At 54.5% G+C, this 53,743-nt stretch overlaps 3 protein-coding genes across 17 annotated transcripts; all 3 read left to right on the forward strand.

Moving 5' to 3' along the window:
• Positions 1 to 1,671: 1,671 nt before the first annotated feature.
• ZNF358 (zinc finger protein 358) lies at positions 1,672 to 5,236 on the forward strand. Of its 4 annotated transcripts, none has more exons than XM_036013712.1 (3): positions 1,672 to 1,755; positions 3,142 to 3,247; positions 3,488 to 5,236. In XM_036013712.1, the coding sequence occupies exons 2-3, from the start codon at positions 3,175 to 3,177 to the stop codon at positions 5,158 to 5,160; spliced, it is 1,746 nt and encodes a 581-aa protein (XP_035869605.1). In that variant the 5' UTR covers positions 1,672 to 1,755; positions 3,142 to 3,174; the 3' UTR covers positions 5,161 to 5,236. The 4 variants fall into 4 exon arrangements, with proteins under 4 accessions (XP_035869605.1, XP_028384447.1, XP_028384446.1 ...); XM_028528645.2 differs by lacking the exon at positions 1,672 to 1,755 and adding an exon at positions 2,483 to 2,848; XM_028528646.2 differs by lacking the exon at positions 3,142 to 3,247 and having other exon boundaries at positions 1,673 to 1,755.
• A 2,061-nt stretch (positions 5,237 to 7,297) lies between these two features.
• MCOLN1 (mucolipin 1) lies at positions 7,298 to 15,365 on the forward strand. Of its 3 annotated transcripts, none has more exons than XM_036014415.1 (14): positions 7,298 to 7,456; positions 9,348 to 9,553; positions 10,379 to 10,546; positions 10,637 to 10,802; positions 11,190 to 11,298; positions 11,471 to 11,567; positions 11,751 to 11,850; positions 12,103 to 12,209; positions 12,320 to 12,469; positions 12,592 to 12,693; positions 13,027 to 13,149; positions 13,590 to 13,805; positions 14,929 to 15,053; positions 15,129 to 15,365. In XM_036014415.1, the coding sequence occupies exons 1-14, from the start codon at positions 7,426 to 7,428 to the stop codon at positions 15,181 to 15,183; spliced, it is 1,755 nt and encodes a 584-aa protein (XP_035870308.1). In that variant the 5' UTR covers positions 7,298 to 7,425; the 3' UTR covers positions 15,184 to 15,365. The 3 variants fall into 3 exon arrangements, 2 of the variants coding, with proteins under 2 accessions (XP_035870308.1, XP_028384414.1); XM_028528613.2 differs by having other exon boundaries at positions 15,147 to 15,365; XR_003685631.2 differs by having other exon boundaries at positions 13,590 to 15,053; positions 15,147 to 15,365.
• Positions 15,366 to 15,472: 107 nt separating this feature from the next.
• Positions 15,473 to 36,177, forward strand: PNPLA6 (patatin like phospholipase domain containing 6). Of its 10 annotated transcripts, none has more exons than XM_036014411.1 (34): positions 15,473 to 15,589; positions 16,693 to 16,761; positions 17,085 to 17,172; positions 17,338 to 17,420; positions 17,590 to 17,687; positions 19,452 to 19,592; positions 19,679 to 19,838; positions 20,176 to 20,256; positions 20,460 to 20,588; positions 20,974 to 21,054; positions 21,150 to 21,312; positions 21,751 to 21,834; positions 22,131 to 22,240; positions 22,332 to 22,499; positions 22,582 to 22,659; positions 26,327 to 26,532; positions 26,759 to 26,890; positions 26,970 to 27,093; positions 27,523 to 27,636; positions 27,796 to 27,871; positions 29,463 to 29,606; positions 29,796 to 29,859; positions 30,137 to 30,305; positions 30,485 to 30,667; positions 30,824 to 30,942; positions 31,135 to 31,291; positions 31,537 to 31,653; positions 31,738 to 31,807; positions 32,242 to 32,358; positions 34,194 to 34,495; positions 35,330 to 35,446; positions 35,543 to 35,639; positions 35,744 to 35,853; positions 35,968 to 36,174. In XM_036014411.1, exons 2-34 carry the CDS (start codon positions 16,735 to 16,737, stop codon positions 36,040 to 36,042), a joined length of 3,984 nt encoding a protein of 1,327 aa, XP_035870304.1. In that variant the 5' UTR covers positions 15,473 to 15,589; positions 16,693 to 16,734; the 3' UTR covers positions 36,043 to 36,174. The 10 variants fall into 10 exon arrangements, with proteins under 10 accessions (XP_035870304.1, XP_028383324.1, XP_028383326.1 ...); XM_028527523.2 differs by having other exon boundaries at positions 29,466 to 29,606; XM_028527525.2 differs by having other exon boundaries at positions 16,693 to 17,172; positions 29,466 to 29,606.
• Positions 36,178 to 53,743: the final 17,566 nt, after the last annotated feature.

Genomic DNA, 53,743 nt, shown 5'->3' on the forward strand with positions numbered 1-53,743 from the left:
TAGCCGGAGCCTCCAACTCCCACCTTCACATCCTGGAGCCAACTGACTTTGGCCTGCAGCCTCTCCCTGCAGACAGCTAAGGAGGATGGTTGCAGGCAGCATGGGGCTCTTAGAGAGCTCAGGATCCCAGAAGAAAAATGAGACCGTCGGAAGTCATGCCCCTCCCCCCATTGTTGTGGCCAGGGAACAAGGCTCTCTGATAAGTGTAGGTCGTATGGTACCGGGGGGGGGGGGGGGGGGGGGGGGGGGGGGGGGGGGGGGGGAGGGGGGGGGTGCTGTGTTAGATGCAATAGTGGGGCCCACAAAGAGAAAGCGAGGCACTGACAGAGACACTGTGCGACAGAAATGGCAGCGTCCTTATCAGTGTTATTTGCAGCAGTGTCATCTGGTAGCGGGCAGGATGGAGAACCAGCTGCATGACCCAATGGCAGTCTCGGGGCTCACAGGTCTGCTGCAGGTTTTTCTCAAAGACGCAGAAAGCAGGTCTCGGGCCACAAGTTCAGCACAGATCTAGAAGTTTCAGGAAGAGGAAAGACAGCTCCTAGAGGCCTTTTGCTCACGGCTACATTCAAGGGTAGGTGGTGTCAAAATTCACCAGGCAAAGACCATTAGAAACACACCAGCCAGGAAGGCCACACAGTGAGGGCAGTTCTGTAGCAGAGGGCTGGGGCGTGCGCAGGGTGCTGTGGAGTGGAGGCACTTTTGGAGTGGAGGCACTTTTCCGTGGGTGCTGTTCAGCTCCAAGTGGAGCTGTCACTGGAAGAAATCGGTGGTCATTTCAGTTAGTCGGGAGGGGGTGTGTTTTGTGCTTGCAGAGTGTCCTTGTCTCGGGCTCGGTGCACACATGGCCACAGAGCGGCCTTGTACCATCATCGCTGATGTTGTGACTTGTTTCTGTTCCCTGAAGAGCATCCTGGCCCGGTGGCCAGCTGCAGGCTGGTTTTCACTCCCTCCCGCAGGATCTCTGTCTCCAGGTACTGTGTGCCCAGACTTGGCCAGGCTTCTCCCAGAAATCCTTGCTCGGAGGAGCGTCAGGCTCAGGGGGACAGCAGTGAGTGACCCTCAACTGAGTGGGAAGAGGGAACCACTCAGGGACAGAACCCCTGCCTCTTCTTTGGGGAGTCTTAAAGCGAAGCAAAGAGAAAGACGATTGTGAACTGCAGGGCTTCTCAGATCCTTGACTGTGCCCGTGAGCGCTGCCCGTCTGCGAGAAAGACGGAGCGCTCCGTGTGTTTTCAACAGAGTCCGAGTCGGAGATGGGAGGGCAGGCGGTGGGAACAGAGAGACAGAGACGGAGACGGAGAAAGTGATAGATGCACAGGCAAACAGATGGTAACAGAGACGCAGAGAGAGGAGCCGAGACAGAGAGACGGGCAGAGAGGGACAGAGCCAGGGACAGAAGCAGGACGGGGCAGAGACAGGGACGGAGAGGGAGACAGGCAGAGGAGGGGGCCCCACAGGCCGAGCGCGGCGCAGATCGGTGCGCGGCCGCGCGGCCGGGGCCGCCGGGTCGGGACAAAGGCTGGTTTTGGGGGGCGGGGGCGGCGACGGTGAAGGCCGCGGCGGGCGCGAGCGAACTACAAGTCCCAGCAGCTCCCGCTGCGGCCCTCGGCCGGCCCCTCTCGCTCCCCGGGAGCGCTTGGCGGGGCCGCTGGGACGAGGGGGCCGCCGGCGGGGCTGGCGGGCGGGGGCCTAGCTGCGGGCCCCTGGGGCGCCAGCGGGTGCGGCGGGCCGGGCAGGGGCGAGGGGCGCCGGGTGAGTGTCCCCGGGAGCGGGTCGGCGGACAAGGACCCGGGTGGGGGTGGGTGGGGAACCCCGGTGCGGGGCGCGGCCCAGGGCGACCTCCGTGCGCCCCCCACCGCGCGCGCCTCCTGGCTGGACCGGGGAGAACCGGGGTGCGGCGCGGTGCGAGGGGCCGAACGTCCCGCGGGCCTAGCGCGCCCAGTCCGCCGCTGCGGCCCCGGGGAGGGCTCAGCCCGAGCGGGGCTCCTTAGATAGGGAAGGATGGGGGGCACCCCTCAGCTGTGGGGTCAGGAGTTCAGGACGCCCCCTCCTCCATAAGCAACCCGGACCTCCAGAGGGGCCTCAGGCATTGTTCTCCCCACCCTGAGCCCGGGGCTGGGAGTTCTGGAGGCTCTTTCCCAAGAGGGGGATCCAGGGCTTCCCTCTTCATGCCAGGATCTCAGTTATTGTTCCTCTTACCGTCTGGGGCGTCCAGAGTTCTGGAATCCCTTTCCCCAGGAGGGGACCCAAGCATTGTTTGCCCACTCTCCAACCTGGGGTTCTGGGTAGAGGAGGAGATTTAGGAACTTAGCCCCCTCCATTTGCTTACCCACCCCAGCTATGGGTTCTGGCTCAGGGTGTCTTCCTCCCCAGGAGAGTCCTCTGTCCCCAGGAACGGATTTGTTTGCCCCAAATGCCCAGCCATGGGGTGGCTAGCTTAAGGCATCACCTCCCATCAGGTAATCCTGAGCTCCCCCTGCACCCCCCCCCCCCGCCCCCCGCACTCCAGCCTGGAATTCAGGATCTTTTCTCTTGACACACTTCCCCATACCCCAGCTGGAGGGTTGGTCACTCAGGAGTCTCCCCTTTCTAAGAGTTGGCTCAGGGGTCCCCCAGGCACCCAAGAGGGGCCCTGGGTTTTATTTCTGCCCAGCCCCCAGCTAGGGGTTAGAATTCAGTGTCTTCTCTCCAACTGGGCAACAGGTGCGCTGACTACATCTTGACTGTGGGGTCTGTGGGTCCTCCTGCCTCAGCTCCTGCCCGCTGTTCCCTGCCTCCCACTCTGACATTTGGAACCAACATTCTGGAACACAGGTGTTCTGACAGTTACTCCCACCCTGGAACTGTGAGGCCTGGCATTCAGGTGGTCTCTTTCCCAGGAGGCAAGCCAGGAACCCAAGAGCACTACCGGATGTGATTCAACCCCCACCCTCATCCCCCAGATATAGGCTTCTAAGTTCAGGATGCTTTCTCTGTAGGAATCAAGCCAGAGAGCCCCCTCCTGACCAGGAACTCCCGAATATCCCACACCTGACTTGGGGACAGGAATTCAGGCCATGCACTTGGAGGCAAGCACAGGAACCTGACACCCACCCCCTTCCCCACGATGGGTAGGAACGTAGGACTCTCTCTCCACAGGACCCAAGCTTCCCGCAAGAGGAGGATTCCAGGATGGAGAGAGGGGCAGAGCCCTGGAGTTGGGTACTGGAGACCTCTAGTGCCAGATCCCATGACTTCCATCCAGGTGTGGGGCTGAGAAGGGAGGGCCCCTGCCCCAGGTCCCAGCAAGGTCTCTCTTCTCGCTGCCCTGGCCAGAGCGAGTGACAGGTCTCCCTGTGGTCTGAGACAAGAGAAGGGTCCATGTGCTTTTTCAGGAGTGGGTGCTGGGGCACAGGTTGGCCACCTGTCTCATCCCTGCCTGAGCTCCAAAGGAGACCCCTGCTCCCCAGAGCCTACCTCTGCCCACCCTGTCCTCACCCCGCAGATCCTGCCCCAGAAGCGGCTGGTACTTCCACACCTGGGATGCGGCGCTCAGTCCTGGTCAGGAACCCAGGCCACAAAGGCCGGAGACCCACTTACGAAGAACTAGACTCAGACTCAGAAGACCTGGACCCCAAACCCGAGGAGCCGGACCTCAACGCTGTCTCTGAGGACGCGGACCCCAGCCATGAAGGTCTGGAGCCCATCTCCAGCAACCTGGACCCAAGTGCAGACGCTCCAGGCTCCATCTTGGGGACCCGTGCCATGGATCCCCAAGATCTTGACCCAATGTCTTCGAGTTTTGATCTCGATCCAGACGTCATTGGCCCTGTCCCCCTGGTTCTCGACCCTAACAGTGACACCCTCAGCCCCTCAGAAACCCCAGACCTGGACCCCCTCTCTTCCAGCCTCACTGCCACCCCAGAAGGCCTGGCCACCAGCCAGGTGGTGCTCCCTGCACCTGCCAGTCCTCCCCGGCCTTTCTCCTGCCCTGACTGTGGGCGAGCCTTCCGTCGAAGTTCTGGGCTGAGCCAGCACCGCCGCACTCACAGTGGCGAGAAGCCCTACCGCTGCCCCGACTGTGGCAAGTCCTTCAGCCACGGTGCCACGCTGGCCCAGCATAGGGGCATCCACACAGGCGCACGACCCTACCAGTGCGCTGCGTGTGGCAAGGCCTTTGGCTGGCGCTCCACGCTGCTGAAGCACCGCAGCAGCCACAGTGGCGAGAAGCCCCACCACTGCCCAGTGTGTGGCAAGGCTTTCGGGCATGGCTCCCTGCTGGCACAGCACCTGCGCACACATGGTGGCCCGCGGCCGCACAAGTGTCCAGTGTGCGCCAAGGGCTTCGGGCAGGGCTCGGCGCTGCTGAAGCACCTACGCACGCACACGGGCGAGCGGCCCTACCCGTGCCCGCAGTGTGGCAAGGCCTTTGGGCAGAGCTCTGCGCTGCTGCAGCACCAGCGCACGCACACAGCTGAGCGCCCCTACCGCTGTCCCCACTGTGGCAAGGCCTTTGGCCAGAGCTCCAACTTGCAGCATCATCTGCGCATCCACACTGGCGAGCGGCCCTACGCCTGTCCCCACTGCTCTAAGGCCTTTGGGCAGAGCTCGGCACTGCTGCAGCACCTGCACGTGCATTCCGGAGAGCGCCCCTACCGCTGCCAGCTCTGCGGCAAGGCCTTCGGTCAAGCCTCCAGCCTCACCAAGCACAAACGGGTGCATGAGGGAGCAGCCGCGGCAGCTGCAGCAGCCACAGCCGCTGCTGCTAGTCTGGGCCTTAGTCCTGCTTCAATGTTGCGGCCTGGGCAGGTCTCCCTCCTGGGTCCTGATGCTGTCTCTGTACTTGGCGCTGGTCTGGGCCCTGACCCTGGTTCTGTGCTGGGCTCTCTCTCCAGTCCCAGCCCCAAACCTGGCCCTGGCTCTGGATCTGTCCCCAGCCCTCATCCTGTCAAGTATTCTGACCCTAAACCTGGTCACGATGCGAATCCTGACCTTGTGGCCAGCCCTGACCATGTATCTGGTCACAGCTCAGACCTAGATCTTGAGCCCAGCCCTGTCCCCAACCCCAAGCCCCACCCTGACCCCAGCTCTCCCACCCATGAGAGTCCAGCCCTCCCTGCCTGTGAAAGTCCTGAGTGGGTGCAGGAACAAGGGGCACTGCTGGGGCCTGATGGCTGAAGGGGACGCCACTACCCACGGAGGCCTGGGGAAGTCGTGTGTTGTGCAGTTAGTAAAACCCTCCCACTTCCTTCTGGCTCTGTCTCGTGGTTCTCCTGTTTCTGTGTCTCCCCTGATGCACAGCCCCTTGGGGAATGGGAAGGCGTGGCCTGAGCCAGCCGTACATTCAGAACCCCAGTGCTCTGGCTTCCCCTGACATCCTCCAGACTTCCCAGCTTCCCCCAAACCAGCAGTCACCACTCTGCCCCCCACCCCAGACCTGGTCAGCTTGGTTAGGGGCAGACTGAGCATTGCAGGTGGTCTGAACAGCGTCCCTTCCCTTTGGTTTGTCTGAATGGTGGGATCTACGGTATGTTGAACTTAGTGGGCTGAGAAGGAGGTGGATGTGAAGCCTTGTGGGCAGTCCTGCCCCCCTGCTCCCCTAATTTACCCCTCGCCCCTCAAAGTCCACATTACAGGTACCCCCACTGGACAAAGGAGGTTGCTCATTTATACATTCAACAAACATCTGTTGAGAGCTCACAGATACAAAATGCGGAGACATCTGACAAGTAATTACAGGATATGGTACATTCTAGCAGAAGTATACAAGACGTCTGATTTCAGTGAAGGACAGCGTTCTGGAGGAAGAACTATAATAATCCCAGTAACTGCTCATTTAATCGTCAGCACTGTTGGCCCAACCCTTGTGCTATGCTTTTGTTTTCTCTTTTTAAAAAAAATTTTTAGCCATGAAAAAATGTTTATTTTTTAAATATTTATTTTTTAGAGAGGGAAGGGAGAGAGAGAGAGAGAAACATCAATGTGCTGTTGATGGGGGTTATGGCCTGGAAACCCAGGAATGTACCCTGGCTGGGAATCGAACCTGGGACACTTTGGTTCCCAGCCCGCACTCAATCCACTGAGCTACGCCAGCCAGGGCAAAAATGTTTATTTTTGTTATTCCATTACAGTTGTCCCAGTTCCCCCGCCCCTTTGCCCTCCTCCTCCACCCATCTTGCCCCCCACTGCATTTTCTCACTTAATTCTTCCAACAGCTCTGTGAAGCAGGCAACTGAGCTTGAACATCCCCTCTCTGCGAATGATGACCCTGAGGCACATGGAGTTTAAGGGACTCTGGAAGACAGAGGAATGGCAGTTGGCAGCGCCTAGATTTAAACTTGAATTGTCCAGCCCCAGATCCTGGGTTCCTAATCATTATGCTCCAGGGCTAGATGGTGTGAAGGCCCTGGGGCCGCTGAGAGCTGAGCTGGGGGTTGGATCAGAGGGCTGTGGTAGATTGCAGCGGGGAGTTTGTCATCCCAGAGAAATGGGAAGTCATTGGCAGGTTCTGGCAAAGGACTGATATGAAATCTTTTTCATTTCCTTTTAACTTATGTGCACGTATTTTCTTTAGAGAGGGGGAAGGGAGGAAGAGAGAGAGAAACATCAATGAAAGAGAGAAGTAGATTGTTTGCCTATGGTATGTGCTCCAACTGGGGACGGGACCTACAACCTAGGTATGTGCCCTGATGGGGAATCAAACATGTGACCCTTCACTTTGCAAAACCAACCCATGCCCAACCAACTGAGCCACACCCATCAGGGAAAATTATTCCTTGAAGATGCTTCTGGCTGCTGGATGGAGAGTGCAATGGAAGGGGTCAGGAGTGGAAGTGTAAAATCAAAGAGGAGCTTGCTACAGTGGTCCAGGCCAGGAACGGTGGGGACTCTAGGCTGAGAGCCATAAAAGGGGGGAAGGAGTGGTCCTATTTAAGATGTAATGACATGAAATAGGATTTGCTGATAGGTCATATGAGAGGAGATACAGAGGGGCTGCGAGTAACCCGGGAATTTCTGGGAGAATGGAGGGAAACAGCCCCTAGAAGGATGTAGAGTCATCACCGGACCTCGCGGATGTGGAAGCCAAGAGGCTGGCGCTGGACGCGGGCGCGCCAGGGCGCTGGTTCGCTCAGAGCCCGCCGGTCGCCCAGCACCGTGTCGCCCGTCGGCGCTAGGGCCTCGCGATCACCGCGGCCGGCAAGTCGCCGGAGCCGGCGCGCAGGCTCGTCGCTCTGGCAGGTGTGGTCGTGGCGCCGGGGAATGGACCAGATCCGGTCACGTGCCTCCAAGGGCGCTCCGACCACGTGACCGGGGGTGCGAGTCAGCTGATGCGCGAGGGTTTGAAGCGGCACGACGAGGGAGCGCGTCCGCCGTGACAGCGGCGGGCGCTGTGGCCCGGGCTGCTCCACCGCGCGCGCTGGCGTCCGGCGCTCCCCACCCGGAATGGCAGCCCCCGTGGGCCGGCGCGGCTCAGGTGAGGTCGCGCGCGTCCCTGCCAGTCCCCGAACGTGGGCGGCGGGATGGCGGGGGGCCAGCTGCCCCAACGTGGGGCTGCAGAGCAGCCAGTTTCCCTTCCCCGAGCTCCGGTGCTGGCCTCTGAGCTTTCCCGCGGGGGAGATGTAGTCAGAAGGCTCCCAGAGCCTGGGCGGTGGGTGCGCACCAGGTCCTTCGACCTCGGAGCGGCGGGACTCCCAACTGCCCTTCCTCGGTCTAAATTGTGCTCAGAGTTACTGAACTCTGCAGGCGGGCCGGCTGCCGGCTTCTCCGGCTTCTCCGGCTCTGGGCAGCCAGGTTCCCACTCTGAGCCTGGGTTGGGATTGCTGAGTTTTGCTGCAGCTCAGCGGGCACGAGCTTCTCCAGTCCGCACTAGAGCCCCAGCATTTCCTTTCCCAATCCGGGAGGTACATGCTCAGTCAGCTCCTCTAGACTCAGGCCAAGGACTGGGGGTATTCCCTTCTTGAACCTAGGCGACTGACACAATTTCACATCTCCAAAGCCATGGAAGCTCAGCTTTCCTGAACGCAGGCGTTGGGTGCCCAGCCTCCAACCTCTTCAGTGTCCATTTCCCATGGGGGAGCCTGGAGGAACACCCTTGGTGTCTGCCTTCCCTCCTTGAGCTAGCCAGAGACACACGAAGGTGTCTCCCCCCGTAGGGCCCTGGTGGGTTGGCTATGATCCCAGCTGGGGAGGCAGGCCCACCCTCTGGCCTCCACCCAGCTCTCTTGTAAACAACCACAGAAACATCCAAGCTCCAAAAGGATGTGTCAGGAGGTGGCCCTCCTTGCAGAACAGGCTGGTAAACATCTTGGTGGCGGTGCCAGGCAGGGGACCAGCTGGTCCCTGGAAAGAAGCCAGGTTTTCTCAGTGGTGCTGGTGGGTGTGTGTTAGGGACAGTTTTGGGCTGCTGTGACCAGCTGTGACCCCAGCAGTTGCTGAAACCTTGGACGTTCCTCTTAGGCTGGTCAGATTGAAGGGAACAGGCCTAGAATAACCTCTGTTGACTGAAGAACCACTCTGCTTTGTTTCACTTCATCCTGGAAGCATTTTCAGGGTTTCGGCCTTAGGGGGAAGACTTTTCTTTTTAACTTCCGCTTTTCAGATGAGGACACTGAGATTTAGAAAGGTGCCTGGGGTCCCCCAAGCAGGAAGTGGCCAGTCTGGGATTTGGTCCTAGGGCTGTGTGACTTCTAGGAGCTGGCAGCCTTAACGCAGGGCCGTATTTGCTCAAACAACAACGTGGGCGGTGCTGTCATAACACGTGCGGACTCACAGTGAGTCTTCAGCAAGTGCATGCCCTTATTAGCCTTCCCTTCTCCAGGTCTGTGGCTTTGAGAATATCAGCTGGACAGGCCAGGCCATGATGAGTGGGAAAGGTTTGTCCAGAAAATACTGAGTTCCATGTCCATGCCTGGGGGCTAGAGTTGGATGGGCCAGGGAGCCTGGAGCATCCTGTGAGAAGCCAGCGAAAGCCATTCATTCTCTCTCCACAAATCAGCAACAGGAATGGTGATGGAATGTCCTGCCACTCCTGCCATCTACCTGCCCCTGTGATAAACACTTTGTAAGCATCAAATCCTCCGCTTCCTGTGCGAGATGCTATGGCCCCATGTTACAGATGAGAAACTGAGGCTCAGAGAGGCTGGGTGGCCTGTCCGAGCCAGTGAGCATCAGGCTCAGGAATCAGCTCAGGCCCTCTCGAGTCCCAAACCCGAATTCATACTGCTGTATATATCCATCAGCTGTTGTAGACTTTCAGACTTTCTTAGATCTTTCAGAATTCTTGGCTGGAACATGGGATCTGCCTCCCCTGTTGGGAGGTGAGCCTGTCTGGGCCCGATCACCACTGTGCTCCCCCATTCCCACAGAGACTGAGCACCTCCTGACTCCCAGCCTTGGGTATGGGACCCAGGCAGGGGCTTCTCCAGCCCCTGCAACCTCTCTGGAAGAGGAAGACCTCCGCCGCCGTCTCAAGTACTTCTTCATGAGTCCCTGTGACAAATTTCGAGCCAAGGGTCGCAAGCCCTTTAAGCTGATGCTGCAAGTGGTGAAGATCCTGGTGGTCACAGTGCAGGTGAGGCTGCCGGGGGTCCCCCAAATGCTTCCTGGGGCCACTGTTTTCCTTGAAGGGGAGTCTGGGAGTTGGAGCCTCATGCTGACCCCACAGCAACCTAGTGGCAGGGACAGTGGCAGTAATAAATCAGAAAACCCTCCGAGCTCTGCCTGTGAGCAGTCCCTTTGAACCTCACGCAGTCCCTCCAAGGCCCTGGCTGCTGTTGTTGCCTCCATTTTATAGATGAGGCTGCTGAGGCCCAGAGAGGTTAATCCTTCCAACAGCTGCATGAAGCAGGCGCCTGTGATCGAGTGTCCCCTTTCTGCAGATGATGACACTGAGGCACATGGAGTTCAAAGTGACCCAGCAATCAAGCATTAGGATTTTCTGGCACTTGAACTCTGGCAGCCTGACGCCACGTTGACGCTCAAAGAGAACTGACCCAGTGGCTGGAAAGATTGTCACCCCCCTCCTGTGCCAGGCCCTGTGCTGGGGTCTAGTGATCCCAAGATGATTCAGAGCCTGCCCCTGCCCTAGGGTGCTGTGACTCTGGGCATGGAACTGTGCTTCTCATTCCCCCTGGGTAAAGGGACCCAGCAGTGTGGTATCACCCTGTGTGTTTGGGTTTAGCATGGAAGTCAGCATCTGGTGAACATTTAATGAACATCCATTGCTGCCCCGAGACACATGGGTGCCCCCTGCATGCCATGCATTGGGAACAAACGGCAGGCATGCACAATGGGGACACTCGCCTTCATGGAGTGGGTCCACTCTCCCCTCTTCCTCCACTGTTCCATGGAGGGAGGCCCCATCCCAGCAGTGCTGACCCCCTGTCCCTCCTGCCAGCTCATCCTGTTTGGGCTCAGCAACCAGGTGGCAGTGACATTCCGAGAGGAGAACACCATTGCCTTCCGCCACCTCTTCCTTCTGGGCTACTCTGATGGGGCGGATGACACCTTCGCAGCCTACACACGGGAGCAGCTCTACCAGGCCATCTTCTACGCCGTGGACCAGGTGTGTGCAGCAGGGCCAGGTGGGCAGGCATTGGGGGAGGAAGAGCGGGCAGAACTGACGGACCCTCCCCGTTTCTCTGCCTTCCCGCAGTACCTGATGCTTCCTAATGTGTCGCTGGGCCACTATGCATATGCTCGGGGCGGGGGTGGCCCCTGGGCCAATGGCTCGGCCCTGGCCCTCTGCCAGCGATACTACCACCGTGGCCATGTGGACCCAGCCAATGACTCCTTTGACATCGACCCAATGGTTGTCACTGGTGAGTGGATGAGGCAGGGCTGGGCTGGTGGGGAGCTCCAGTTGCTGGCATTAAAATCCCACCTCTACCCTCACACCGCGGGAGATGGGGCTGTCCTAAGTATTACCAGTTTGATGTATGCAGCATGGTTAGAAGAATCCCTGGGTGTGGAGAGAGCGGGGGGTTATGATGTAGTGTCATTAATTCACAAAACGTGTGGGTCTGACAGCTCCAGGCCCTGGGGTCTGTGCAGGGGACAGAGAGACTGGGCCCTACCCTGGAGAGATGCGGGGGAACGAACAACAAATGTTCAAGTGCAAAGTGAATCTGGGCGGGGTCTGTTAGGGACTCTGGGAGACCTGCTCGTGCCTCCCCCATCCTGCGCCCCTTCCCTGACTCTGTCTTCAGATTGCATCCGGGTGGACCCCCCTGAGAGACCCCTTGTGCCCCCCAGTGAAGATCTCTCCCTCTTGGACGGCAGCACCGGTTACAAGAACCTCACACTCAAATTCCACAAGTACTGCCTGATGGAGGGGCTGCCTAGGGCTGAGCAGAGGGAAGGGGAGGAGGAGGCTGAGCGAGCACTTCCCTCTGCCAGCGGCAGAGTCAGTGTGTCGCAGGGATGTTGGTACCCTAGGGCCTGAGGGAGCTGTGGAGCCCCCTCCCCCTCATCGGAACCCTCCCCCTAGGCTGATCAACGTTACCATCCACTTCCAGCTGAAGACCATCAACCTTCAAAGCTTGATCAACAATGAGATCCCAGACTGCTACACCTTCAGCATCCTGGTCAGCCACAGTGATCTGGGGTGGGGGGGTGGAGGATGGTGCCATAGGACTTCTGAGCCCTAGGGCTGGGGACCCTTGGCCAAGGGCAATGTGGGGTGAAGGAGGAGCTGGGGCCGAACGGACTGTCCCACATGCGGGGCTGGGTGCCTGGGCCCCCAAGGCTCACTCTGAGCCTTGCCGCAGATCACGTTTGACAACAGGGCATACAGCGGGCGCATCCCCATCAGCCTGGAGACCCAGACCCACATCCAGGAGTGTAAGCACCCCAGCGTCTTCGGGCACGGTGAGCCCTCAAACCCCAGACCATTGTTGACCAGGGGTCCCGCACTGCCCAGGGGAGGCCCCCAGCCCCAGAACAGCATCAGCCAGGGACTCTGACTGGCGCTGACTGAGCTTCTGACTCAGAGTAACCCATGAGCCACCGACCAGCCCAAACCAGCCCTGCGGCCCCCTTAGCCCAGCCCAGCCCAGCCCCAGCCCTGGCCTCTACTGGCTCCAAGGTGCCCTGGCTCTACCCAGGGCCCCCTCCCCACAGGAGACAACAGCTTCCGGCTTCTGTTTGATGTGATCGTGATCCTCACCTGCTCCTTCTCCTTCCTGCTGTGTGCCCGCTCCCTGCTCCGAGGCTTCCTGCTGCAGAATGTGAGAGCCACCTCAGTGTCACATGTGCCCAAACCAGCCTTGCCCAGTTCCAGGGCCTTATGCAAGGCTCTGGTGCCTGGAGAGGTCCTCACCCTGCCTGCCTCCTGCAGGAGTTTGTGCGGTTCATGTGGCAGCAGCGGGGACGGGCTGTCAGCTTGTGGGAGCGGCTGGAATTTGTCAATGGCTGGTACATCCTGCTGGTCACCAGCGACGTGCTCACCATCTCGGGCACCATCATGAAGATTGGCATTGAAGCCAAGGTGGGGCCTGCCCACACCTGCCCAGGCCCCTTCCAGGCCCTGGTCCCTCTGCTGCCCCCACTGAGGCCTACCTGGCGCCACATTCCCCAGCCAGATGGGGTTGACACTGTTCTTGTCCCTAGAACTTGGCCAGCTACGACGTCTGCAGCATCCTCCTGGGCACCTCAACACTGCTGGTCTGGGTTGGTGTCATCCGCTACCTGACCTTCTTCCATAAGTACAATGTAAGCCTGTGTATGCAGGCTGGGCCCTCCCTCCGGGTGGTGGCCGCATGTTCCCCAGTTCCCACCCCCAAATTCGTACACATGGGGCCATCACCAGCCCTTGCAGATGACCCATCACGAGTCTCTTAGCCTGATACCTGCCCACCCCAGATGTATCTGGCCCTGAACCTGGGCAGCCATTCAGCTGAGTCCAGTCACCAGGCGCCCTCAGCCTCAGGTTGCCCCTCCTCCGCTCCCCCAGCTGTGCCCTCAGCCAGGCCCTGCCTGCTGCACCCCATGCTCACTGTGGACCAGGCTATGGCCAGGCCCTCATCAGCTACCTGCCCACTGCAGATCCTCATCGCCACGCTGCGGGTGGCCCTGCCCAGCGTCATGCGCTTCTGCTGCTGTGTGGCTGTCATCTACCTGGGCTATTGCTTCTGCGGCTGGATCGTGTTGGGGCCCTACCACGTGAAGGTAGGGGCTAGCCAGGGCTGGTGAGGGGTACTCATGACCTACAGGTGAGGGTGCCTGGCTCCCTTCCCCTGAACCTACATCCTAAGTCCTTAGAACCCTGGTTTATCTATCACTGACCTGGCCACACTGAGTGACCCCCCCAGTACTTTACCAATAGGTCTGCAGTGGATCTGCTCACTGACCCTGGCACTGACCTTATGACCTTATTGACATGATGACCCCCAAATGACCACATTGTAACTGCTGATATTCTGCCCACTGTCCCTGACCCCCAGTAACTCTGGCCTTGACCCTATTACACAGCCACCCCCAGGTGGCCCCACTGTAACTACTGGTACTCTGTCTGCTGTCCTCCCTAAGCCCCAGTGCCCCCGCCCAGTCCCCAGCCATGTGCACAGCTACCTCTGTCCCCACAAGCCCACTGACCTGTCTGGCCACAGTTCCGCTCGCTGTCCATGGTGTCGGAGTGCCTCTTCTCGCTCATCAATGGGGATGACATGTTCGTGACGTTTGCAGCGATGCAGGCCCAGCAGGGCCACAGCAGCCTGGTCTGGCTCTTCTCGCAGCTCTATCTCTACTCCTTCATCAGTCTCTTCATCTACATGGTGCTGAGCCTCTTCATCGCGCTCATCACTGGCGCCTATGACACCATCAAGGTCAGCCTCGAAGCCCTTCCAACCTTCCTCCCCATGGGGCCAACCAAATCACACACAGCCCCATCCTGGGCATTGTGCCCCTTGGAGGCCACCACATCAGCATCTCAGGGGACATGGCAAGGCAAGGAGAGAAGGGCCCAGGGAGAGAAAGTGGGAGGAGACTCTGCAAAGCCAAAGGCAATGGGGGCTTGGAGTTAGAGGGCACAGGCAGACCGATGTCATGAGCACAGCTGCCGAGTTCTCAGTTTCACTGAGGTGGCGCTCAGGCCAGTGAGGGTTCTTGCGTCTGCTTTTACCAATAGGGACATCAGGCCATAGAGATTCAGTGACTTACCCAAGGTCAGCAACTAGGGAGTGAAGCCAGGCTCAAGCCAGAACTGTGGGTTCAGAAGCCTTGCTCCTAAACCCTCTGGCCTGGGTGGGGGCTGTGTGGGTCCGGGAACCATGGCCGTCCTGCAGGCTGTGGGGATTAAGGAAAGAAAGGGGTTAGAGCAGAGTGTGGTATGGCAGGTAGATAGGATTCTTTTACCCAACGTGTCAGAGGGCCTGTTGTGAGCCGAGTGCTGTTTTGGGCACCAGTCACTTAGAAAACAAGGCAAGGTGTGCATGGCCTGGGTTTTCGCAGAGCTTCAAAGTGGGCAAGGTGGCATGACATATGACGATTGGCTGGTGAGAGGAATGAAGGAAGGAAAGTTTCTAGAACGTGCTTTTTGATACTAGTCTCTAACCACATGGGACTATTTAAGTTTTGATTTTAATTCTAACAAAATACAATTCCAGATTCAGTTCCTCATTCACATCCACATATCAAGTCCCCAGGAAACTATGTGGCTCGTGGCTTCCAGAGAGAACAGCATAGAATTGATCATCTCAGAAAGTTCCAGATTGAAGAGATGAGAGCCCAACTGAGGGAGCAGCAAGGGGAAGGAATAGTGAGAGCAAAGGAATGGTTGCCAGAAAGAAGTTGGGGAAGGGATGGGAGGCTGAAAGCAGCAATGTTCACTCGGAGAGACGGACCAAGAATGAGGCAGGCAGATGTTGGTCAGTGAGGAAAGGAGAAGGTAGAGGGGAGGGCAGATCTCAAGCGGCCCCTTCGTGCTGGCCATGCTGCTCTTCCCAGCAGCACCCAGGCTCGGGCACGGAAGAGAGTGAGCTCCAGGCCTACATCGCGCAGTGCCAAGATAGCCCCACCTCTGGCAAGTTCCGCCGCGGGAGCGGCTCGACTTGCGGCCTGTGCTGCTGCTGCAGGTTCGAATCTGGGTGGGCTTGGGGCCTGCAGGGAGAGGAGGTGTGGGAGGGAGCTACTGCCTTCCTCCCGGCCAGACACTGTCCCTCTTCCAGGGACGCCTCGCAGGAGCACTCGCTGCTGGTGAATTGATCTGGAGGACGACCACCACTGGACTTTAGCCCCAGGAGCCCGGACTGCGGAGAGCCTTGCCTATTTATTTTTTGGGTTTGCTTTTAAAGACTGGCTTCCTGTAGCACCCTGTAAGGGCGTGAGCCAGTTGGGTGGGCCAAGGGTAGACTGGGTGTTAAATAAAACCGGAAACTAAACGAGTCCACATTTCTAGCGTGAGAGGCGTTCCCTGCGCCTACTGCTCTTCAGCCCCTTTTGTAAGCTGTAGCCACACTCAGCATGGCTGCGTCCTCGCGACCTTCTAAACATGGTAGGGGTGGGGCTTCGGAGCGCCTTGCGTCGAATAACTTAAAGGGGCCACGCTTGCCTCGCGGGGCGGAACTCCAGAGGTGTTGGCACAGAGTGGACCCTGGCAAGCAGCCTCTGGGTGAGTCCAGGTTTGCGTCGCCCCCTTAGGGGCGTTCTTTCGGGGGTCATTAGTGAGTCCTTGGCTTTATCAAGATCTGCATTCTGCCGATATCTGGTACCCTCCCGACTTTCTGATGCCCTCATCCCCTCACCCCCATCCCGGCAGCTTTTTCCTTACTGGTAGCTAGGTGCGCCCTACGGTGGAAGGGGACTAGCCACTCTCATGAAATTTCCAGGGTCCAGTGATTCCTCCAAATTCCCATTAATACTCCAGCAGTCCCAGGCTCCCAGGAAAGTCCCAGTAATATTCCAGCATTCCTCAGCATTTTCCAAGGGGCCCCAGCGCCTTCCCTAGCTCCGCTCTTGTGCTCAAAGACCCTAGGAAGGTGCACACGGCTCCCAGTTTTCCCAGTAATAGTCCTCCACGCCTCAGAATCTCTGTTTCCCAGTGCCCCCAGTCATTCCCGTGTCCCCGGTCACGTCACCCAGCAATGGCGCCAGCACTGTTCCCCCTGTCCCAGTGATACTCCGCGCCGTCAGGGACCCTGTAAATTTACTATTAGGTGACAGCAAACCTCCAGTATCAACCGTGACATCTTGGGAGCCCACCCGACTCCGAGCGTCTCAGCCCCTTGTGTGGGAGCTCCCAGCAGTACTCTGGGGCAGGCTTGACCCGAGTGTCAGTCACCTCCTCAACCCCTGAACTGAAGCCTCGAGTTCGCAGGGAGAACAGGGTGCGGCCTGGGCATCGGTGGGTTAGGGTTCACCCATCCTGTAGGGTAAAGGCCTGCGTGGGGGAACATGTCCCTCTGCAGTCGTGCGCCTGCTGCTGGCAGTGGGTGCCCTGCCGGCAGCTCTTTTGTCCGGGATGGGGCTGGTCGGCCTGGGAAGTCAGTAAAGGGAGTCCGGGGGTCGGGGGAGCCAGGGACCCGCCGCACGCCCCAGCCGGGACCCCGAGGTCAGTATGCCTCACTTCTGTATCCGCTGCTTCCCTCCCGCTGTTCCCCCGCCCAGGTAGCAGAATGCGAAAGGGCAACGCTTGGGGCCGGGGAGGGGCGGGCCCAGAACGACGACTTGCCCGGGATCGACTGGATGGCCTGGGCTCTGCTTATTGATTCCCAGGACTCGGGGCTACTAGACCTGCCGCCCAGCCTGAAACAGCTGATGGAGGCCCCGCTACAAACAGGAATGGTAAAGCACAAAGGTTGTGAGGCGCCACGGGACTACAACTCCCGACGTGCTCAGCGCGTTTCATCGCAGTACCGCGAGAACTGGGCTGCGTCTGTTCGGCGGGGCGGAACTACATTTCCCAGCGTGCACCGCGAAGCCGCCGGGAAGAGTTGCGCGCCCCTCGAGCCCGGGGACTGAGAAACGCTGGTCCACATCTGCAGATGGGGACACACAGGCTAGGGGCGGCAGCGAACGTCTCGAGGGCGGACGAGGAGAGGAATGGGGTTGGGGAGGGCCCGGCGGGACGGGTATGTGATGCGCAGCCAGTGCCGTTCCTCCCACAGGTGCTGGGCGTAATGATCGGGATCGGAGTCGCGGTGTTTGTTACCGCCGTTCTCATCGTCCTGCTCGTGCGGAGGCTTCGAGTGCCGAGTGAGAACCCAGAGGGCCCCTCTGGGGAGGCTTGTTGTGGGAATCTGAAATGCCGGGTCCTGGAGGCAGTGGAGATGGGATTTGCCGGGATCTGCACGCAACGTCCCCATCCCTGGCCGCGTGGAGTCTGCGGAGAGCTCAGTGTCCCTCTCCCCTAATCTCCAGAAACTCCAGCCCCAGATGGCCCGCGGTATCGGTTCCGGAAGAGGGACAAAGTGCTTTTCTATGGCCGGAAGATTATGCGAAAGGTGAATGTAGGACCACCTGGGACTCTGGCTGACAACACAGAAGCCCTTCCCATAACCCAGTTATAACTCTTGGGAAACTCCTCGTTGATTAAGGGTTTGTGTATCTGAATACCCTCTTCCTCAGTGTCTGAACAGGCAGTTGACCCATCCTCGCCCTTCCGTATCCTAGGTGTCACAATCCACTTCCTCCCTGGTGGATGCTTCTGTCTGCACCACTTCCCGGCCACGCATGAAGAAGAAACTGAAGATGCTGAACATTGCCAAGAAGTAAGGCTATGCTGAGGATACTTGGCTTTGGGGGCTATCTCATGGACCTTTATTTAGAGTGGTCAGCCCACACTGAAGGGTGTATCTCGAGGTTCTTTCCACTCCATAGACTGTTTGGGGAGACTCCACGCAGCAGCGAGGCTATCTCAGATCCCCCCCGCTCGCCCGCAGCAGACAGGGGTTTCTGGGGTCTCTGTCCACTAGGGGCTGTCTCAGTGATTCCCTACCAGTGACATTCTTCCCTGAAGTATCTAAGAGCTGTTTGCTCTTCAGTCATTGCCTCTGATGCCTTGTCATACAGTAGGGGTCTCTATCTGGGGTGTCAGTATAGGTTATTTTGTGGGTCTTCTCACGCAAAAGATGTCTCATTGGGGTTATCTCAGGTGTTTCTGTGACCAGCTGGAGGGGCTGTCTCTAGCTTCTGTTCTCTTGGGGTTATTTTAGTAGTCTTGCACGTCAGGAGCTATTTCTCTATGTCATCTATCTTGGAGCTCTTCCCATGCTTAGGAGGCCATGTCAGGGATTTCTGTTTTCTAGGGGTCATCTCAAGTTTTTTATACTAGAAACATAGGAAGGACATTTCTGGGGTACCTGCCATTGGCAAAGGGCTCCCCCAGAGTCTCTGAGGGAGGCTCTTCCAGGGATCTTCCTAGGTTGAGAGCTGGCTCTGGGATTTCCTGACATCATGGGGTCCACTTCATGAGACATTGTGAAAGTCTGTCTCAAGGGTTTTTTTACACTAAGGAGATGTCCCAGGCTGTCCGTGACCAACAGGTGTCCTGTCTCCTGACTTTTGGGACCCGAGGAGGGCTGTCTCTAGTTCTCCATGATCAGACACTCTGTCATGTGTTTCTCCACATCTCAGTGTGTGCACACCCCTGAGGAGCTTGATGTCAGGACCATCGAGGGCTCCCTCAGGAATCTGGGGCCTGGGGAAGGGCTAACCCAAGGACCTCCCTGTTTAGAAGAGGAGCTATACCTGGATTTCTCTATATTGTGGAGCTTAACTCGGCAAGGGCGGGGGGGGGGACTGCTCACACTAGAGGGTCTATCTCAAGTGCCTCTTGGCCACTGCAGTAACTGACCTGCAGGAACAGCTCTCCCAGGTCCATGAATAGCACGGAGGCTGTATACCTGGCTTCTCCACTAGGCGAGGGCCAGCTCAGGAGTGTCTGGGACCATCCCAGGGGCTGCCTCAGGGTTCTCTGACACCTGGGAGAAAGGGCTATCAGGGATCTAGTATAAAGAACAGTGAGGCTATTTCTGAGGTCTCCTTATATCACGGAAGCTACCCCAGGGTCTGCCTACATAAGAAAGGCTACCTCAGGCATCTGGGCTGTGGCTATTGGAAGGATATGGGGCCCATTACAAACAAAAGGTTTTTTCTAAGGTCTGCCCATGTTTTGGAAGCTATGTCAGAGGTATAACTAGAGGGTCTGTTTCAGGGATCTATGGGTTTTATGTAAGAGGTCAGCAAATTTTTTCTGTATAGGGCCAGATAGTAAACACCCTACGCTGTGCAGGCCACACACAACTCTGCTATAACTATTCAGCTCTGCTGTTGTAGTCTGAAAGCAGCGACAGACAACATGTACATGCATGAATAGACCTGTGTGCCAATAAAACTTTATGTACAAAAAAGAAGTGGAGGGCCTGATTTGGCCAGTAGGCCAGATTTGGTGACCCTAGGGAAGGGCTATGTGGGGGTCTGAAGTCTGCCCAAGCCTTCTCCCTGCTCCCACTGTACCTCTCTCCTCCCACCAGGATCTTACGCATCCAGAAAGAGACACCGACACTGCAGCGGAAAGAGCCTCCACCCGCGGTGCTCGAGGCTGACCTAACAGAGGGTGACCTGGCCAACTCCCACCTGCCCTCCGAGGTGCTCTACATGCTCAAGAATGTTCGGTCAGTGTCAGGGTGCAGGCTGGGGGCTGCAGACTTGGGGGCTGGGCTGACCACCTGCATTCCTCCTCCCCTTCCCTACCCAACAGGGTGCTGGGCCACTTCGAGAAGCCACTCTTTCTAGAACTCTGCCGGCACATGATCTTCCAGCGGCTTAGCCAGGGTGACTACGTCTTCCGGCCAGGCCAGCCGGATGCCAGCATCTACGTGGTGCAAGACGGGCTGCTAGAGCTCTGCCTGCCAGGGCCTGTGAGTGGGCAGCCCACAGGGACACTGCAAAGGGGATGGGCACTGGTGCAGGGGCCGCTGGGGACAGGCACCGCTGTTGGTCAGTAGCATTGGTAGTCTTTTGAGGTGTGCAGACAGGAGTCAGGAGCAGATGCTTAAGGGTATCTGAGGTGGTTCCACTTAGTTATGACTAAGAAATGGGTGCTGGTTGGAAGGTTCGGTGGGGTCAGAGGTCAGGATATCTGATCACTGGGTGGGTGAATGGGAGGGACAGTGGTGTGGCCAGGGCTGGAATGCTGGTTGCCAGGGCCTGGGCAGCCCCGGTCCCTACCCCCAACCCATCCCCTGTGTGTTACAGGACGGGAAGGAGTGTGTGGTAAAGGAAGTGGTCCCTGGGGACAGTGTCAACAGTCTTTTGAGCATTCTGGATGTCATCACTGTGAGTGACCAGTTCAGGGGGCAGCAAGGAGGCTGGTGTACAATGCCACACCTGGTGGGCTAGTTGGAGAGGGGGTCCCCAACTTCTACGTACCTGGTGCTGCTGGTGGTCCCTCGAGGTACTGGAATTAGGAAGAGTTGGGGGAGCAATGAGGGGCTCACAGACCCTGACTGTGACTCTCCTCATGCCCCCTGCACCCCCAGGGTCACCAGCACCCCCAGCGCACTGTGTCCGCCCGTGCAGCCCGAGACTCCACCGTGCTGCGGCTGCCAGTAGAAGCATTCTCTGCCGTTTTCACCAAGTACCCTGAGAGCCTGGTGCGGGTGGTGCAGGTCAGTGGGCCTTTCACCTCCCTCCACGGACCCCTGCCCATCACTAGCACCCAGGGGTTGGGACCCAGCAGTGTGTCAAGCCCTGCATATCAGCCCTGACCAGCCAGCGCTCTGGACAGCCCGGCTCCTCCCAGTAGCTGTCTCCCTTGGCTCCCCAGGCTTCTCCCTTCTCACTTCAGGCTTCTCCCTGGCACCTCTCTGGCTCTGCTCTCCTCTTAGTGCTTGCGACCTTGGCCTTGGCTCTGCCCCAGCTTCTCTCCATTCATGGCCCTGTCCCTTGAATGCTTGGTCCCAGCTTTCTCTGGCTCTTAGTACCTCCTCTGCTGACTCACTTGTTCCCTGGCTCTGCCCCTCTTCTGGCCCCCTGCTACCCCTGCCTCTGCAGATCATCATGGTGCGGCTGCAGCGGGTCACCTTCCTGGCCCTCCACAACTACCTGGGTCTCACCAATGAGCTCTTCAGCCACGTGAGTTACTCCGAGGGCCCGGGCGTGGGGGACCTGGAAGCGTGGGCCAGCACATGCCTCCCAGGACTTGCCACAACGGTGCTCTCTGCCCCCAGGAGATCCAGCCCCTGCGCCTCTTCCCTAGCCCTGGCCTCCCCGCCCGAACCAGCCCTGTGCGAGGCTCCAAGCGAGTTGTCAGTGCCGCAGTAACTGAGGAGCCCAGGGAGGCCCCTGGCCGGCCACCTGACCCCACTGGGGCCCCTCTGCCTGGACCTGCAGGTATCTGAGAAGACCCCTGCTGGAGCCCCAGGCACCTCTTGACTAGAGACCCAGGTCTAATTCCTGTTGGCTGCTCAGGGAACCATGGTCTCAGCCCCATGGACCCATTGGAATTACTTTTTTTTTCTTTTTTTAAATTTTATTTATTTTTAGAGGGGAAGGGAGGAAGAGAGGGAGAAAAACATCAGTGTATGGTTGCCTCTTGTGCACTCCCTACTGGGGACCTGGCCCACAACCCAGGCATGTGCCCTGACTGGGAATTGAACCAGCAACCCCTTGCTTTGCAGGCCAGCACCCAATCTAATAAGCCATACCAGCCAGGGCTGGAATTAACTTTTCCTAGTCTCTCATCCCCAGGGACTCTGAGTTGACTGCTTCCCAGGCCCCCTTCAGTTTCCCAGCCCCAATTATAGGAACCTGAACTTGTGTCTCCCTTAGGGGACCCGGTGAAGCCCACATCCCTGGAAACGCCCTCGGCCCCCCTGCTGAGCCGTTGCATCTCAATGCCTGTGGACATCTCAGGTCTGGGGCCTCAGCTTGGAAGGGGAGGCCGTGGAGCATCTGGGTTGGAATGTAGGCTGGCCAGGGTTGGTTTTTCTTATCTGTGAACTAAGAACCCGGGCGGCACTTTCTGCTGACTTTTTCATGGGTGCTCGTTGAGATGTGGCCCCTGGCTGTGGCGAGGATCCCGAGGGAGTGCCACCATCAATCAGTCACGCCTGCACAGCCATGGCGGTGGCACATGGGTGACGGTTGTTCAGGCCATAGTTGTGGTCACTCTTATCTTTATTGCTTATCTTATCCCCTGCCCCCTGCAGGCTTGCAGGGTGGTCCACGCTCAGATTTTGACATGGCATATGAACGTGGCCGGATCTCTGTGTCTCTGCAAGAAGAGGCCTCAGGGGGGCCCCAGGCAGCCCCTGTGCGGGTAAGGCACTGCCCTCTCTGCCCGTTTCCCTGTGGAGGCCCCTGAGGGAAGTTGGGTGGGAGCTGGGAAGTCACCGGCCCTGCCCGTGCAGACCCCCACTCAGGAGCTGCGGGAGCAGCCAGCAGGCGCCTGTGAGTACAGCTACTGTGAAGATGAGTTGGCCACTGGTGGCTGCCCCTTCGGGCCTTATCAAGGTCGCCAAACCAGTAGCATCTTTGAGGCAGCAAAGCGGGAGCTGGCCAAGTTGATGCGGATTGAGGTGGGTGGCCTTGGTGCAGGGGGCGAGGTAGAGGGTAGGGGGAGGCCTGGCTGGACTAGTCTAAATGTCCCTCCCTCCCCAGGACCCCTCCCTCCTGAACAGCCGAGTCTTGCTACATCATGCTAAAGCTGGCACCATCATTGCCCGCCAGGGGGACCAGGTGAGGTTGACCACTGACTTGTTGCTATACAGCTATGACCTGAGACTTCTCTGATTTCTGATCCTTGCTCTTTGACCCTGTATGTGAACGTCTTAGTCTGTGATTTCTAATCCCTTTCCCTCAGATCCTGTGACTGACTCCCCCCCAGCTCATCTACCCGTTATCCTCTGGAGCAACTGACCTTTCACGTCCAACCCCTGCACTTTTTTGCTAGGACTGAAACCCTGAGATCTCTCTTACCTGCCTTGGTCCTCCCTGCAACTTGTTTTCTGCCCTTTGATCCTACAGTACAAAGTTCTGCTCAACTTCTAGTCTGGGCCCCTGCTGGGACGGGCACTCAATAAATGTGTATAAAGTGGAGTCGGGACCTGGAGGCCATGAGCTGGCCATGCCTGGAGGTGTAGGAAACCACCCCACGAAGCCCACTGTTGTCCACGGGACTCGGAGGGCACAAAGGAGCCGGGTTCTGGAGAGAGGGGCTGGATTTGAACCTTGGGCGAGTCATCTAGAAAGTGCTCCGCTTCCTCATCTGCAGAGTAGGAGAATAACAGTAACTGTCCACTAGCTTTAAAGGGGAAGTAGTTCTGAGCTGCCCAAGGTTTGCAAGGGTGTGGAGCAGCAGGTCAGGAGTGACACGGAGGACAATGTGACATAGGGACTGAGACCAAAGCACCGCTTGTAGGGCGGAGCGAGAGGTGCCTGCTGTTAGTTGGCTGGGGTATTGTTCTATCACTTGGTCAGCTGAGTCAGCTGTCACTTCGAGCTGCTTATTGCAGGGGTGACACCTTTCTACAGAGGAAGTAGAGTGACACTTTTGCCAGTTGTTCAAGGTTCTTGGCAGTGAGCTCAGGAAGTGTGGCGGCGGTGTGGCTCTCGGGGGGGCCCCTGAGCCCCGCAGCCCCTCGACACTTCTCTGGGCCGTCCCCAGGTGTCAGGGATGTGACTCTGCTGTGCCTCCCGGAGACTCCCACTGGCAGCTTTCTGCCCAGCAGAGCTCTGTCCCCCAGCTGGCACTGGGCAACGCAAAGACGCTTTTTTTTATTGACCTGGGAGGGCGTTCTAGGCACCTAATGGTCAGCGGCCAGGTGCCAGAACACACGGGACAGCATTCACCAGGGACAGGGTCAGTGATGCCAAGGCCGAAGAGCCCTGCTCTCCACATGCATCTTCTGAGCTCTGTTTTGTGAAACACCCATATCACGAGCGATCCGTGGCCATGTAAGGTTAGGAAACGCTGGCTGCTTCATCTCCCCGTGGTAGTCTCCAGTGCACAGTCACAGCTCCGAAAAGTCCTGCTGTGAAGTGCTTGCTGCCCAACCTGATGGCAAATGGCAGCCTCACGTTAGTTAACTCCCACCCACGTCCCAGACACAGCCTAGGAATTCCGTCTTAAAAGTTTCCAGCATGTATATGCCCTGCAGTGTTTTAGCATGACCAGGTCTTTGTGAGGTGCCAGGCAGCTCCCTGTGGCAGGTGAGGAGGAAACCGTTCCACGTCTGGGCACTTGCAACTCCTTATTTATAAAAGAGTGGGAAAGGGAGGTATCTGGCTAGGTAGCCTAACCGGAGAGCAGAGGGGCCCCTGCTTGTACTGATTATTTGCTAGGTCCCAGGTCCTGCTGGACAGATGTCGCAGGCTCTGTGCTCCCTGCTGTAGAGGCAGGAAAACCAGGTCACTGCCCTTGTGGGGCCCACAGTGCTGATGGACATGACAGTCAAACGGTGTAAAATCTCAGGTACTTAGTACATAGACAAAAGCAGCTGTTCTCAGCTGTACAAAGTCCGCCTCAGGCAGGGCAGCATCTCTGAGGAAGTGACTGGCAGCTAAGTGGAACTGGTGGGGAGCAATTAATTAGGTGTAAGGGGAGGAAAGAGCATTCTGGGCAGACAGAACAGCTTGTGCCAGTATCTGGTGGTGAGAAGAAATATGTGGCTCTCCAGGAAATAAGGAAGTCAACAGGCATGGAGTATAACAAGGGAACGGAGAACAAAGGGGACTTGTAATGTTTTGGTGATAGTTTTATTGAAGTGTCATCACATACTATGCAACCCGCCCATTTAAAGAGGACCATTCAGTGATTTTTAGCATGTTCATGGAGTTGCGTAACTATCACCGCTGTCAGTTTTAGAACATTTTTACCACCTTGGAAAGAAACCCCACACACTGTAGCTATCATTTTTCCTACTTCCTAACTCCACCCCACCTGAAGCCCTAAACAGCAACTAATCTTCTGTTTCTATAGATTTGCCTGTTCTGGACCTTCCTATAAAAGGAACCACACTGTGTGGCCTTTTGTGTTTCCCTGAGTGTCAGGTCTTCGGGATCCACCTGCCTTGTGGTGTGTCCATACTTCACTGCTTCTTGTGGCCAAGTCACAGCCCACTGTGTGGGTATTCAGCATTTCAATCATCTGTTCATCTGCTGGCGTGCTTTTGGGTTATTTCTACCTTTTGGCTGATACACACAGTGCTGTTGTGAATGTTCATGCACACATTTCTGGGTTAACATGTTTTCATTTCTGGTGGGTAGATGTCCCGGAGTCAAATTGCTGGGTCATATGGCAACTCTACTTTTAACTCTGAGTAGTTTTCCACAGTGGCTGCACCATTTTACATTCCCACCAGCAGTGTACGAGGGCTATGATTTCTCCACATTCTAACATTTTTTTACCCTAGCCTTCCTAGTGCATGTGAAGTGGCGTCTCATGGTTTCGACTGGCATTTCCCTAATGATTTGGGATTTGGAAAAGTCTAGTGAGATCCTTTGCCCATGTTTAAATTGTGTTATTTGTCTTCAAGCATTCAGTTATAAGATTTGTGTATATATTCTGGATTCAAGACCCTCAGCAGAAGCCCTGGTTGGCATAGCTTAGTGGATTGAGCATGGGCTATGAACCAAAGTGTCACAGGTTTGATTCCCAGTCAGGGTACATGCCTGGGTTGCAGACCATGACCCCAGCAACTGCACATTGATGTTTCTCTCCCTCTCTCTCTCTCTCTCTCTCTCTCTCTCTCTCTCTCTCTCCCTCCCCGCCCTTCCCTCTCTAAAAATAAATAAATAAAATCTTTTTAAAAACTCTATATTAAAAAAAAAGACCCTTAGCAGACAATATTATTTGCAAATATTGTCTCCCATACTGGGGATTATCATTTCACTTTTAATTTAGATATAAAGTCCAGTCCATCTATTTTTTATTTTATTGCTTGTGCTTTTGGTGTAATATCCAAGAATCCATTGCCAAATTCAGGGTCATGAAGATGGAATCCTATACATTCGTTGAAGAATTTTATAGTTTTAGCTCTTACGTTCATTATCTTTGATCCATTTTGACATGGTATAAAATGAGGGCCCAACTTGATTCTTCCATGTTCAGTCACCTAGATGAGCACAGGGTTTAAGTTCGGTCACACCCCTACATAGCCAGTCCTTGCAGCCTCTTGGTGGCTGTGTCGAAAAGAATTCCTGAGCCTTAATTTGGACCCAAGAGTTTGGTGACCCAATAGCAACGTCTGCTCTGGGTGCTGAATTATATGGAGCTGTACAGGCTGCTTGGCTGAGCTATGGAAATCCTTCACTCCCTCCTCCCAGGCCACCTGTGGAGTGAACTGACCTGAGCTGGGGGTGGAAGGCTGGCCCTGTGCCCACCTCTTGGTCCCTCCCCACACAGGACGTGAGCCTGCACTTCGTGCTCTGGGGCTGCCTGCACGTATACCAGCGCATGATCGACAAGGCTGAGGACGTGTGCCTGTTCGTGGCACAGCCTGGGGAGCTGGTGGGGCAGCTGGCTGTGCTCACTGGGGAGCCTCTCATCTTCACACTGCGAGCCCAGCGAGACTGCACCTTCCTGCGGATCTCCAAGTGTGACTTCTATGAGTAAGACTGGACCCTATGTTAGGGTGGGACTGTCGCCTAGAGGGCGACTGTCCTGGCCCGGCTCCATTCTGCTGTGGGAGATGCCATCCCTCTGACGGTTTATACCTTAACAGGGCAGTTTTGGGCCCTTCCAGTCCCACCTCCAGGGCATCAGCCAGCCCTGTTCACTTCCTAAAGGCAGTTCCAGGACATGCCGGGCCCACGCACCCCCATCCTTCATCCACAGGATCATGCGGGCACAACCCAGTGTGGTGCTGAGTGCTGCTCACACGGTGGCTGCGAGGATGTCTCCCTTTGTGCGCCAGATGGACTTTGCCATCGACTGGACAGCGGTGGAGGCCGGACGTGCGCTGTACAGGTGCAGCCCCGCCCCAGCCTCGCTGCTCAGGCCCTGCCTATGACCCTGCTGGACCCTATATGACCCGCCCCCACCCCAGGCAGGGTGACCGCTCTGACTGCACCTACATCGTGCTCAATGGGCGGCTGCGCAGCGTCATCCAGCGCGGCAGCGGCAAGAAGGAGCTGGTGGGCGAGTACGGCCGTGGGGATCTCATTGGCGTGGTAAGCGCGGATGCACCCACTGACCTCTGATCTCTCCCAGTCCAGTTTTCTGCCCCGCCCCTAACACACTTCATCCCTGAGTAATCTGACCGGGTGGCAAACAAGGCCCTGGACCTGTGGCCTCGCCCAGTCCACTTTTCTGTGCTCCTTTGAGGAGTGGAGGAACCTCCTCACGGTGGTGACTCTTTTCTGACTCAGTGCTCAGACCTCTTTCCATCAGAAGAGGGGACCCTTCCCCGGGTGGACCCCTGTATTTTCTCGCCCTCCCCGGAGCCCTAATGGGTATCCAGGCTTGGTTCTTTCAACCCCCATCTCGGGGGATACTGAATAAAGCAGAACCGCTTCTCGCTGCTCCGACAGTCAGCCTCCCCCTTACCTATCCGGAGCCTCCTGGCCCAAGCAGCTCTGGTCATACACGCGGTCCCCCAGGTGGAAGCGCTGACACGGCAGCCACGCGCCACCACGGTTCACGCGGTGCGCGACACAGAGCTGGCCAAACTCCCCGAGGGCACCCTGGGCCACATCAAACGACGATATCCTCAGGTGCGTCTCCTCGGGTATGTGGGCTGGGCTTTTGGGGTGGGGGCGAGGCCATAAGGTGTGGAGGCAGGATTCTTGGCAGTGGAGCCCAGGTAATGGGAGGGGAAGGTGAGGGTCTCACTGCCCGTCCAATCTCACTGGATTCCGGACCTCCAATGCCAGGTCGTGACCCGCCTCATTCACTTGCTGAGCCAGAAAATTCTGGGGAATTTGCAGCAGCTGCAAGGACCCTTCCCAGGTGAGACCCGACAGGTCCCCGGGAATGCTGGGGGTTGTAGTCCGAGGTGTAGGACGCTGGGAGAGGGAGCCCTGGGCCCAGGGCATGATGGGAAACGTAGTCCCGCGCGGGCGGTTTGGAGGGAGGAGGAGGGTTCCAGCTCCCGGGCATGCTGTGGGATGGAGTTCGGCCCTGCCGTGGGCACGCGGGAAAGGGACTGGTAGACTCAGGGAGTATTTGTTTGTGGCATCTGAAAGATCAGTCGTGTTGAGGGGCCGGAGTCCTGAGGGATGGAGACCGTGTCCTAGACCAGAGTGTTCTGGGAAATGGAGTTCGTAAGTGGTGTTTGGGCTCCAGGGTAACTTGAGAAGTGGCCTTTGAAGTTACCCGCACACTGGGAGGTGTGGCGTCCAGGGAAATGGAGTCGGGTTTGAGGTGTGTAGAAATGTGGGCCTGAGATTGGCGACCTCTGTGCACCCCTTTTCCCAGGGGTTTCTGTCCCATCAGCCTAGACTCCTGGCTCCCCAGGGCAGTGGAAAGCAGTGGCGGAGATCTACTTCACAGTCAGGATCTGTCCCAGCTTACTCCCCCCTCCCCCTCACCGGGGCTGAACCGCGCATACAAATACCTGCATATCGCCTCCCGGCTGCTCAGGCTGCCCTCGCCTGCCCTCGGCCGGGTCCTTGAGCAGCCATAGGGGCTGAGACGTTGTGATCTTGGGTTTCTGAGAGCCACTCCGTTGATGCTCTACAGGAAAGGAATTCCCCAGTGAGCACCTAGAATGTGCCAGACACTTTCCCAGGCACTGGGGTAAAAGAGTGCACAGGCAGACAAGGCCTTGGGGTGGGGGGTTACAGCACCCCCCCCCCCCCCCCCGGGGCAAATCACCAGATAAGTATTGTGAAGAAGACAAAACAGAGCCTTCATCAAAGGTAGCTGGTAATTAGGGGGTGGTGAGCCCAGACAAATGCTGTGGGGCCGGATACTGAAGAGAACTCAGAAGGCTCTGCACACAGGGTTTGGTGGTTTTGAAACACTTCAGGGAGGAATGTGAGTGATGGGGGGAGCTAGGCTGGGGCCCGTCACGTGGGGGCTGGGAGCGTGGAAAGGCCTGTGAGCTGACACGCACTGTTTCGGGAAGCACCTGGAGGCTGTGAGCCCCTCATGCGAGCTGAGGAAGTTAATGGGAGCCTGGGGTGTTAGCTGGGAAGCTGGGAGGCCATAGATGGTCAACGGTATATTTGTTTCTGCTTAATTATGTGTTCAAATTCCTTCAGTGGACAGAGGCACCCAGGCCAGAACAAGGTGGGGCACTGATAGGTCAGCGCAGGCCCACTGGGGAATCAGGGTGGTTGTAGGGTTGTTTACTAGATGCCATCAAGCACGTTAGGGCCAAAAGTGAAGGTCAGATGGCCCAGTCTTGTTAGGAGAGGAGAAAATGCGAAGCTGTAGGTCCAGAACTGAGGCCGTGACCTTTACTGTGATCTCCACTGTGGTCTCACTAAGTCTCAGCGAAGAGACAGGGGTTAGGGATTTCTGAGGAGGAGGAGGAGGAGGGTCTCCCTCTCAGAACACAGGACTGTACAGCAGATTTCATCCTTTGGCATCTCAACAGGCTCGGGACTAGGTGTCCCCCCTCACTCAGAACTCACCAACCCAGCCAGCAACCTGGCCACGGTGGCGGTCCTGCCTGTGTGTGCCGAGGTGCCCATGGTGGCCTTCACGCTAGAGCTGCAGCACGCTTTGCAAGCCATCGGTCAGTCGGTAGAAGGGGTGTGGGTGAGGGCTGACCACTGGCCTCTGCAGGGTACATGGGTGGGCATTGGCCAGTGAGTGGGGAGGCCTGGCAGTTTCATAGGGGGTGGGGCAGGATTATTCTCTTCTGGGAGAGATCCCCAGCTCTGTGGACCTGGGCTCCTAACTCCCCTTCCTCACCCATCCTCAGGCCCCACACTCCTCCTCAACAGTGACATCATCCGGGCACGCCTGGGTGCCTCTGCACTGGACAGGTGTGTGTTGGGGTGCAGAGGGGTGGGGTTGCAAGGGGTGAGCTTGAAGCATAGGATTCTTTCAGATCCAGTTCCAGGTCTAGGCTGTGAGCTGAGGGGCATGCTCCCCACCTCTCCAGGCGGTGGGATGCATCTGCCCCAGGGGGACCTGTGTCGAGGGAGCCTGGGTGTGTGTCTAAGTCCCCTCCCCCCAGTAGTGGAGCAGTGATGCTCTCTGAGTGCATAAGACTGGAGATCAGTCCCAGGGTGACTCTCTCCTATCCCCCTTCAACTGCAGCATCCAGGAGTTTCGGCTCTCAGGGTGGCTGGCCCAGCAGGAGGACACACACCGCATCGTGCTCTACCAGACAGACTCATCCCTGACGCCCTGGACCCTGCGCTGCCTGCGCCAGGCCGACTGCATTCTCATGGTGGGCCTGGGCGACCAGGAGCCCACGCTTGGCCAGGTCTGAAGACTGCACAGTGACCACACTCCTGGGACCCATCTCCCCCTCCAGTGCCTGCACTAGGCCATGTGCACCCTCAGCATGGGGCCAGGCAAAACCCAGGGACCCAAGCTCTGCCACGGCTTTGGGCAAGGAGGAAACCACTGGCGATTGGTGACACCCCTCCCTCTCCCCTGCAGCTGGAGCAGATGCTGGAGAATACGGCAGTGCGTGCCCTCAAGCAGCTTGTCCTGCTGCACCGTGAAGAGGGCCCAGGCCCCACGCGTACAGTGGAGTGGCTCAACATGCGCAGCTGGTGCTCGGGACACCTGCACCTGCGATGTCCCCGCCGCCTCTTCTCACGCCGTAGCCCTGCCAAGCTGGTAAGGGCAGGATCCAAAGAAAAGGCCCCCTTGCCCCACCTTCTTGGGGCTTGGTTACTGGAGGGGCGTGGCTTAGGGACCTGCAGGCTCCGGCCTGCAGATCCAGATGCTACCTCCTACACCCCCATCTTCATGGGTCTCTGCTTCCCATCCCAGCATGAACTGTATGAGAAGGTGTTCTCCAGGCGCGCAGACCGGCACAGTGATTTCTCCCGCCTGGCGCGGGTCCTCACTGGCAACACTATCGCCCTGGTACTGGGTGGAGGCGGGGCCAGGTGAGAGGGTGTGGCCAGCACTCGAAGGGGCGGGGCCTGGTGCCTGTGGGGTGGAGCTTACACCCTGGATGAGATTTTCATAGGGAGGTGGAGGACAACTGGTTCTTGGCCAGCAGGGGAGATGGGAGAAGGGTCTCCATTGGGCATGCACCTAGGATTCCCAGTGGGTCACCGGTCTCCTACTCCTCGCAGGGGCTGCTCACACATTGGGGTGCTGAAAGCATTAGAGGAGGCGGGGGTGCCTGTCGACCTAGTGGGCGGCACTTCTATTGGCTCCTTCATTGGGGCCCTTTACGCGGAAGAGCGAAGCGCCAGCCGTACTAAACAGCGGGCCCGGGAGTGGGCCAAGGTGTGTATTGGGGACCTCCTCACCCCGGGAGCACCTGAAAACATGACCCCATGGGTGCTTCTGGGTTCCTTCTGCCCTTTTTCTGATTTAATTTGTGGACCCTTATAGAGGTAAGGTGACCCCTTGTCACCTCGTGGCTAGCAATCCTAGTCCCATTTCCTAGCTTGAGCAGTCAGTCTTCTTAGTGACTGCTTGTTAGGACCCCGAGTAGTTCCTGTTTCAGCCCAGCTCACCCCTTGCCTCAGAGCATGACCTCGGTGCTGGAGCCTGTGCTGGACCTCACGTACCCGGTCACGTCCATGTTCACGGGGTCGGCCTTCAACCGCAGCATCCACCGAGTCTTCCAGGACAAGCAGATTGAGGTGTGCCTTCCCCCAGCCCACTCTGTCCCTGCCCTTCCCCACAGGTGTCCCCCTCCTCCCTGACATTGGTCCCTGTCCCCATAGGACCTGTGGTTGCCATACTTCAACGTGACTACGGACATCACTGCCTCAGCCATGCGTGTTCACAAAGATGGTGGGTGTCCTGGCCACCCCCACCAACCCACTGGGGCTGCCCGGGGAGGGGAGGCAGGTGGGCAGCCAAACATCGGGAACACTGTTAACACGAGTGACCGTCCGTCCCGACCTGATTGCCGAGCACTAACCATCACCTACTAATGCCCCAGAGGTCCCAGGTATGTCTGTCCTTAGGGGTAGGGCCCGGGAGGCTAGTTGGGGGCCTCATCCCCTCACGCCATCCCTGCAGGCTGCGTGTGGCGCTACGTCCGGGCCAGCGCCTCCTACTGCCCCTACCTGCCCCCGCTGTGCGACCCCAAGGACGGGCACCTGCTGGTGGACGGGTGCTACGTCAACAACCTGCCAGGTCAGCAAGCCCGCCAGGCTGGCCGGGCCTCGGAGCGTGTCTGAGCGTGTCCGTGCGTGTCTGTGTCTGTGTGTCCCACTGGGCAGGCTCCCTGTGGCGGTACGTGCGCGCCAGCATGACGCTCTCGGGCTACCTGCCCCCGCTGTGCGACCCCAAGGACGGGCACCTGCTCATGGACGGCGGCTACACCAACAACCTGCCAGGCAAGTGGCTGCCCGCTCATGCGTGTGCACGCATGCGCACGCGCACAGGGAGTGAGGGGCCCTGCACAGGCACACAGCAGTCAAACGCCCCTGAGGACACGTGTGAAAGCAGACCCGTGCAGAGATGAGGGCACACGCAGATGCGTGCATGATCCATGGGTGGGGTGTGCAGCTGGGGAATACACTCCCATGGAAGACGCAGGTGGATGTCACAGACTGCACCCAGCGTAGAGCGTGGGGACAGAGCAGGGCACCTGCATGCGTGCACAGCAGCAGCACAGGTGCTCAGACGGCAGCTAGGGCACTCATGTGGCCACAGGGTTAGGTGGACGTGCATAGGTACAAACACATGGGTGAAATCGGGCGCATGTCCTCACGTGCCCATCTACCCACACTCACCCTGCAGTGCTTCCTGACATGTGCATACATGTGTACACAGATTGTGGGGCACTTCCAACAGCACGTTCAACTTCCTTTCACACTCTCTGACTTATGTGCAGATGGAAGGTGGGCCAGTGTGCGACTTAAAGTTGTGCACTCCCAGAAGTGTGTGTGCACACACACATAAGTAGACACATTCGCTGGCTGCACACACACGTGCAGCCCGTAGGTCAGGGGTTGGCAGACTCTGCCCTGCAGGCCAAAGCCAGCCCTGAGCTGACTTTGTAAATAAAGTTTTATTGATATGCAGTCACACCCAGTCATTTACTCACTGTCTGTGGCTGCTGTTGTGCCATAGTGGTACAGCTGAGTAGTGTGACAGAAACCGTGTGGCCTGCAAAGCTAAAATTATTTGTTCTCTGGCCCTTTCCGGAAAAAATTTGCCAACCCCTGTATAGCTGCACGGTGCGCATGTCCACAGTGACACAGCCACACACCTGCGTGTGTGTGCAGACCCAGGGGGCGGGCATGTTTGGATGCACGAGGAAACAGGTGTTGATCTAGGGACATGAGGACTGAAGTGACTCAGCTGTGTCCAGGGCTGTGCACAAAGATGTGGGCACCCCTGGGGTGTCTGTATCCACAGGCACACATGGACAGGAAACGCACACAGATCACAGACACACATAGGTGCCCACAGACACGGGCATGTGCTCCCAAATGGACAGACGAGCACCTGAGGGACACATGCAAAGCCCAACAGAGACTCGGTGTTTTCCTGGGCTGGGCCTGGTTGTGGAACCCTGTCCCCATCCTCCCAGGTTCCCCCCGACCCACTCGGTGACCCTCGGTGGGTCACACGGACCCATGGGCACCCCACCCTCCCACTGGGCATCCCTCCCCCCACTCTGCCCTGTCTTCCTGCCTTTTGTCCCTGCTTTTGGCTCTCTGTCCCTTGTCACAGCCCCCGAGTCCCTCTTTCTACTTTTCTCCCTCCTCCCACATCTCTGACCCTCAATCTCTGCCCGCAGATCCTTGCTAATGGTGTCCCCCATGTTTCTCTCCCTGTGGCTCTGTCTGCTATCCTCTGTGACTTCTGTGTTTCTCGGTTTCCTTACTCCCCAGCCTCCCTGTATCTCTCCTGTCTCCGAGTGTCCTTGTGACTCTTCGTCTCTATGCATCACTCTCCTTCCACACATCTTTCCCCAACTCCTTTGTCCCTTTGCTTCCGTATCTTCTGTCCCTGTGGCCTCAGCTCCTCCCCCAAAAGCCCCAACATCTGCCCCACCTCCTCCGCATCACTGGCATCAGTTTCCATGTCATTTGCATGCTGGCATGTTGTCTGTATGGGTGGTTTTGCGTAACCATTTGCATGATGGTGTTTGTGGACTGGGTTGAACTTTCCTGCTCCGGGCCCTGGTGGGTAGCTGCCCGCTGACCCGCTGGCCCCACAGCGGACATCGCCCGCAGCATGGGTGCCAAGACGGTCATTGCCATTGATGTGGGGAGCCAGGACGAGACAGACCTCAGCACCTATGGAGACAGCTTGTCTGGCTGGTGGCTGCTGTGGAAGCGGCTAAACCCCTGGGCCGACAAGATCAAGGTTCCAGACATGGCCGAGATCCAGTCGCGCCTGGCCTATGTGTCTTGCGTACGGCAGCTAGAAGTTGTCAAGTCCAGCTCCTACTGCGAGTACCTGCGTCCCCCCATTGACTGCTTCAAGACCATGGACTTTGGGAAGTTTGACCAGATCTATGTGAGTGGGTGGGAGTGGCCTTGTGTCAGTGTGGGAGGCTGGCAGAGCTTTACTAGTGAAAGCGCAAAGCAACATGAGGGGAAGGGTCCTAGGGCTCCATTCCCAAATGGGCTCTGTGGGGAGTAAAGCAGTCATCGATTAGTGATGCCTGCATTGAGTGTAGCAAAGGACTGTGATGCTCAAGTGCTCAGTATGAACTAAGCTGCTTATGTGCCAGCTTCACTGCCTGAAGCACTGTGTAGAGATTTCTGCTTTTGTGGGGATGAGGACAGTAATCAACTAGTAATGTCTGCCCTGAGTCAGTGAGGGACGGAATGGAGCAGGGTGGGCATCGTGTGCCACTGACCATGAAAACTGTGACCCGTGCCACCTGAAATTGACCACCAGCTGCTGCCCAGAGCCCTGTGTAAGGAGCGTCTGGTGCTCTTACAGGGCTAACTGGGAAAGCATGCCCTGATGGATCAGTGATGTCTGTCATGGGCATGGGGGTGGCGACATCCACAGGTGCACTGCATGTCTGGAGAACTTGGAATGAGGTTGCCCACCGCCATCTTGGGTTGTTGGGTGCTTGGCACACGGCATGGGACAAGTAGGAAAGAATGCAGGGTGACTGGTAATGCCTGGCAGGTGCACAGAATGGGGGGCGTGGGGGTGTGTGCCACATACAGCTGTCTGTGCAATAGGGTTAGTGTTAAATGCGAGCTCCCCCAAAGCTTTAGGCTTTTGAGGGGCCAGGGAAGGGGCAGGCAACGTGGGAATGAGCAGAGAGGACAAGGCAGAGAACAGGTGGGGGAGTTGCAGCATGGATAACCTTGGCCCTCTCGCTTCCTGCAGGATGTGGGCTACCAGTACGGGAAGGCCGTGTTTGGGGGCTGGAGCCGGGGCGACGTCATTGAGAAGATGCTCACGGACCGGCGGTCCGCAGACCTCATCGAGAGCCGCCGCGCTGATGTAAGCGGTGACCGCCCTGCCCCACTGGGTCTCTCCTAGGCCTCGGTCACCCCAGATCTTCCTGGGTTTTGCTGACCCTCCCTATACCACCCACAGGTCCTGGCCTTCCCCAGCTCTGGCTTCACGGACTTGGCAGAGATTGTGTCCCGGATCGAGCCCCCCACCAGCTATGTTTCTGATGGCTGTGCGGATGGTGAGGACTCCCCCAGGGCAGGCAGCCTGTGGTCGGTGGGGTGGGGCTGGAGATGCCAGAGCAGCCGGTGCCCACTCACCTTCACACCGCTGCCCGGCTTCCAGGGGAGGAGTCGGACTGCCTGACAGAGTATGAGGAGGATGCGGGTCCAGACTGCTCCCGGGACGAAGGGGGCTCGCCCGAGGGTGCCAGCCCCAGCACAGCCTCGGAGATGGTGAGAGGGACACCTGGGCCTCCGCAAAGTGGGGTAACACAGCGGATGCATGCTGAGGGGTACGAACCGGGGTCCCGTTCGTGTGACGTGTGTGTGGCACCCCTGTTCCTGCAGGAGGAGGAAAAGTCAATTCTCAGGCACCGGCGCTGTCTGCCACAGGACCCTCCTGGCTCGACTGCAGAGGCCTGAGGACCTGCAGGGGGGCCCCCAGAGCTGGGCTCCCCTCTGCTTGCTGCTATGCCTGAGACCTCCCGGGCCCACACACTGGATTGTGCACTGATGACCCTCGGAAGCCCCTCCCAATAAACCTCCCCCTCTGGAGGTGGGCCCATGTCATCTGTAAATGTTTCCTACATGTAAATGCAGAGGCAGCTCGCCCCACCTTCTGTGCTCAGGATGGCTGGGGCAGGACCTTCTCCCAGTGACCCCTGTACCCCACCTCAGACTGAGCCCCTCGGACTGTGAGGGCCCTCCCAGAGCTTGCCTGTAGTCCTACTGTGTGCTGGTTTTGGACCACAGAGCCTCCTGATACCACATGCAGTCCCTGGGGATCCCAGAGGCCCCTAGGTGCCATCACAGCACCACCCAGGTTCCCTTCTAAGCTCCACAGCCCCAGGTCCTGGGCTGGCTCTCTGGTGTGCAGTCACTCCCGAGTTTTCTGTGTGTTCCTACAGTGTACACTGCTGAGCCTGGATCCTGAAAGACCGTGTGCACACACATACACACGCATGCAGGCACAGGGCGCAACAGCTTGACTCTCTGAGGCCCCTAGACATTGCCCCTCCTGTGTGCTCAGCCGAGGCCACACAGTGAGCCGTCCCTGCCGTGCGCCGTGGCTCACTGTGCTGGCGTTCTGGGGAAGAGCGTGAGATTGTGGGGTCAGCCTGCCTGGTGTGAAAGCCCTGCCTGGCCTCCACCGGTGGCCCTGGGCTCCCTACCTGAGCTCTCAGGGCCTCAGCCACCTCACCTGTGAGGTGGGGAGGCCACTAGTACTGGCCTTGTCAGGTGCTTCTGTTACCCGACTCTGCTCCCAGAAAGGGGTGGAGCAGAGGGGCAAGGCTGGAGGCCAGGGACCAGAGAGTGAGGACGAGGCCTCACTAAGGGCAGCAGGCATGGAGACAGTGAAGGGACAGTGCCCAAGAAACATTTACAATAAAGTCTGGCAGCCCTGGCTAGGGAGCTCAGTTGGTTAGAGCATTGTCCCAATACTCGAGGCTGCGGATTCAGTCCCCGGTCAGGACACATGAGAATCAACCAGTGGTGCACAAAGAGGTGGAGTAACAAATCGATGTTTCTCTCTCCCTCCCTGCCCGCTTTTCTAAAAAAAAAGTCAGCAGAACATAGAGATGGGCGGGCTGGGCTGAGGATGCCAAGGAGGGTGAGGGGAGCTTAGCATAGGTGTCGGCATCTTTATGGGGTAAGGGGGCAGGAACAGGGAAGATGCTGGGCTGCATTTAGAACTCCATGAGTTTGAGGAGCTGAAGAGACCTCCAGGGGAGGTGGTGGGGGTGCGGGACCTTTGAGGATAGGAACTTGAGAGAGAGTTCTGGGAACAAGCCTGGAGGTGTTGAGACAATGGCGGAGATTGATGCTGTGTAGATGGATGAGGTCCCGGGAGAATGTGACAGGTAAGAATGGCCCTGGGGGTCAGGTGTGTCCTACTATGTGTGGCTGCTAACTCTACATGCTCCTCTGAACTCCCCTTCTGGCCATGAAAACACCCAGCAATTTAAACGTGCCAGGGTGAGTTGGGCTTCCTAACTTTGGTGACTCCAAGTTTGGGCCTGCTACTCCTCAGGGAGGCTTGGGCTGAGCTGGAAAGGGGCAGGAGCGTCCCCATTCCCCAGGTGGGTTTGTTTGCTGGGGCTGCCCTAACCAAGTGCCACAGGCTGGGACCTCACTGCTCTGGAGGCTGGAGTCCAAGGCTGAGGTGCCTGCAGGGTTGGTTCCTTCTTGGCTCTTGGATGGCCGTCGTCTCCCCATGTCCTCCGGGCTCCTCCCGCTCTGCTGCCCACGCCCTAACCTCTCATAATGGGTGTTGACCTCACTCTCACTGGGGCCACCTCAGCCTCGAAGTGGCCTGCAGAGGGCCATGTCACTGTAACTGCTCCTTAACTAGAGGCAAGGAACTTGGCGCTGCTGCTGGGTAGAAACAAGGTGAGGGCGAGATTTGGCCAAGGGCCTTGGGTCTGCTGCCTGTGTCTCACGAGACCGCCTGTCACGCTGAGTCAGGGAGGGCACACTGTAACAGGCTAATTTTCCGTAAAGTCCTCATGTGAGGGTAGTTTTTTTTTTTTTTTTTAAGATTTTATTTATTTATTTTTAGGGAGGGAAGGGGGGAGAGAGAGAAGAAACATCAATGTGCGGTTGCTGGGGGTTATGGCCTGCAACCCAGGAATGTACCCTAGCTGGGAATCGAACCTGGGACACTTTGGTTCCCAGCCTGTGCTCAATCCACTGAGCTACGCCAGCCAGGGCTTTGAGGGTAGTTTTTAAAAATTGATTTGAGAGAGCAAAACTTCACCATGAGAGAGAAACATTGATCTGCTGCCTCCTGTGTGCACTCCAACTGGGGGTTAAATTCACCATCTAGGCATGTGCCCTGATCCGGGATTGAACCTGCAGGCTTTTAGTGCACAGGATGGTGCTCCAGCCCATGGAGCCACCCAGCCAGGGTACAGGTTCATTTTTTCACTCAGCTGCCTCCTTAAACACCATCTGCAAAGATAGCATGTGCTCATGCTGCGGTCCGCATGTGATTTAGCATGTGATGTGGGGGCGCGGGACACAGTTCAGCCCGTGAACCGGGGAAAGGGTCGCTAGTGTGAGGCCACACAGAGCACTGGCCTGGAGTTACACCACCTGATGTGAATTCCCATTTCTTCCAAATTTTGCGAGCAAAAGACCTGGCTTCTCTGAGGTTTGGCTCCTGAGTGAGTTTCTTGGTGTTGTAAATAACAGATCACACTTACACTCTTTCAGTTCTGGAGGGCAGAATGGTGAACTAGGACTCCTCCCTCTGGGGAATCTGATCTCGGGAAGTCAGCACCATGGGCAGCAAGGACACTGGGTGGGGTGCTGCTGAAGCCCCCCTTGCTGCCTGCCCAAGACCCCAACAGCCCCGCCCCCTCCAGGTTTTTTTTTTTTAAAGATTTTATTTATTTATTTTTAGAGAGGGAAGGGAGGGAGAAAGAGAGAGAAACACCAATGTGCGGTTACTGGGAGCTGTGGCCTGAAACCCAGGCATGTGCCCTGACTGGGAATCAAACCTGTGATGCTTTGGTTTGCAGCCCATGCTCAATCCACTGTGCTACACCAGCCAGGGCTCCCCTCCAGGTTTTGAGCGGATGGAAGTTCAGCCCCCACTTACTTGTCAGCATCTCTGCCCATCCCCACTCATGCCGCTCCAACTGCACCAACATCCTTTCCATTCCCGAACATCATAGGTTCACGCCTCGAAGGCCTTTGCTCTTTGCTCTGAGGAGCAAAATAAGTCTGTTCTCAAATATGGCATCTTCAGACTCTGAGACTGCTGATGTGTCCCCCTGTCCCTCTCTTTCCTTGCCTGTAAGTCACAGTCACTCTCCACCATCATTTTATGTGTTCATCTCTCTACCCGACATGCTCCAACGTGGGTTTCCCCATGGGAGAAATCTTCACAGAGGAGCCCTTGGCTCTCAGGTGCTTGATGAATGTTTGTTGAATGGGATGAAGCCCTGAAGATAAAGCAAGGATGCCTGAGATGTCTCCCACTCTCAAGGAACTTTGAAATCCTGCATTGAAACCATGCAATGTTCCCTTTCCTTCAGGCCCCGTATAAACACCACCAGTAGCGACAACAATAGTGATTAATTTATGGCAAGACGCCACATGGTGGGCATATCTATTCTCTCTTTGGTTCCTCACAGTAGCTCTGGAGAACACGGTACAATCCCCTGGAGGAGCAAACTGAGGCTCAGAGATGTGTCTGAGTCGCACAGCTGAGTGATGGGGTCAGGAGTCGTGTTAAGCTTACACCCCACCCTGTGCTGTTTCCCCAGGAAGTGGGTCTGTTGAGGTTCCCACCGTAGGCTGCAGTCCTGGGAGCGGCACTTGGTCCTCAGGAAACAAGTCCTCCGTGGGCCTGGGAGTCCCTAGAACCTACTGCTAAGGTGTCCCAAGTCTTTCCAACTTAGGCTATTGTCAACCACCCTTACCTTCTCACTCATCCTGGATGGATGGGACCCCTGGCACCTTGGGATTTGTTGGGATGGAGTCTGTTAGAGCCTGAATTGTGCCCCTCCATTTATATGTTGAAGTCTTAACCCCAGCACTCACAATGAGACTATATGGAGACAGGGTCTTTACAGAGATAATGACGTTAAAATGGGTCTTTAGGGTGGGTCCTAATCCACTATAGCTGGTGTTCTGATACACAGAAGGAATTTAGATACACACACACACACACACACACACAGAGGGAAGACAATGTGAAGACACAGGGAGAACATCGTCCATAAATGAAGGAAGGTCTGGACCACCAGCTACTAGGAGGGGGGCTTGGAGCAGTCTCCCCCAGCCTCAGGAGAAACCAACCCTGATAACTGCCTGACTTCAAACTTCAGCCTCCAGGACTGCGAGACCACGCATTTCTGCTGTTCAAGCCCCTAGTCTGTGGTCCTTTGTTATGGCAGCCCCAGGGGACCGATGGAGGGCCCTTGGCTGGAGCCAGGTGCCTCCATCCTGCTTTCAGCAGTGGCTGCACCAGTTTACCTTCCCCCGCGACAGTGCATGAGGGCTCCCTTTCCCCACGTCCTGTGAGGGAAGCGTTCTCGCGGAGAGTGGCGGTGGTTGTACAGCTCTGTGAATACACGACGGCCCATCGAGTCCCACACTTTCGGGCGGGGAGTTACTCAGTGCGTGAATCAGATCCACAGAAAGTGCGGGGCACCTTTGGGAAGAGAAGGCTCAGTGATTGACAGTAGGAACCTGGACTTTTCTCAGAGCGAGGGGACTCTGCCCCTTGTCAGCTGGGTGGCTCAGATTTCTCACCCGTCTCTTACATAATTTTAGTCCCCAACTCAAAAGGTTGCTTTGTGATTTTAATAAAATGAAACATTCCTACGAGGACACACGCACAAGCACGCAAGCACTCATGGCCCACAACCCTTTCTGGATGGCTTCTTATTTCTCTGCCACCAGGGGGCGATCCTGCCGCGCTGTCTGAGAATCTGGCCCCAGGTGTGCAGACTTCAGGGGTGGAGGTTTCCGGTGGAGAGTTCAGTGAGCCGCGGTCGCAGTGACTAACTTGTGGCTTGTTTTGTCCTTTAGGGTAAACAACATTCATAAGGGAGTGGGGAGTGCTTTCTTCACTATTAAGTGATTATCGTGCGCTTAAAATAAATTTCAAAAACAAAGCATAGAAGTAAAGGTACTATGCCCTGGCCAGGTGGATCAGTTGGTCGGAGCCTCCTCTGGTAAACCAAAAGGTTGCCGGTTCAATCCCCAGTTGGTCCCAGCACATAGGGGAGGCAACCGATGAATGTTTCTCTCTCACATCCATGTTTCTCTCTCCCTTCCTTTCTCTCTCTCAAATCAATAAACAAAAAGTAAAGGTAATATGTGTTCATTTGCAAATATAGATTCATGAAAACATTTGGAAAACAGTATAAAAAAGGAAAACAAGCCATCCAAATTTCACTGCCCAGATGTGAACATTGCTGCTATTTTCTTCTCTTTTCCCAGTTTCTCACTTCACATTCACTTTAAATGTCTAGTTTTGCTTTTTTGGAAACTTGAAGCCATAAAAAAAAAAGATGGACAGACACGACGACATGACAAAGATGAAAGACCAACAAAGCAACAGCCTGGAAGGAAGTATTTGCAACATAAGTGATAGGCAAGAAGTTGGTAGTTGTTCATGTTTATTAAACACTTACGCACCCAGCTGCTCTAGCTGCTGCCCACACTCGCTGCTGTAATGTCAGCCTCTGAGACAGAGGCTGTCACTGTCTCCATCCTACAGACAGGAAAGAGAGACACAGAGGAGGTAAGCGACTTGCCACAGGTCACAGCCAGTAAACACCAGACCTTGGATCAAAGCTTCTTGGCCCCACAGCTCATTCTCTGAACCCTTACCTCATTATGTGATTTTTGTAGAGTCTATGTTGACACCAGGACTGTGTAAGCAGTAGAAACATAAACACTATATAACAGTAGAAACACAAACAGCAAAAAAATTTAAAAATAAATAAATAAATAAATAAATATCAACATGTTCAACCGTCCTAGTAATCAGGCAAATCTTAGTTTTCTTTCTTTTAATTTTTTTCTTTTCTCCCCTGTTTTTATTCTCTAACCTAGAGTTTCTATTCTTTAATTTTGCAAATGTCAAAAATATCAACTATGCCCAGTTTTAACAGGGAATTGGATAAATAGTATGCATTGCCACACCGTTGGGCAAGGAAAGTGTACATTACTGGAAGTTTTGGGGGAGGGAATTTGACGGTGGTTGAACACAGTATTTACAGTGCATCACTGATGCAGCCATTCCACAGCCCACAGTCACGTCCATTAACACAGGGCCTGGTGACGTGTGCTCCTTGCAGTCTGGCTCACCACAGAGCTGCGGTTCATGAAACCAAAACACAGACAACAATCAGAGACTGACAGCAGGAGCATCTTTAGAGGCATCAGGGCATGGCATGCTAGGGGAGGGACACTCTGCAGCTACTAAAAGCGAGACAGACAGCCCTGCATTCTGGTGTGGAAAAATTCCCCGGGCACACGGCTCCAGGAGACACACATCCAGGGAACACTGAACACAGTGTGCTTGCATGCCAGCGAAACACACAGATGGCCCACAGCCAACATCATACTCAACAGGCGAAAACTAAGTGTTTGCCTTAAGACTGGAAACATGACAGTATGTCCACATTCCCCTCTCTTATTCAACATAGTACTGCAAGTCCTGGCCACAATGATCAGACAAGAGGAAGGAGTAAAGCCATCCAAATTGGAAAGGGGGAAGTAAAACTGCCATCATTCACAGATAACATGCTATCATACATAGAAAACCCGAAAGACTCCACCAAAGAAGCTACTAGAACAAATACATGAATTCGACAAAGTAGCAGGAAACAAAATTAATATCCAGAAATCAGTGGCATTTCTATACACCAACAATGAACTATCAGAAAGAGAAACCAGGAAAACAATTCCATTTACTACCAAAACAAAAAAGTTAGGTACCTAGGAATAAACTTTTTATATCCTTATCCAAGGCTATGTTTACTAACTTTGGAGAGAGGGGAAGGGAAAAAGAAAGGGAGAAACACTGATCTGCCCTGGCTGGCTTAGCTCAGTGGATTGAGCGCGGGCTGCGAACCAAGGTGTTGCAGGTTCGATTCCCGGTCGGGGTACATGCCTGGGTTGCAGGCCATGACCCCCAGCAACCACACATTGATGTTTCTCTCTCTCTCTCTCTCTCTTTCTCCCTCCATTCTCTCTCTAAAAATAAATAAATAAAGTCTTTAAAAAAACTGATGAATCATTTATTTAAAAAAAAAAGAAAGAAAAAGAAACACTGATCTGTTACTTCCTGTGTGCTCCCCGACCGGGGATGGAAGTTGCAGCCTAGGTGTGTGACCTGACCCACACTGGAACCCATGCCCTTTTGGTGTGTGGGACGATGCTCCAACCAGCTGAGCCACCCAGCCAGGGCAACCTAGGAAGAAATTTAATCAAAGAGGTAAAAGACCTGTACTCGGAAAACTAGAGGACATTGAAGAAAGAAATTGAGGAAGATACCAATAAGGAAAAGCACAAACTGTGTTAATGGACTGGAAGAATTAAATCACTACATGTCCATATTTCCCAAAGCAATCTACAGATTCAACACAATCCCTATTAAAGTACCAATGGCATATTTCATAGACCTAGGACAAATAGTCCAAAAATTTATGTGGAACTAAAGAAGGCCCTGAATAGCCTCAGTAATCCTGAGAAAGAAGAATAAAGTTGGAGGGATCACAATACCTGGTACCAAACCACACAAGGCCACTGGAATCAAGACAGCCTGGTGCTGGCACAAGAACAGACACAAGGTCACTGGAACAGGAACTGAGAGCCTAGAAATAAACCCACACCTTCATAGTCAATTAATATTTGACAGAGGAAGCAAGAGATACAGTGGAGTAAAGACATTTTCTTCAAAACATGGCGTTAGGAAAACTGAACTGGTAAATGAAAAAAAAAAAAAGAAAAAGAAACTAGACCACAAAACTCACACCATAGACCAGAGTAAAATCAAAATGGAAAAGGATTGAAATATAAGCTGTGAAACTATTTTAAAAAACCCTTCAGGAAAACACAGGCAATACAATTTTAGATACCGTTTGTAGCAATATTTTTGCCAATACATCACTTCGGGCAAGGGAAACAAAGGGAAAAATAAACAAATGGGACTACGTCAAACTGCAAAGCCTCTGCACAGCAGAAGAAACCGTCAGCAACGTGATGAGGGAGCGCACTGCCTGGGAGAACATATTAGCCAATGAGACATCTGATAAGGAGTTAATATCCAAAATTGCAAAGAATTTACACAACGCCACACCAGGAAGACAAACAATCCAATTAAAAAACGGGCAAAGGACCTGAACAGACACTTCTCTAGAGAGGACATACAGATGGGCAACAGACATATAAAAAGTTCTTAATGTCACTAATCATTAGAGAGAAGCAAATTAAAACCACAATGAGATATCACCTCACACATGTCAGGATGGCTACCATCAATAAATCAACAAACAACAAGTGCTGGTGAGGATGCAGAGAAAAGGGACCCCTCATGCACTGTTGGTGGGAATGCAGACTGGTGCAGCCACTGTGGAAAAACAGTATGGAGATACCTCAAAAATTAAAAGTGAATCTGCCTTTTGACCCAGCAACCCTCATCTGGTAATATATCCCAAGACACCCAAAACACCAATACAAAAAATATATGCATCCCTATATTCCGTAGTGGCATTATTTATATTCGCCAAGATCTGGAAACAGCCCCAGTGTCCATCAGTAGAAAAGTGGATAAAAAAGCTGGGGTACATTTACACGATGGAATAAATACTACTCAACATGAAAAAGGAGCTCCTACCATTTGTAAGGATGGACCTGGAGAACATTACTCTCTATGAAACAATCCAGTCAGAGAAAGACAAGTGCCTCATGATTTCACTTGCATGTGGAATGTAATGAACAAAACAAGCAGACAAACCACATAGAAACAGAGGCCTGGACACATGGAACAGACTGACAACTGTCGGAGGGGAAGGAGAGGGGAGACTGGATGAAAGAAGGGGAAGGGATCAGCCAACGGTCACACATGCAGAAGTCATGGACACAGACGACAGTGTGAGGATGGCCAGAGGGAAGGGGGGATGGGGCCTGGGAAGAGGGGGCACCAAGGGGGGAAATGGGGACGTCTGCAGTAACGGCAACAATTAAAGAAAAAAAGAAGCCTGGAGTTCAGCAGGATGAGTTGAGACTCTGAGGTTGTGACCGCTCTACTGTCTTCTCGACTTCTCCGTCAAAGGCTCCATGAGGAAGGACTCTGGGGCTTGGGGACCACGTGGTCTGGGTCGGGACCACGTGGTCTGGGTCGTGACCACTCAGCCCTCCATCTGGGGCGCGAAGGCTGCCAGGCCGTGTGTGGCAAGGGGGTCAGGCTGCGCTCCAGCAGAGCTTCATTTTCAGGTGCTGTCAAGGGTTCTTCGTTTGGTGTTTAAGAACCATTTCCATCCCTGCCTCAGCCATTCACTGTGTGTCAGAGAACCCATTGCAATTTTATGTTGCAAATACTTTTTAAAAAGATTTTACTTATTTATTTTTAGAAAGAGGGGAAGGGAGGGAGGGAAACATCAATGTGTGTTGGTCTCTCATGCACCCCTCTACTGGGGACCTGGCCTGCAACCCAGGCATGTGCCCTGGCTGGGAATTGAACTGGCAGCCTTTTGGTTTGCAGGCAGATGCTCAACCCACTGAGCTACTCCAGCCAGGGCTGCAAATACTTTTATACTGACTTATTTTATGACTTCAATTTTGTACTTATAGTTCTTCTTTCAATCTTGAGTTTATTTTTTTATATGAGAGTTTGAATTAATTGCTTTCCCAAATGGTCACCCAGTTGTTCAAGCCACATTTATTGAATATCCTATCCTTTCCCCACACATCTGAAATGCTATCTTTATACAAAATATTAAATATCATTAAAATGCATTATGCTACGTTTTATAGGTAAGAAGAAGGACATGTAGATAGATTAGAACTAGAATCTGTGTAAGCAGATAAGAGCTACATTTCTTCAATGTGATTTCTTCCATAATTCAAACTGGCTTTCTCCTCTCTAGTGGCACCATGACACAGTGTATGTCCATTCCCCGAACTGTGATTGTCATGATTGTTGAGGTACCAGTGCAGCCCTTGTCAAGAAATTTTTTTTTAGATTTTATTTTATTTTTTAGAGAGGGTAAGGGAAGGAGAAAGGGAGAGAAACATCAATGTGTGAGTGCCTCTCTCACGCCTCCTACTGGGGACCCAGCTGGAAACCCAAGCATGTGCCCTGCTGGGAATCATACCCTTTGGTTCACAGGCTGGCACTCAATCCACTGAGCCACACCAGCTGGGGCTTATTATTATTATTCCTCCCTCCCTCCTCCCTCCCTCCCTCCCTCCCTCCCTCCCTCCCTCCCTCCCTCCCTCCCTCCCTTCCTTCCTTCCTTCCTTCCTTCCTTCCTTCCTTCCTTCCTTCCTTCCTTCCTTCCCTTTCTCCCTTCCTTCCTATCTGTTTTAATCCTCACCCAAGGATATGTTTATTGATTTTAGAGAAAGAGGAAAGGAAAGAAGAGAGAGAGAATATCTGTGGGTTGCCTCCCATACATACCCCAACCGGGGTCAAACCCGAAACCCAGGCACGTACCCTCCTGACTGGGAATTGAACCTGCAACATTTCAGTGTATGGGACAACGCTCCAATCAACTGAGCCGCCCTGCCAGGGCCATTCCCTTAATTATTATGCCTTTAGGGCATGAGGTTCTGTTTAGCATCCAACTGCCTTGAGGATAAAGCCTCAGGCCCTGCTGTGGCAGTTCGGTTTGTTGGAACATCGCCCAGGTACACCAAGTTTGTGGGTCCGATCCCCCGTCAGAGTACATAGAAGAAGGAACTAAGGAATGTATAAACAAGTGGAACAACAAATCGATATATTTCTCTGTCTTAAAAAAATCAATAAAAAAAAGCTCAGGTCTGTTGATCAAGGGAACAGAGTTTTGGTCAAACTGAAGATAATATCTTGACTTCAGCTATGTTTCAGCCTCAGGCCCTTGAAAGCAGAACGGACTCTGCTGACCCACCAGCCTGCATGAAACCAGACTCAGTGACGCCACAGCTGACATCAGGACCTGCCCTGGCCATCAGCTGCCCTGCCCGGCCCCAGCCTGGCAGTGGAGCCCAGGCCCCAGCTCCTTCAGTCTCGGGGACTGACGACTCCCCCTGTATGCCTGGTCCCCTGCAGGCCATCGGGGAGCCTGGTCTGGGGCACACACTTACCTGTGACTCTGGCTTGGTGCCATTTCCTTCACTTCTGTTTGAGCTTCTGTTCACATTTCATCAGGCTTTTGATGCACATGGGCAGATGAACTCCTTTAGGTTTTCTAACACCTGTTCTTTTCTCTTAATTTTTTTTTTCATTTTTGTAATAGCACACACACTCTTTCAATTATTGTTCTTCTATGGCCGTTTCATCCTTGTTTTCCCAAATTTTATTGTGAAGTTCTGGCCTCTTTATCTTCCCAGGTATGTTCAAGGTCAATCTTCTAGGGCTTTCCTCAAGTAGCTTCTTCCCCCCGAGGTGCTGGAATTTTTATCTGAAAGTATTTTAAACCTGTAAATCAGTTCAGAGAATATCAGCAAACTTATAATATAAAGTCACTACCTAGTAATGCTTTTAGTTTTCCATTTAATTGAAGAGCTTGCCTTGTCATTTGTGTTTCTCACAATATCATGTCCTACCCAGTTCTTATTAATTTCATCTTAATTTTGTTCCTATTGTGAGTGAGTCTATTCAACGAATCAGTTATCTCTGGTATTTAGAGGAGCTATTGAATGTTCTATTTTTACTTTGTAACTGGCAACACTTCCTAGGTCTAATAACTTTTGGTTGTTTTTCTAAGCAAACAGTGATGTCAAAGGTGAGTCACCTCGGTCCCCCAGCAATTGCCTGTCGTTTCTGGTTCCTGCCCTGTTGCATCCTCCGGCACCTGCACAGACAAAGCCAAACACTCCACGTGGTATCCATCGTTATTGTTTCCTTTGAATTGTGCGAATTCACCTTGAGTGTGCCGTCGGCTTTGATTTAGGAGCTTTTACTCAAGAAAAAGTGTTAAATTGACTGACCCTTTCTAAGGTGTGGGGACAGGTAAGGCAGGTGAGCTGGGCTGTTCGAGTTCCCTTTGGAGGTGGTCTGCATTATCCAGGGACCTTCTCACCTCTTGGGGATTCTCAGAGAAGCCCCCCTCTCTGTGACTAATCTGGAATTGCCTCACGGACTGAACTTAGACCAGATTCTCCCCAGCTGAATCCCCTAAATTCTCTCCAGGAGTCGAGTAAAGAGGGTCTGTTCGGTGGGCCAGTACCACTGGAGCTCTGCAGAAACGGTGAACAGAGTCTCCTGGTCCACTCAGCAAATGTCTGCACCCAGCTACTGTGTTGGAATCTGTGACTGCAGCGATGAGAAATTTTCAACGACATTGTCCCTGCCCTTTCATTCCTGTGGGAAAGTGAAATTGTTGTGTCAGATGATACGTGTGTCTGTTTCCAGAAGCGGCCACACCATCCCCCACCCCCAGCAGCCATGTGCGAGGGATGGCCCCACGCACTTGCCAGCTTCTGTTGTCACCCCATTTTATCTTCCTTCCCTGCTGTGGTGTCTCATTGCAGTTTAATTTGAATTTCTCTGATAATTGTGCTGAACACATCTTCATAGGCTTATCTGCCATTTAGATAACTTCTTTGGTAAAGTGTTCATTTAAACCTTTTACTCATGAGGGGAGGAGTGGGAAATGAGTTGCTTGTCCTTATTGATTCGTAAGGGGTTTTGATATATTCTGGATACAAGTCTTGTATCAGATATGTGTTTTGAGAATATTTTATCCCAATCTGTGGCTCGTGTTTTCACTTTCCTGACAGTATCACTGAAAGACAAAAGTTTTACACTTTGATTGAGTTCAGTTCGTCATTTTGTGTGATCCATTTCCTTTCGTGTGTCCTGCCCGAGAAACACTGGCCTACACCCACCGTGGGAAGATTTCCTCTTAGGTTCTCATCGGCAGGCTTCACAGTTTTTACTTCTGGGTTTAGGTCTATGTTCTACTTTTGAGTTATTTTCTATATCAGCTGTAAAGTAAGGGTTAAAGTGTATTTTTTTTGCATATAGATACATAATTGTCTTTATACTATTTGTCTAAAAAAGAACCTTTTCTTTGTGTCATCGAGTTACTTTGACACCTTTATCAAGAGGAAGATGTCAAAGTAACAATGAGAAAAGCTCCTTTGGGCTCTCTCATCTATTCCACTGATATATGTCTATCTTTATATCAATATAATGTTACTTTGCTTACTCAAACTTTATAATACGTTTTGTGATCAGGAAGTTTAATTCTTTCAACTTCTTTCTTACTCAAATACATAGGCTGCTTGAGGTCTTTTGCCTTTCTGTGTAAGTTTAAAATCAGCTCATCAGGCTGTACAAGAAAACCGGCTGCAATTTTTATAGGGATTGCATTTAATCTAGAAATCATTTTAGGGAGAATCGACATTTGAGCAATTCGAGTCCCCTCCTCATTCACGAACTCGGGGCATCTCTGTGTTCTTCGGCTTCTTCAGTTTCTCTCCACAGTATTTTTTAGTTTCACTGCAGGGGCGTTGCACACATTTTGTTAAATTTCTCTCTAAATAGTTTATGTCTTGCTGTTATTGAAGGTGGTATTGGTTTTTTAAATGTCTAATTGTCTGCTGTCTGCATGTAGAGATAGAATTCAAGTTCACATATCCCCTTGCATCCTACAGCTTTGCCAAGCTCACCAGAGGTCCAGGAGCCTTCTTGGGTTTCTGCACTTGACCTTAGCTGAAAGGCCAACAAGTGGTCTTGTGCTTTCTTTATGATTTTCTACCTAGATAATGATATTTCACTTATTTTTCTTTTTGTTTATGTCGATTATCATGTTTAAATTATTTTCCAAATTATGAGTTTTTATTACTTTTCTTGCTTTCCTACACTTTCTGGGACCTCCAATACAAGGTTGAATAGAGGCAGTTAAGAAGGATATCCTTGCCTTGTCCTCAGTCTCAGTCAAAACATTTGTTCTTTCACTACTAAGTAGGATGTTAGCTGTAAGTTTTTCATAGATACTTTTTCTTTGGTAGAGGAAATTCCCTTTTATTCTTAGTTTGCTAAGAGGTTTTTCTTTCTCGTGAGTAAGTATTGATTTTTGTCGAATAACTTTTCTACATCTATTGAGATGATGATTCTGATCTGATTTTGAAATTTCAAACCAACCTTGCGTCTGGGATACACCCCACCTAATCGTGATGTGTTTTCCTTCTCTCATGCTGCTGGACTCCACGTGCTAATCTTTTCTTGGGGATTGTTTGTGTCCGTATTCATGAGAGATCCCGGGTTGTGTGTTTTTTCTGGTAATGTCTTTATCTGACTGTGGTGTCAGGATAACACTAACCTCATGGAGCTAATCAGAAAGGGTGCCTGCTCTTCTACCTTCGGAAAGTGTCTGTGTTGTTTCATTCACCAGGGAAGCTGTCTGGTCATGGAGTTTTTTTCATGGAAAGGTTTTCAATCACAAATGCCATTTAAAAATAGACATAGGACTATTTAGGTTATCAATTTCTCCTTAAGTAAGCTTTAGTAGTTTTGCATTTCAATTTGTCTGTGCCCTCTAAGTTGTGAGGTTTATTGATGTGAATTTGTTTCTAAAATTTCCTTGTCGTCCTATTACTGTCTAGTGGCCCTGCATTCATCTCCCACCTTTTATTCCAGTGCAGCAAATGCTGCTCAAGCCATTGCATCTGTCACACTCCCCTTGGCCCAAACAAGTCATATGGCTCGGTCCTGAGTCACTGTGGGAGGGGCCTCCCGGAGTGGGTGGAGACTGGCAGATGCGACAAATTGGGAACCGTTACTTCAATAATCCACGATTCAAATTTCTTCTTACTGGTAAGTCCCTGACCTTAAGGAACAGAGTGGTTCGCATTCATTACTTCATGACTTCGTGTGGCCAGTTTTATTCGTGTAGGTGTAACCAGATCATTGAACACACATGAAGATTGCATTGTTGTTCAGGTTACCTGTCTGTACTTCCCCCACACCTGTCCCTCCCAGTGCCCTCACCACAGCTGCAACTGAGTGGTGGTGTCTTTAGCTGTTCAGCGTCCAAGTTCCCACCATAACAGAGGCTCTGGGAAGACAGAGACTGTCTCTCTTTGTCCAGGTTGTATCTCTAGCTCCTAGCATGTAGCAATTAATTAATCTATCCTCTACTAATTAATGTATTCTACATGAAAGCCTGCATTGCTACACCTTGACAACTATCTTTATGTCTAGGATACATAGTTTAATACAAAAGTTAGAGAATGTGGAGAGTGGCAGTGAAACAGATTCCACAAGCATGAACTGAGCACATACTATGGGATTACACTGCTGAAGGAACAACACTGTATCCAGCAGAGCCAGAAGGGGCTGCTTCTTGCAGTGGTGAGCTCCCTATTCATGGGAGGAATCAAGGATGGGCTGGGCAAGAGGAGATAGAGACACTGCAGAGGGGCTTGTGTGAACTCTGGGTGAAGGTTTGGACTAGCTGGTGCTCATGGTCCTTTCATCTCTGACACGCCGCCACTCTCCAGTGGAGACGTAGGAGGAGGGGAAAGGAGCTCAAGGGGACGGCCCCAGTGGGCGGGAGCAGTGGGGCTGGGGGGACAACAGCTTCGGAGAGAGGCAGAGGCAGTGGCCGGAGGAGGGGCAGAGGGGCTTCAGAGGGGAGATGCTGGGTGGTGTGTCGGTCCCTCATCTCACTCACTCCACAACCCGACTCTCTGCCTCCCCAGATGCACACTCCTGAGGCTGCTTTCTCCAAGGGCACTGCTGAGCACTCTGTCCCCATAGCTCCCCTGAGTGCTTGCCGAGTGTCTACCCTCCAGGCCAGTCCTGAATCCAGAGACGCCTTCCAGGAGCCCTCGTCTCCTCTGTTGCTCCTCCCTAGGCTCTGTCCTTGGCCTGTGTCTCAGGATCCAGGGGCCTCTGTGTCTCTGACGCCCACAGGCCACCTCTTGCCCTGATAATGACACTCGGGTCCAGACCGGCCTGGCCAGGAGTCACAGAGTCTCGGAGCCATGGAGTCTCGCAGGACTGGAACATCCCAAGATGCCAAAGTTCGTGTGTGATTTGGATTTTCCCTTATAGCCCTTCCCCGAGCCCTCGGGACTTGCAAGGGCCAGCAGGCCCAGCGATGAGCTCAGAGGATGATACAGGAGCCTTCTGGGTCGGGGCTGCAAGGGGCCTCCCAACATCACAGAGCAACTGGAGCCCCTTTTCTCCATGCTGGGCCCTGCACCCTCCTTCCCTACAGCCACCTTGTCGGGTCTCCCTACTTGTGACGTCCCTGCCTCACTTCCATCCACCCAAAGAACCCCGCCTCCCAGGGCAGGGGAGGGCAGCAAGGCCTGATGGACAGAGCATTTCTTCCCCTCAAGGACGTGCAAAGGAGAGCAGCACACTGAGATAATCTCTCTATGCTGGCCGGCATCGAGACAGAGGATGTGCAGGAGTGTGTGTGTGTGTGTGTGTGTGTGCGCGTGTCCGCAATAGACTATTTTTAGAGCAGTTTTAGGTTCACAACAAAAGTAGCATAAAACTGCTGCCCCTACACAGGCATGACCCCCCTTCGCCTTTGTTAACACTGATGACCCCACACTGACAAGCTAGGATCACCCAGCCCCATCCTTGACCCTGTGGCTCATCCTGGAGTTGTCCACTGTGTGGGTTTGGATAAATGCACCATGACAAACATTCACCACTTTGGTATCCTACAGAGTCCTTTCAAGGAGCTGAAAGCCCCACCTGTTCACCCCTCTGCCCCACCCCTGCCCCCGGCGGCCACCGACCCTTTTTCTGTCTCCACAGTCTCTCCTGGGCCACAGTGTCACAGAGCTGGAATCATGCAGCTCGTGGCCTTGTCGGGCTGGCTTCTTCCACTTAGTAAGATACATTCAAGCTTCCTCTGTGTCTTTTCATAGCCTGGCAGCTCATTTGTTTTTAGTGTTGAACAATGTCCCATTGTTCGATGTTGCCTAGTTCATGTATCCACCTACCTGCTGGAGGACAGCCTGGTGGCTTCCAAGGCCCACTGTGTCTGTGCGTGAAAGGGAAGGAGCTGAGCTGCCCTCCGGGGCACTGCGCATCTGCGGACACACACGGGCCTCTCTCGTTGCATGGGCTCGAGATTGTGAGCTCCTGCTCTCCTCCCAGTCCTTCCAGGACCTGAAACACAGCCTGTCCAAGGTGAGACACATCATCCTCCCTCCCTCCCCAATCCAGCCCCTCATCTCCTGCGTGCATCTCAGCACAGGACACCGCTGTCCACCCAGCTGCACAAAGTGGAGACCTGGGCACCTTCCCAAATGCCTCCCTCTGGTCCTTGCCTCCTGCCCCACCACTCAGCAAGACCTGCCAGTCCTCTTTCCAGCTCTTTCTACCCCCAAAGCCATGCCCCAGGCCATGGCCCACCTGGCACCGGTCAGGTGGTCCTGGAGACACCAGGCCCCTCGAGGCAGCCCTGAAGCTCACAGACAC

The sequence above is a fragment of the Phyllostomus discolor genome, chromosome 13 (assembly GCF_004126475.2).
Source record: "Phyllostomus discolor isolate MPI-MPIP mPhyDis1 chromosome 13, mPhyDis1.pri.v3, whole genome shotgun sequence".
Lineage (NCBI taxonomy): Eukaryota > Metazoa > Chordata > Mammalia > Chiroptera > Phyllostomidae > Phyllostomus > Phyllostomus discolor.

What these genes read in the sequence shown, in the direction of transcription:
- MCOLN1 (XM_036014415.1), top strand. Translation starts at nt 7,426, where the DNA reads ATGGCAGCCCCCGTGGGCCGGCGCGGCTCAG. An exon ending in GCTACACCTTCAGCATCCTG is followed by an intron (nt 11,568 to 11,750) that starts GTCAGCCACAGT and finishes GCCTTGCCGCAG; the next exon opens with ATCACGTTTGACAACAGGGC. An exon ending in AGATTGGCATTGAAGCCAAG is followed by an intron (nt 12,470 to 12,591) that starts GTGGGGCCTGCC and finishes TCTTGTCCCTAG; the next exon opens with AACTTGGCCAGCTACGACGT.
- PNPLA6 (XM_036014410.1), top strand. Translation starts at nt 16,962, where the DNA reads ATGGGGACACACAGGCTAGGGGCGGCAGCGAACGTCTCGAGGGCGGAC. An exon ending in TTGCCCGCCAGGGGGACCAG is followed by an intron (nt 22,660 to 26,326) that starts GTGAGGTTGACC and finishes CTCCCCACACAG; the next exon opens with GACGTGAGCCTGCACTTCGT. An exon ending in GGAAGTTTGACCAGATCTAT is followed by an intron (nt 34,496 to 35,329) that starts GTGAGTGGGTGG and finishes CGCTTCCTGCAG; the next exon opens with GATGTGGGCTACCAGTACGG.
- ZNF358 (XM_036013712.1), top strand. Translation starts at nt 3,175, where the DNA reads ATGGAGAGAGGGGCAGAGCCCTGGAGTTGGGTACTGGAGACCTCTAGT. An exon ending in ATCCCATGACTTCCATCCAG is followed by an intron (nt 3,248 to 3,487) that starts GTGTGGGGCTGA and finishes CTCACCCCGCAG; the next exon opens with ATCCTGCCCCAGAAGCGGCT.